Source organism: Gossypium hirsutum, chromosome A10 (genome assembly GCF_007990345.1).
Source record: "Gossypium hirsutum isolate 1008001.06 chromosome A10, Gossypium_hirsutum_v2.1, whole genome shotgun sequence".
In the NCBI taxonomy this organism is placed as follows: domain Eukaryota; kingdom Viridiplantae; phylum Streptophyta; class Magnoliopsida; order Malvales; family Malvaceae; genus Gossypium; species Gossypium hirsutum.
In genome coordinates this window covers 107,088,416-107,160,504 of record NC_053433.1, presented here as the reverse complement: position 1 = coordinate 107,160,504, position 72,089 = coordinate 107,088,416, and the positions used below count along the sequence as shown (strand labels likewise).

Below are 72,089 nucleotides of genomic sequence, written 5' to 3'. Positions count from 1 at the left end.
TTCATGAAAGCCCGTGCTAAGTCCTTTCATGAATTAATTTTAGCACGACTTAATTTATTGTACCATTTAGCTGCTGACCCGATCAGACTATCTTGGAAGCAATGAATTAATAATTGGTCATTATTAACATATTCTGTCATCCTTCGACAGAACATTGTGATGTGAGCTTCAGGACAACTAGTCCCATTGTACTTTTCAAACTCTAGAGTCTTAAATTTTGGTGGGAGTACTAAATCTGGGACCAAGCTGAGATCTTTGGCTTCAACCCCGCGATGGTAATCAGTATTCTTCATCGTTCTAAGTTTTTTCTCCAACCACTTGTATCGATCTTCGAGTTGTTTTGGTAGTTCAACCCTTGCTTTTTCTATTTCTACCATTCTGTCTAGATTCAAAACTACATGCTTGGTTGGACTGTTCCTCGGATTGAAAACCAAGCCTGTCGGGTAGTTCACGGGTGCCGAGGTATCGGCCTAATGTTGGGATCTGATAGCAGTAGGTGCACCTTGCGGACATATCTGATCGTTTGTCGGGGTGAAACCCGGAGGGTACAGAGGCTCCTCATTGTCATCCCTAGCATTGATCATGGAGTTTTTTCCTTTTTCTAGCCCCTTAGTCAGTAATTGGGGCAACTGATTCATCATATTCCTTTGGGACTCTAGCATTTGGTCCCTCATATCTTGCTAGATCCTTGTCAATTGGTCTTGCATTTGCATTTGTAACTGGTCTTACATCTCTCTTTGAAGTTGTTCAAGTCTTTCCAATCTTTGATCCATATCTTTTTTCTTTTTTCGTGTACCATAAAGATGCCTAGTCGTTTTAATTTTGTCAGTTCCCATATTAACTGAAATAATTTTACCTAATTAGGGTCTTTTTTTTGTGAAAATCTAATGCATGTGATGAAATGCAATGCAAATGCAAGGGATGAATGCAAAAAGAAAGAGAGGCGTTGATTACGAATTCAATTCCATTAGAACAACTTTTCTAGAAAAAAATTCCTTTACATAAAACGCATTATATATACAGCCTTTCTCTCATATTCCAAGCGAAGACACCTATCTTCCTTTTGATTTCCGGATGTTATGGTCGAGTCTTGCGAATTTTTTAAAAGATGTCTCCATTAACTCCTTTTTGCTTGATCCAGGCTGCGACTCGTTGCTCACTTATCCCCACGATACTCATTAGCTTCTCTAAGACATGACGGCTCTCGAATAATCTTTGTTGGCTTGAATCCTCAGGCGATGAAGCAAAGTCGTGTATTCCTTCATAAACTATCAGCCTTCTCTTGTTGTTTACTCAGACCATATTCAGACAACTGTATTATAATCCACTTTATCAAAAAATCTATTTTCTCATGACAAGCTCTTCTATTTAATAATCGAATATGAATCAACACCTCCTTTCTATGATGATGTAGTGCAATGCAATCAAAGACAAAACAAAACAAAATATGTCAGTGCAGAAGAAATAAACAATAAAAAATAGAAAACCTATCGGGGTGACCACTAGGGTTTGGCATAGCTCTACCTAAGGTGGGCTCCTAGGTCTTTCTACATGTGGCTCGGTTCTAAAGTAAGGGTACCTGAACTAGCAGATTCCTCGATCCTCACCCATCATAGGCTCATATAGAACGAGTTTATGTAACGCCCCCACGCCCGAAACCGTCACCGGAGTCAAGCTTGAGGTGTTACTAAACTTATCTTACCTTTTAAACAACTCTAAATCACTTATTTTAATTCACTAATTTCATCATTTCACAAATTCTTCTAAATTCTTACTTGACTCATAAATATTAAGTTACTATCTTGTTCAATCTTATTTGTCCGATTTAGTGATATCAAATCACCATTTTCGACACCACTGAAAATTAGGCCGTTACATTCTACCTCGGATTTGTGGTTTCGCAACCACTGTTCCGTTTAGGCCCTATTTCGGGATGTTACAGTTCAGTTCAGGGGGATACATTTTTCTATGGCTGCACGGAGATGAAAATCTCACGAAGACATACGTATAAATGTATCCCGAAAGTGATCCACTATCCTACACGGAAGTGAAAACCTCACGAAGGAATAGTTTCTCACTCCCACTTAAAAGGGTGTAACCGCGCGGTCATGCAATGCAATGTGCAGGGATATACAAAAAGCTCGAAGCAAATAAAGACAATATGAATAAAATGATGAAAATCGTAAAACCAACGGATGAAAACGGATGAAATGCAATTAAAGGATCGTATAGCAAAACCAAGTTTTCAATTTTCGACAAAAAGACAAAAGTTAATCAACTTGTGGCTTGACTCTCTTATTTGGGTCCCCAGTGGAGTCGCCAAGCTGTCGAAACCATTTTTTGAAAAACGGCGGTCAACTTGATTTTGGAAACGAAAATGAAAAAATGGGAGTCACCACCAATCTTTTTTTGATGAGGTGCGATCGGGTCACATCGTAAAAGTGGTTGTTTTTAATAAACGGTTTGATTTATTTAAACAACGATTTTGGTCCACGCAAATCAAGAAAACAGGTTCGGGAGTCGGTTACGCACGAGGAAGGATTAACACCCTCGATACGCCCAAAATTGGTACCTAGTTGATTAATTAGTGTCTTAGTGTCGAAGATTTGAAAACTTGAAAGAATTTAAACTACGATCCCTCTTTGTACTAATGCTAATTTAAAAATGATCGAATAAATTAAAACAGGTGTTAAGGACTCTCTCATCTCGAAGTAATAAAATGTCACGCCCAGCAAGTTAGGACACGACATCTCGAACTTTGAGAATGAGCTTGCTTTTATTTAAAATTAATGTATTCTAATTTTTTTTAAAATGATATTCGGTTATTTAGGGTAAACGAGAAAAGTCGAAACCCAGTAAGTTACGGCACGTTTTCTCGAATTTCTTAATACCGAATATTGCCTTTATTTGCAAAAAGCTCTTTTCTCGAGGTAACAAGATGTCGTATTCAGTAAGTTAGGACACAACACCTCGCATCTTCGAGAGTAAGCATTTACTTCAAAACTCGTATTGTGATTTAAAAGAATATTCCGTTACTTAGGTTAAATGAGAAAAATCGAAACCCAGTAAGTTAGGGCACGATTGTCTCGAATTATCAAATACGGAATATTACTTTTATGAAAGAATTATTTTAATGTATTGAGTAAAAAATATAACGTGATTTATAGTAAAACATAAAAGCAAATTATGGTATTAATTCGTATAATAACATAATAAAAGGTGCGACGGTGTCAAAAACAATAATATGAGCAATTATAAAAGATGAAATAATAGCAAGGCTAGTAATATGTAAATAAAAACAAATGCATGAGGAAAATGAAATGATCGAATACATAAGTAAATAAATAAATAAATAAAAATAAATAAAACATGGCAAAAGAAAAATGACAATGATAACGAAAACGATAATAATAATAATAATATAAATAATAATAGTATAAAACGATAATAATACACATGGTATTAAACATGATAATAATAGTAATAATATAAATATGAAATAGTAGGGAACATATATATGTAGAACATATAATACTAGATTAAAAATATATACAATATTTATTGAAAACAGTAATAATATAAAAAAATAACTAATAATAACGATATATAAATATATACATATATGTATTAAAATATATACGTAATAATAGAAATAAAAAATATATACGTAGTATTAAAAATATATACATAATATATACATACTAGAAATAATAATAATATTGAAACACAAATATTACATAAATATACACATATATATATTGAAAATTTATATATAATAATAATATTAAAAGTATGTACAAAAATAAAAATAGTATAATTTAAAGTGGAAAATAATGATAATAATATATGAATAAAGAAATATATATATATACCAAGAACATATTCATAATAATAGTATTGAGTATTAAAAGTATATATAATATAGACAAAAATATATGCATAATGTAGTATTGAAAGTATTTACATGGGATAATATAAAAAATATATGAATAATGTGATATTAAAAATATATACATAATACATATAAAAATATAATATTAAAAAATACATATATATATAATATAAAATATATACATAATATGGTGTTAAAAAATATATATAATACATACACATTAGAAATAATAATAATGTTACAAAACAATTATTAATAATACTTCATAAATATATACATATATATGTTAAAAATAAATACATATTAATATTGAGATGATGATAATATTAAAATAACCATTGATAACTTTACATATAAATATATATACATATAAGTGTAATAATAGTAATTATAATACTAATACTAATAATAAATATAATAATAGTAGTAAAAATAAATACAATAATAATCATAAAAATAATATAAATAATGTGTACATGAAAAATAATAATGATGTAATAATGATATTAAAAAAACAAAAAAAGACAATATGATATAATAATATCGTAAGGAAAATAAAGTAATAATATTTATAATAAAAGAAAATAAAAGAGTGTATTTAAAAGTATATACATAATATTATTGGAACTAATATTAAAAAATTAAAATAGCAAAGATAATATAAAAATCAACTTAAATTAAAAAAAAAAGACTAAATTCTAATTAAAAACGAAGTTTTGGGACAAATTTGAAATAAAAAAGAAGAAAAGGGCTTATTTAAACGCGCTTGAAACAACGGAGGGCCTAAAGTGCAATAACCCCCTTCCTAAAACGCACAGCATCAGCTAGGATTAAATTGAAAATCGCGACAAATTTTAGGTCCAAATTAAAAATAAAAAATGACTTAATTGCAAAGTAATAAAAAAGCGGAAGGGCCAAAAGCACAAATAACCCCTCCGCTTCAAAAACACGAGGATCCAAGGCCGGACGGGTCGGGTCGGCCCTCTCCACCCCAAAACGATGCCGTTTTGCTCCTTGAAGGGAAGGTCTAAAACGGTACCGTTTTGGTACTGTTATATAAGTAAAAAAAAACTAATTTTTTTTATTTTCTGCATACTTCTAAAAAAAAACCTCCATTCTCTCTCTCACTCTCTTCCTCTCTGGCCAGAGCCAGAATCCGGCGATCGGGTCGCTGGAGCGCCGCTGTCGGCCACCGCGCTGTGGCCGGAACTCGAAAGGTAATTTTTTTTAAAATATGTATATATATGTATTTAGTAGAAAAAAAAGGGTAAATAGGTTCTAAAAAAATAAAATAACAAAAAAAACGAAAATAATAAACCTTTTACTTGAAACCTTTGAACTCTCATTTGTGTTTTTTTTTCTGCGATTTTATGCTCGTGTTTAGATCTATTTCTTGTAGATAAATGACTGCCGAATGTTTTGTATTTTCAAAGAAAAGAAATTGTCGAAAAAATAACAAAAGCCCCCTTCAAAGGGTCTCTGCTTTGGCTTTTTAAAGCCATTTACATTATTTTTCTATGTTGTCTTTTCTCTTCTTTGGTCCTTGCAGGTGGATGGGTGGTGCTGACACGGGCAGTGGAGCAGGTGGAGTAGGCATGGTGCGATGGGACAGGGAGCAGAGGCGGCTCCTAGGGTTTCTGTTTTCTGTTTTGGGTTTTTTTTGGATTAGGTGGGCTAGGTCTAGTTGGGGTTTATTTGGGCTGATGTAATTGGGTTTGGTTGTTGGGTTTGTTTTACGGGCCCGCGCAAAAATAGGCTGGTACATATACTAAGTAGTGAACTTAAAGTTTTTGGGTAGAAAACTTCAAGGGTTAGAGGATTACTAGTTGAGCCATAAAAATTAGGGAGATCCCAGTTTAGTCTTAAAAACTAAGGAGAATATTTCCATCTTAGCCTAAGTAAAAGATAGTGATTCTAAATGTTATACCTTGTCTTTGAAAGGTATCAGTTCAAGTTAGTGAATTGGGAAAATTCTTGGCAAGCGAGGTAAGGTAATAAAGGTAGGCAATTGGGGTTGAACTACTTTAAATTATTGTGTTTGATTTTTCCATCATTTCTCTCACCTTAACATTTTTTTAAAATTATCATTTCACACTTTCTTGGTAAAATCCTCACTGAGGCTTAACAAAGCTCATCTAGAGAGACTTGCCCAAGCGCGAAAGCTAGCCTGAAATATGGGAGGGTTTAGACAAAGGCACAAGGCTTGAAAAATGGGTTTGGGTAAAAATGGGTTTGGGACAGGTTTAGGCTTCAACATCCATTGCCTAAGATTGAGCCAACTTGACCGATTTTATACTTATGTAATATATTTGTATTTTTATTTTATATATGATGTAATTTGTATCACATGAAATTAAATATATAATAATATAATACCATGTAAACATTAATAATATGTTAAGTTGTTTATATTTAAAATTTTAATAAAAAATCTAAAATATTAAATCAATATTAATATGTATTTTTAAAAAAAATTATATGGAATGAGCCTAAAATGAATTGAATTAGTCATATAAAAAAATGAGAGGGCTTGGACAAAATTTTAGGTTGAACTGGGTTGAGGCAAACATAAAATGCATTAATATCATACATTAGTCCAGTCTGAATTCAACTCGGCCCATGAGTGCCTTTACATTCAGAAGTTTCCAATAATTACAAGTATGAAGGACCATATTGCATACCTTCACCCAAACCTAATTCTAACATCTTTAAAAGAAAAATGGGTGAAGAAGGGCTTTTGTATAGGTCGAATGGTTAAATAACCTTGGTGATCTTTACATTTGGTAATCTGCGTAAATAACTATTCTTATCTTTGGGGGTAAATGCCAAACCACTATGTTGACAAAGTTGTGTCAACACTTCATTTCTTTACCTTCGATAAAGGCCTTAAAGAAATGTTGTTGCATGATTGATTTGATACCTCTCTTACAAAAAACCAAGTACTTATTTTTATTTTTAAGGCCCAAAATTCTACTATGGTTTCTATGAGCCATCATAGTGGTGTTGAAACATTGGGTATTGACTTGCTTTTGTTGATCTGGTTAAGTTATTAATTTAAGGGCGTCAAAGATCTCCCTCCTATTTGAGTGTTTTTAGATACTCTTAGTAAGCTAATCTTGGAAGGATTGAAGGAACTTATTTGGGTCGCAAGCCAACTTTCTTTTAATGCCTTTGAATCTAGCAATACTACTTGTCTTTTTGTGAAACTCATTACGAGAAATTGTTCTGTACCAACTATGGAGGTGTTTAGTGAAATCCTCAATATATAAGTGAATAGTGGGTTAGGAGTTGTACAAAGTGATCAAGAACCAACAAGAACCTTGGATGATAGAGCTAAATCTTTTGGAAACGAAAGGGTTCATTACAAGCTTGATATATGGGGTTGGATAAATTAAACAAGATTAGGCAATAATCAAACCTAGTCTTAAGAAGGTAAGTAAACAGTGGTGAATCCAGGGAGGCTGGCAGGGGTTCTGACTCCCTCTAAAATAAATTTTTTTCATTTAGGTCCTTTTATAGTTTATAAAATTTTAAATTAGTAATGATAAAATTACACTTTGGCCCCCCAAAAATGATAAAAATTTAATTTAATCCTTTAGAAATTATAAAGATATAAGCTATTAAAATGGTAAAATTATATTTTTACTATTATAAAAATGTAGAATTTAGTTCTACCGTCCCCCCCCAAAAAATATCACTTTGCCATTGTGAGTAAAGCTTTTGAGTAAGGCGTCATTTGATACGAGTTTGCAAAAACATAATCAAATCTTTCTTGAATTAAATAGCTACAGTTTCAAAGGTTAGTCCAAGTGAACCTCATGCCGTTAAAACTAATATCTATCACGTTACACTTTTGAAGGCATTCATTAAAGAAACATAAATGGTAGCTAGAATCAGGAGCCCTACATTTCTTACTACCCTTGGATAAAACCTCATTGAACTCACCAATCATAACCCAAGGCAAGTGGTGAGTTCTAGCAACATTACTTAGGTATTCCCATAATAATTTACCTTCTTTAAACCTAGAGCTAGCATAAATAGTGGAAGAAAAAAAAACATGATTTATAGAAGAATGTAACAAGTGTATGTGCCGCAGAGTGTATTGATATAAATCATGTTTGATCTTTACAACATCCAAATACCGCCTTAATAATCAACGGTGGTAGTATCCTTCCAAGCATAAAAAATGAATCTTGTCGATAACTAAACGAGCATATTTTTGATAAACCCCCATTTTAATAATAATCATAAGATCAGAGTTATGAAGCCTAACCAAATCCTTAGTAGTCTGAATGAAAGTTGGATCTCCAACACCTTTATATTTCTAGTTGAGTGTTGATATGAGTTTAGTGGATGGAGTGATCGAAAATCTCTCAAACCTTTCTACTCTCCATGTCGAAGGTGGTTCAGTTGCACGTATCATAGTAGTTCTCCCTCGCATGATGAGATGACTCGTGCACATCTTGAACCGCTTCAGAGACGAGTTCACTTCCACTACCATTGTCGTTAGTGTCAAGTTCTTCAACTGAACCGCCAATGATTTGTTGTATGATGATATCGCTCGCGCACACTTTATTTTATGTATGTTAAAATTGAGTAATTTTTATAAAATAAAATGAAAAATTCCCTGGGCGTTAGTTGACTTATAAGATTTAAACTCCACCATGTAGGAATTTTATGCAAGTAGAGTTGTTTATGTGTTGGGTTGCATCAAGTAAAAATTTAGGTCCATTTTCTAGGTTTGGATTTGGCTTGACTCAAAAAATGGGTCTAAAATTTTTTCTAAGTCTAGACCAAATAAAAATTCTAAAACCCGAGCTAGGCCCGACTTGTTTGTAGAAATAGATTTAAAATAAAAAAACTTAAATTACACTAAGATAGGTACAACTTAGCAAGCAAATATATCTAAAATAATAGCAAGTTTAATAATAAAATAAGATTTATATCATATCCAAATAATAACAATAAAATAATAGTAACATAACAGCAAAATAATAACAAAACAATAAAAAAACAGTGATAAAATAATATTTTTATTGCAAATTCAAGCAGGTCCCAGCCTAAAAAACTTAGCTAAAGCTCGAACTATTTAAAAAACATGCTTTTTTTAATGCAAACCCATTTTTCAAATCTATTCTTTTACTCAAATCCTCCCACTAAAAAATGTCGGAAAATGTCGGGGACATTTGATACAAAATCTTTTAAGTTTTATGATCCGAGCCTATTCATGAAAATATTTTAGCCCAATTGTTCTTTGTGTTATGGGCTTGGGAGAAAATAATGAGTGGCCCATATGAACTTCTAGTTTAAATCTCAACCGAAGTATAACTTACCCTCTCTGGTTCTAAACCCTAAACCCTATTCCTGTTTCCCTCGTCATCCACAGTACATTTTCCTCCCAATTATTAACAGAAAAGAAAACAAGGAGAAGGAACAGTGATGGAAACGCAGAGGAGAAAGAGACCGGGGCAGCCGCCGAGCGTTAAAGAGCTCGAAGAACTAAAGGAGCTATTCAAACACCATATCGAGTCATTCGATTACATGATCGATGAAGGCTTGGAAATCATGCTTAAACGCGTCAAGCCTGTGCAAATATTCGATCCCAATTCCACCAAAACCCTTAGAAATATCCTTTTTTTTGTTGGAATTTATTTTAATGGATTTTTTTTTGTTTCTAAGTTTTAGTTTCTTCCTGTTTTTTGATTCTGTTACTTGATTTTTGCGTCCAAAAGCTCAAAGATATAAAATAATTTTGAATAATGTTTTCGTAGTAATAGAAGGTGAATATGAATGTATGGAAGAAAGCTACATTCTTTTTGGGAAATTAGTTAATTTTCGTGGTCAAGGAATAAGTCGCTGTTTGATTGTTGTTTTTTTCTATTGTTTACTTGAGTGAAACGGGTGATTGAGGAGTTATATAGTGCAATTATGTTGGGCTTAGTGTTTCAAGCTTGATAGGCAAACGTAACTGTAATTTTTTCTTTTTAAATGCAAGTGTGTTGATGTTTGTTCTTGACTTCGTATTTTACTCTGGCTGGATCATCCTGAGATATTTCCACCACAAAAGGATCGATCTTCGAAGACGTCAGCTGGAGCATTGCTTCCATTTGAAGTAAAAATTTACACCATAATTTCCTGGTCTTCGATTATAATAGGTTTCTTATTTTATTTATTAATTGATTGCATTTCTTTTAAACAGTGTAGACAAGCAAAAATTTCTTATACGGGGAGCTTGCATATGGATGTTTGCTTTCAGTGGAATGGCGGAGTTGTTATAAGAGAAAAAGTTAATTTTGGAGAATTTCCTATAATGTTAAGGGTTAGTTTCTTTCTTTCTTTTTGTCATCTTCACTTAATTTTATGTTTTACCAAGAATATTTGTCTAAATGAATTGCATTGTATGTTTTACTAGTTTATGAGCAAATTAATTTTAGATTATGGGAGCATCGTATTGCTCTAGCTGCTTATAATTGTTCGTTTTCTTTAATTTTCAGAATGAGGTCATTTACTTTGCTTTATATTGATCACTATTTGGATCCATAGACTTATTTTAGTAAGATTTAAGTGATTAATTGTAAAAAGTGGCGTTATTTTAGTAAGACTTATTACGTCGTTTACATCTTTATTTAGTATTTACTTTATTTAATTTTCCAAGACTACTAAAGCATATCCAGTTTCTTATAAGACAATGAAGATCTGTTAATAAGGTTTTTCTTTTTTGGAAAATTGACCCAAGTCCTAAGGCCAGAGGCTATGAGTTTATAGCTATTTCTACTAAAGCTCGAAGTGTACTTTTCCTCTATCTGCTTTACCATGTAAGACATAGCTACCTAAAAGCCTGACTACGGTACTGGTGCTGTCTTCATCTTGCCATGGAACTTTTAGTTTAAGTTGCTGTTAATGTTGTCAGCTTCTTCTAGCTTGTCAAATTCATCAAATTACAGTTTTATATTCTTGCTTTAACCTATTACCTATGCCATGTTAACTACTACTTATTTGTTTATGTTCTGATAATATTTTATCTTACAAATTGTTTTAAAAAATGCTTTCAAAACCAAAACTTTTCAATATGCTTGCATCAAACCTTATGTTGCAATTATGTCTTCCTTTGCTTTTGTTGCAAGATGTATTTATTCTCTGGTGGTGAATAGATGCTAATTAATTGATGCACGTGACTTGTAAGTATTAGTGCAATGATTTGATGTGCAACGTTAGAAAAAGAAAAAATACAGAAAGAAAAAAAGGGACTTGGTTGTTGATTCATTCCTGCCTACACCTTCTTCTGTCTTAATTAAGGGTAACGGCAAAGCAGGAGCATGACTGTCATGACCCCTGCATGTGAAATACAGATACTTTTGCATTGGCAGTTTGCAAAGAAGGTGTTATCTTTCATTTCCCCCACTGTTAATGTAGAATTAGCTCACATTTTACAGCATCACTGTGAATTAATGATTTTTTAATCCAACCTTGCTCTTTTCTTGGATTATCTATTATAGTAATTTTATTCTGCTTTACTTTGGTACTCATGTGCCGAGTGTATTTTATTTTATGCAGTCAAAACGTTGTTACTTGCAAGGTGCTAATCCCGAGAAACTGGTTGCTTGCAAAGAAGAGGCACGAGAAATGGGTGGGTGAGTAATTGATTGATCTCTCACCATTTATGTTTGACATCCTTAGAAGTTCTAACAATATCAGCACGTGCATATTTTATTTGTTTGGAATTGTACATGATATATTTCAGATTGCTCGCCCTTTTGCTTTCTTTTTGCCCTTTTGTAATTGCACTAGTGTTTTACATATTTTACGTTATTAGACTCATTCAAGCCTATGTTTCCTGTATTTAGGAGCATAAAATCTTATAGTATAAGTAAACCACTAATTGTTTGTATGGTGTGGAACTATATGAATCTTACATAGAAACGATACCATTTCTGTATGAGATTCTAACACTAAATTATGCATAGTGCATTCTATATCCAGTTTCCCCTTTTTTGTCTAGTTTTCATTTTCCTTATAACAATTTAAAAGCCATTTAAAATTTTTATGGCAATGCAGCTATTTCATTCTCAATGGGCTTGAGAGAGTTGTTCGGGCTTTGATATTGCCGAAACGGAATTATGTGAGTGAGCCAGAACTCTTTAATTTTGGTTGACGGGTTAACCTTTTCTGTTTTAGATTAACGAAATTAATATCATTCATACGTCTAGAATAGAATACTAAACCTATTGTAAGATGACTTTTTCTTAATTACCCTCCCATTCCTTTCATTTCTTTGATTATAAAATGTTGCATACTGAGGCAGTATTTTATTTTCAGCCTATGAGCTTGGAACGGAATTCATTTCGCGAACGTCGGGAGGGTTATACTGAGAAAGCAGTTGTAATAAGGTTCTTGTTTTATATAGATATAACTTTATAATTACCTTCTTTTCATTCAAGTTTTTATTCCAGCATCTCATTGGATCACTAAAGAGCTTATTAGATCTTTCTTACTCTGCTGCTCAAAATTGTTTTGGATGCTCATATAATTGTTATTCTAGGTGTGTGAGAGATGACCTGTCTTCTGTAACAGTTAAGTTATATTATCTTCGTAATGGGAGTGCAAGACTTGGATTCTGGTAAGAAATTCTGAGCTGAAGTAGAAACATGATGCTTGTGGTGTTTGATTATAAAATAGGCTTATACATTTTGTTTTAATTTATGTTTGCAGGATACAGGGGAAGGAATACATGCTTCCTGTTGGCATTGTACTTAAGGTGTAGCCACCGGTTCTTTTACGTACATTCCCTTGCTCGCAATATACTTCTCTTCAAGCTTTTCTTATGTGATACTTTGGGAAACCAGTTTTACCTTATTGTGAATGTGTGATAATATACTGGGAACCGTATGGAATCATCTTCGAACCTGGTAGAATCATGTTTGTCCTATATGGTTTGATTGATGTTTCTAAATGGTTGTTAGTAGCCACAGAAATGGCTTCTAGAATCCATCTTCTGTGTTTTCTGTTTGGATGTTAAAAAGTTTGGAACCCTTTGGGGTACCCCCTAGCTTGTAACTAATAACTCAATGGCCTATTGGTCTGCAGAAACCAAAGCAGACTGATGATCAACACTGTTGGTTACTCCTAAAGCATCTGGCGACCAGCCTAGCACCTGATTTCCTTCTCCAAGTCCGCAACCTCCCCCTTCAGTCCACATTCTTTTCTTCCTTTCATTGAAACACATAACAGCCAACTAAACACCTTCTTCACTCTGATTTCCAACTTGCTGACCTGCAAGTTTCTGTATGTAGCTACTGGCAAAGCTAACTGGCTTGTCCTCCACATTCTTTTTCTCTCCAACAAGATCTCTCTCTCCTCCACAAGCTCTCTTGTTAAGCTTTAATATCCAAGCTGATCTGTTGAAAGTTGCCCTCCTTATCTGAAGTTTACCTACTAAAATCCACATACCACCGTTGACAAGACACCTCCAACTGAATCATAGAACAAAAGATTATCCTTTCTCTGCTCAAAAATTGCTATTTGGTTCTTTTACTGTTTTTATTGTTACGAGTTTTCATGAATTTGAAGTGAGTTCGATGTATTGTGAAGAATTTTGCTTAATTTGGGTTAAGATCATTATGCATGTTAATGATGGAAAAGTAACTGGTTAATAAGAAGATGACTAGCTTGACCAACAGGACTTGGAGTTTGATGTTGTTCTGGTCAGAGAGAGGTTAAACAGGGAATCTAAAGGAAAGGGAACTGAGAGGAAAGAAGAAAGTGTTTGGTGTTTTTTATTTCAAAGAAACTCCACAAGCTGATTTTCTTGTAGCCATTCAAATGACAGAAAATGACTATTTTTTTGGAGAACACCTTAAGAAAAAAAATTATATTTTAGAGTTGTTTTCTACTAAAATGGAGTCTTAGTTTGGAATACTAAGGATTTCCCAATACCCTTTTTGTACTTGTTAGAGTTGTGCTCTTCCCCAATTATGTTGAGGTATTCTAGTTTTGTCAATAGAAGCAATGCAATTTTTTAATGTCTACATTTTTTCTCCTTCAGTAGCTTGATTGTCATCTTTCACTCAATTCAGTTAATTTCTTCCATCTAAGTTTTGTTTGGTTGAGAACTTATGAACTTCGAATGGTTTGTTCTCTTGATAGTATTTTTGTTACAGCCAATATTTTTATTGTACTTCACAATCTTGTTGCAATTGTCCCAATCTTTTCAAGTCCTCCGTGTTATAGCTTATGCTTATGCAAGCCTCAAAGTATGATTTCCATGTATTGCATACTTCCTGGGCTCTATTTGATTAATGCTTTTGCTATTTACTTTATTTTTCAATACAACGTGAGAAGCCCCCCAAAGGGAAAAAACGGAAAACAAGGGGCAACTGTCAGAAAGCAAAAACACCAAGAAAACAGGGCCTCAGTATTCCACCTTCATATATCTCCATCTTTTTTAATCTACGCCATCGATTTGTTTCCTTGTGACATAAATTAGGTTTCATGTGATCTGCTTCTTTGCCACACTTTCAGCAAAACAAGATTTGTCCTTGCTGCTTCTTCTTGTAGTTTCTTAAGCTCTTGAATTTTATCTGCTTGATCTATGCCTACTGTTCGTAGATATATTTCTTAAATCCTTTTGTTTTCTGGTTCTAATTCTGATTGTTCTTAGTAGGCTCTGATTGACACTAATGATCACGAAATTTATACAAAATTGACATGCTGCTATAATGAGAAAGATGGTGACATAAAGGGGGCTGTTGGCTCGCAACTTGTTGGTGAAAGAGCCAAGATTATTCTTGATGAAGTTCGGCACTTGGCGCTTTTTACTAAGGACCAGTGTCTACTGCATATTGGTGCTTACTACAATACTTGTCTAATTATCATTTTATTTCATATGTTGAGCATCTATAGTAATATCCTTTGTTGTAAATCTAGGGGAACACTTCCAACCTGTGATGGAGGGGATGGAAACTGAGAGTTATTCTTCTGTAAGTTGTATTTGTTGTCTGTAAAATGTCCCCTTTTATGGTGTAAAAATAACAGAAGCAAGTTGATTCCCTTGAGATCTTTTTAGAGTGAATTCTGAGACATTTAATGCCCTATTATTTTCTCTATTATTATATACGTAGGTTGCTGATGCAGTGCTGAGGAATCACATATTTGTTCACTTGAATGACAACAATGACAAGTTTAATCTGCTTATGTAAGTTATAGAGGTTCTCTTTGCCCTAGCTTCAACTTAATATTTTAGAGTAAACTTGTCACGTACTGTTGTTTCATGAACACATTCTTTGTACCTTTTTGTCTTCTGTTTAACTTCTTCTCTTCAGCTTTATGGTGCAGAAACTTTTCTCGCTTGTAGATCAAACTTCTGCGCCTGATAACTCAGATTCTTTGCAAAATCAGGAAATTTTACTGCCTGGCCATCTAATTACAATTTACCTTAAGGTAGACAGACTTTTAACAATTTGAAGGTTTTTTGCCTTTCTTTTACTCATTTAAAATATTTAATGAATCCATGAAACCAGGGTAATTTTTTACTAAAAGTATAATAATATGCGTCAACCGGTTGAGCTTTCATAATTAGTTTGCAGTTAATTTCATGTGATTTGCATGTGAATTGCCTTATTTATTGTTTTAATTATTTTACTAAAACAATACTATTCAGAAGTTATTTTTATATGATGGGAATTCCTTCAATGAGTAATCCATGTAATTTTCGATTATGGTTAGTTATTTGATTGACAAGATTTATAACTTTTTCTAAGTTTGTATTCTGGCATAACTGGATTAGGACAATTAATTAAATACATTTATTGTAAATAAAATTTAAACTGACATAATTGATTATTGAATTACATCAAAAGCTAATGGGTAATATAATCTTCACCTAAGTTTTCTATCCCTTAAGCTACATTTATATAGTATACATTATTCTTTTAGTAAACCTTTCAGTAGTTCTTTGATCGTTAGAAATAAATTTTTTTAATCAGGATTTGTTATCATTGATCTCTTATTTTATCCACTAATGCATGGAACAGCTAGCAGTACATTTACCATGTTAAATTAGCTTTGTTGATGTAATTTCACATAAAGATTGATTTTAACCTGTCATTTATTTTTTCAGGAGAAACTGGAAGATTGGTTACGCAAAGGAAAAAAGCTTGTTGAAGATAAGATTAATAACAATGGCCAAAATTTTGATTTCTGCAGCTGTATGTTATGCCTTGCCCACTCTATCTTTTCTGTAACCTGCTTTCTCTTTCTGCACCATGTTCTGTTTTATAGCGTTTCTAATATTTTGCATCTTCTGTTTCCTGTTGGTGGCTGAAAGCTTTACCATTACTAGTTTCATTTATTTCTTTTGAACCACCATATACTTTAATTCTACTGTAGTTAGTTGTTTTATGATCAATACTATTGTTTCCATTGAATGTTTAATTTGGAAGAAGTTGGATAAACCTGATTTAAGCTAAACTGGAATTGACTTGTCCGATCCTGATAACCCTATGATGCCTGATCCTGAACATCCCACCATTTACCTGATCTGACCTACCACACTTAAGATCTCCAGTGGGACCTTGGATGACATCTTATATCTCGCATTCATGCATTGAGCTTTTTTGTTCATGCTTCCAAGTGTACTCTTGAGTTTCAAGTGTTGAATGGGTACTTTTTTAGTGTCCTGCTTCTATAAGGACAATTGGTGTTCCAAATCTCTAATATAATTTTTTGTAGCGAAAAAATAACAAACATCTCCATCCTGTTTCTGTTGTTTTCTTTGAAATGCTTAGAAATGATCTAAAGACATTAAATGCAAAAGTGCTGGGCTTTTCATGCTTAGTGATGTTACGTTTCCTATTTTTCCCGTAGTACTGCCATGAAGTATCGTATTTATTGTTCTTTTAATTAATTCTTGCTGTCACAGTAAGAAATTTTGCTAGATTTCAATGCATGAAAATGATAAGCAAATTTCTTTTAGCCTGCATCTTGTCCTAATTTGCTGCTTAAGATGTAACTCTAGATTTTTAATTTGCGAAAATCCTCCTGCTTGTTTCCACTTGTGGACTGATATTGCTCTTATTGTTTGTGCAATGATGCAGTAAAAGATGTCAAGAAGGTGATGGACAAAAATTCTTCGAAGCAAATTGGTACAGCAATTGAGAATTTGTTGAAAACTGGAAGATTGATAACACAAACAGGTTTAGATTTACAGCAGGTCAGCTCTTTTATTCATATATTTATTTCCAATATTCAATTATGTGTGTGGATGTCAAAATGTCAACTTAAACTATGAAATTGAATTGTTAGATTGAGTTTTCTTTTCTTTGACCCTTTTATTAAGCTCGTCCAACTCGTGCTTGAGTTCCCATTCTGCTGAAGCACGGTTACCCTGATGACTGGAATTGGTTCCAGAATTCGGGAAAGACTTATTGTTCATTTTACCATAACTGGTTCCAAAATTCAGGATAGACTTATTGTTCAATTCATGTGAAATGTAATGACCTTGCTTTGGCGGGATGATGGCTGGGTAGTGACTTTCTTTACCATTGGCCATGTTTTTAAAGTTGATCAGCCATAGAAGTGAAGCTTTGTTTTTTCCTCGGTGTGTGTAGAAAGATGATTAATGATGTTTGTTGCTGCTGGAAAATTCACCTTGTTCCCCCGCTATAGCTGAAATACTATTGTAGCACAAGATGGCTGCCAGTGAATGAAAATGTAATACTGGTTAGCGAGCTGAGCTCTATTTAATGAATTGACTTTTATATCTGTGAATATAACTGATCTGGAGTAAATGGAGGGAGTTAACATGTCAAATAAAATTTCTTTAGGTTATAAAATAATATCCAGTTAATTTATCAGTGAAAGGTAGAGATAGTGGAAATTGGCAATGTGAGGGACTTATTTGAGGTGATTTGGATGTCTGAGATGAAATCATATGACATTAACTGTAAGAAGATGCGACTTGATGGAGAATAAAGTTGTAAGCAAACATGGAACCAAAAAGAGGCCTTGGTTTTATTGGTCTTTTCTAAGAAAACTTGGGTGGACTCAGAAAGAGGCCTTGGTTTTATTGGTCTTTTCTAAGAAAACATGGATGGACTCAAAAAGAGGCCTTAGTTTTATTGATCTTTTCAAGGTCTGATTCTAGGGTGCACAATGCCATATATGACCATGTAGTTTAACTAACATGGATGGAAAGTATGCTGTTTAATCCTTGGAAAATAATCACCAAATCACTTGAAATTATGAACAAGTTTTAGGAAGAAGAATGATTCTCTCTTATTACTTCTAATCTGAATACAGCCTTTTAAAGAATAGCAGGAAAAATAAAAAAGGAAATAATCTCTAGAAATTAGCCTATCCCTAAAAATTAGTAATTTGATTATGGCTAATAGTACAAGGAAATTCCTAGCACTAATGTAGAAAATCTGCTTAATTTAAGGAATTCCAACACTCCCCCTCAAGCTGGAGTGTAGATGTGAATCAAACCCAGCTTGCCCATAATTTCTTCGAACATTTTTCTTGAAATGCAACCCCTTACCAGGAGTCCCTTTTAAGTATCTCAATATCCTGTAGGCAGCTTCCAAATGTTTCTCCCGTTGATATCTCCCCCTGTCTACTTCTTCTCCATCCTTATGAGTTCCTAATTTAAGGTTGGGTTCTATAGGAGTCTTGTCTATGTTCTTTGGAGTTTCTACAGAGTCAACATTAGAAACAAAGGCATTGTAGGATTTAGACAAGTTTCCATAGGATACAAACCGAGAAATGGGATGTTGAGTGCAGCTCCTACTGCCCTTTCTTACTGCAATTGGAAGATGGATGGAAGATGGAGGAGGTGAAACTTCTTCCTCAGGACAGTCCTCGGGTAAAGATGGCATAGGCACTGCTGTTTCGGTCTCAGGCAGCTGATGTCTCCGAGAGTATACACGAAGTCCCTGAGTTTTTCCTTGTTGTTTTTCAGAATGAGTGGGCTGTTTTTCTTCATTAGTATGATTAATCACCCTTGTTTCTTGTTGCTGAACAGTGGAGATAGGAAAAACAGGTTCCAAAACAGGAATAACAGTGGCTGTAGGATTTTCAGCAGGTTTTGTAGTTGTGGTAGGGCTGACAGGTTCCAAAACAGGAATAACAGTGGCTGTAGGATTTTCAGCAGGTTTTGTAGTGGTGGTAGGGCTGATAGAGTCTTGAGGTATAATGAGAAGATTGCTCAAGGTCTCATCTTCACTAAGTATCTCCCCCTGAAGATAAGGGGCTGAAAAATATGGCTCGTTTTCGAAGAAAGTAACATCAAGGGACAAATTTTCAGTAAGTCTCACTGTCCCCATTCCAGCCACCGGCGAGTAAGATCCATCAGCTATGCGAATCCGAGAGTGATCATGACAAGGTAAATAGGTGTGAAACAAACTTAGATTACCTGTCATGTGGTCGGATGCACCGAGTCTAGTATCCAGGAAGTTGTGATAGGTTCGTGTGTAGTATTTAAAGCAGTACCTTGAATAGCTAGTGACCCACTGGCTGTAGGAGTCCCGAGTAGTTTATGAAGAGCCTCAAGTTGAGTTTTGGTTAGCCTAACATTCTGAGCATCTTCTTCAGTAGTAGATATCATTGCTGCCTTGTTTTCTTTCTGTTTTTTTTCTTCAGGATAGCCATGGAGTTTGAAGCATTTCTCCTTGGTATGCCCAACCCGATTACAGTGGCTACACCATGGCCTTTTTGAACCAGAATCAATTCCATCTTTGAACCTTTGAGATTGAGGGCCTCTTGAAATAAGAGCAGAGTTCTCGGAAGGATGATGACCAGCTACGGTCAATGGTTTTAATTCTCTTGCGTCTCCCAACATAATAAGACGCCGTTTCTCTTCCCTCCTTACTTCAGCAAATGCTTCTCCTATGGTTGGCAGTGTGGTTCTGCCTAGTATTCGTCCTCGGACCTCATCAAGATCACGATTTAGTCCTGCTAGGAACTCATAGAGACGTTCTTTGTTAAGATGATCCATGAACTTTGTGTGTTCCAAGCCCTCGCCCCAATCAACTTCATAATACATGTCTAACTCCTGCCATAAGATCTTTAGGTTGTTGTAATATTGAGTGACTTCAAGTGTTCCTTGTCGAATATCTTTCAACTTTAATTTGATCTCGAATACTTGGGAAGTATTTCCAAGATCCGAGTAATTCTCCTTGATTGCATCCCACATTTCTTTGGCAGTTTTGAAAAAAAGATACGTTCGGCTTATATGACCTTCCATCGAATTTATAAGCCAAGCCACAACCATTGAGTTGTTAAGCTCCCAAGTTGCATAACCAGAGTCTGTTGATGCTGGTCGAGGAATTTGTCCATTAATGTACCCAATTTTTCCTCGGCCACGAAGAACCATAAGGACAGATTGTGACCATTGCAGGAAATTTTTTCCATCTAATCGATGATTTGTGATTATAAGAGAAGAGTTAAGGTCACCTTGTGGGATTCCTTGACTGTGATTTTGAGTTATTTGTGAGATCTCAGTCTCAGAGAAATTTTCGGTGTCACCCATGGGAGTAGGGTTTCTAACAGAGAAAAACAGAACAAGAGAAGAGAAGAAAGAGCAGGATCAAATGGATTCCTGATGCTCTGATACCATGAACAAGTTTTAGGAAGAAGAATGATTCTCTCTTATTACTTCTAATCTGAATACAACCTTTTAAAGAATAGCAGGAAAAATAAAAAAGGAAATAATCTCTAGAAATTAGCCTATCCCTAAAAATTAGTAATTTGATTATGGCTAATAGGACAATGAAATTCCTAGCACTAACGTAGAAAATCTGCTTAATTTAAGGAATTCCAACAATATCATTACTGATTTATCTTTTTAGACAATTGAAGCTAAAAGGAAAAGGAAAGAAAGATTTCCATTGGTTTTGCCACAAGATGCTTGTGCTTGCGTAGAGATTGAAATGCCTGTTTAGGAGTCTGATTTAAATGTTGAAACCGATTAGCAGTCTATTTTGAAGCATATTTTTAGAGTATTCATGCACATTTGTGGTTATCTATATCTCTAACTAATAATTGAAGTAACTGCCCTTTTGAGGTTACTGGTTAAATTTGCTGCTTCACATGTGTGAAAGTTTCGTTTAGTATCTATGCCTTGTATTTATCTTATGTTTAAAGCTTTATAGGGTGCACTTGTAAAGGTTGGAAAATCATTAATGAGTTTTCTTTTGTTTCACTAGAGGGCTGGTTTCACAGTTCAGGCAGAGAGGCTTAACTACCTACGATTTATTTCGTTTTTTCGGTCTGTTCATCGTGGGGCTTCATTTGCTGGACTTCGAACAACCAGTGTTCGGAAGTTGCTACCTGAGTATGCATCTGTTTGCCAACATAGTCAGCTATTTGTTTTTGTTCACTTCAGGCTTTTGTATTCATGAGGCTCTTGTATTTATTTATTTATTATTTTTGTAACACCTCATTCTTTTGATTTATAGATCTTGGGGATTTCTTTGCCCAGTGCACACTCCTGATGGAGAGCCTTGCGGGTTACTGAATCACATGACATGTACTTGCCGTAAGTCAAACTTTATTTACTTTTCTTTTTGGTCCTTTGATTATTTTGTTGCTAAATTTGAAGTAATTTTATTTTTCTTGAAACAACTGTTTAGGAGCCTCAAGTTTGAAGGGATGGATGTCACTAGATGTTTAGCTTGTTCTTGACAATGTTAGCCTCCATTTTTGTGATTGTTACTTATTTCTTTCGGAAGCATTATTACTGTTTATGGACGAAGGCAAATTGATTTGTTATAACTGTCTGAAACTGCTATAACCTGTTTTAATGTTGGACTTGGTGGTGCTTGAGCTGGCTATTTCTAAATGGTTGTATGATGATTGCACATTTGCTCAGATAGCCTATATTTAAATTGTATCGAAACGCATAACCTGCTGATTATCCCTTTTAAAAAATAAAAAAAAGTAGAAAAGATTGATTCATAAAATATGGTTAGGAAATGTGAAGAAAAGCAAGTAAAACACGGCGTTTGAAACTGCAATTGAATTGAATGAAATCTAGCCTCCAACTAAAACAAGTAACGATCAATATTGGTTGTTGTTGGCTTCTAATTTCATAATGAATATTTTTTCCTTTCTTTTCTTGCCTTAAAGGAAGGAACAAACTACATGTACATGTACATGCTCATGCATCTTTTATCTCTTACCCACAAATTACTAAAAGTGTTTATTCTTATGTATTTGATATGTAATTTCTTTGTTTAATTTTTATGCCAGGAATTACATCGTACTACAACTCACAAGGAAATATTAGAGATTTTTTTAAAATAAGAATGTCTATACTTGATGTCCTAGTTGGGGTTGGAATGACAACTTCATGGCCAAAACTTGATCATGCTGGGCCTCCTCGAGCTCTTCCCGTTCTTCTAGATGGTTGTGTTATTGGCTCTTTATCCTCTGGTGAAGCTGACAAAGTTGTTGCTCATTTGCGGAGATTGAAAGTGTCAGCTGCTTCAGTGGTCTGCTCTAGTTGCTAATTGCATGATTCCATTTTTATTAAATTATTTTTAAAATTTGTATAGTGTTTTTCAGATTCCTGATGACTTGGAAGTGGGATATGTTCCTCTAAGCTTGGGTGGCACATATCCTGGATTGTACCTGTTCACTTCTCCTTCTAGATTTATTCGGCCAGTCAAAAATATTTCTATCCCTTCTTCGGATGGGAAGGATATTGAACATATTGGGCCCTTTGAACAGGTGAATACAGCTTTCTCCTCTGTCTTTTAGATCCTTTTCATTTTTATTTTCAAATTTCAGACCTCAATCATGTGGACTAGTTCTAATATTAAGTTAGCAGCCGGGAGTTAATTCTTCTGTTTTATAGGTTTTCATGGAAATAAAATGTCCAGATGGTGGGAATGGAGGAAGAAGTACTACTTTTCCTGCAACTCATGAAGAACTTATGCCAACTGCAATGCTTAGTGTGGTTGCTAATCTTACACCTTGGTCAGACCATAATCAAAGTCCACGTAACATGTACCAGTGCCAGGTGTTCTAACATGTCCTCAAAATATCATTGTATTGTATGTTTAAATTTCAATGTTTTGCTTTGTATTTACGTTTGGCTTTGTAGATGGCAAAACAAACAATGGCTTTTTCTTTGCAAGCACTTCATTCACGCGCGGATCAAAAGCTGTACCATCTTCAGGTCCTCCTTCTTCCTTTCTTTTTTCCTTTTTGGGAAGTCGTACATGATTGTGTGCTAATCTCTAGTTTTTCCTACAGAATTTTCCTTTGGTGTTCTGACTTATTTTTAACCTTCTGTTAGTTATCTGTATATATGTGGTACCGTTCCTGCTCTTGATGCTGAGAGTTATTGATATTAGTTATGTTAGGGTAATTTTCTCATGTGAGTTACTTTGCATTATGGGCACTTGCATTTGATATGGCTGGTACGAATTGGTAATATATCAGTTGTCATTTAACCAATTCATTCACTATTATTTGATAAAACAATGTCTTCGATTATAACATAAAATCTAAAAAATGTCGCTTTGGAAATTGTTTCTCTTACGTGTTAATTGATTGATTAGAATTTTCTTTTAGAAAGTGATACTACTTCTGGTTCACTTCTGCTAATATTCTTCTCATTGCCAATATTCTTCCAAAATTTTTAGAATCTACTTAATGTATTCAATCAATTTTATTGATGGAATTTCTTTTATAATTACTTTAACCTTATATTCTTTACATTTTAATTATTTCTTTTCCTCTTTAACTTTTACTAATTTATAATATTTTAGAGAAATCAATTAATTTAATATATATCTAGTATTTAATTTTCTGTAAAGTAGTGAGCAGTTTTTATAGTAAAAGTTCAATACTTAATTTTCAGAACTTAAAAACTTAGTATTTTATTTTTCAATGTTAATTTTTTTTCAAAATTTCAAGCAGTACATTAAAAAGGACTCTTGAGAGGCTTGTACTTGAATGCTTTGAGGCCTAGACCTCATCTCACAAGAGTTGAAATGCTTTGTCTAATTGGACGGTAGAACACCTCAGCTTATGCTTTTGACTTAGCGTTGATGTCAATCTTATATTGTACATTTTCACATGGTTGCATGGCTATATATTCCATTTAAATCCATTTTTTTAGTGAGATATATGGATTTTAATGTCCAGATTGTCTAGCTAAGCTTTGTGGTATTTATGCTCCCTCCAATTGAACAAAGGGAAATACTTCAGAATAACAAATTGATCTACAACAGGGATATCTCTTTTTACACTCTGGAATGTTTTTCTTAAAGAGTCCACAAAATTTCTAAGGCACTTAAAATATGACCAGTTTAATTACAATCCTTTCTTTGTTTTTTGATGATATTTGTTTTAATCTTCTTTGTCTTCAATTACTGGGGCCTGGGACCTCTGCCTACTTTTTTCTGGTAATGGTGACTATCATCTTGTTATTTGCTTTTCGATTACAAACTTTCTGGGCTATTTTCAGACTCCTCAAACACCAATTGTGCGCACAAAAACATATACAAAATATGGCTTGGATGATTATCCTTCAGGAACTAATGCAATAGTAGCAGTGCTTGCATATACAGGGTATGCGTTTTAGTTAAGTATCTGGAGTAACATTATCCTCTTGAAGGTTCCTGAATTTAACCAGTATTTATTATATAGATATGATATGGAAGATGCGATGATTTTGAATAAGTCTGCTGTGGAACGTGGGATGTGTCGTGGACAGATATACCAGGTTTGCCCTTTTCTTCCTGCATGGTTTATTTACTTTTGCTTCTTGTCTTATAGTTTTGGAGTATTCCTATTTATGCAACCAGTTCTCAAGGAGACTGATTATTTTTCTCCTTATTGCCAGTCAAGGTCAAAAATATTTTTGTTCTGCACTCAATGTTATACTATTAATTTAATTATTTAAGAACCAGTGTTTGGATCTTTAAATAAGAATAAAAGTTGCGGAACGGTGGCTTCAAAACTATTTCTGTTGTACACAGCTTCCCTGGTCCTGGTATACGCAACACCTTATAGATATTAAAGAAGAATGTGCATTGTATTTTTACAATTTTTCTCTTTCTTGTTTGTCTCTCTTTTACTCTTATATTCTTTCATGCTAATTCTTACACTTGGTTTTCTTTGTTATGTGGCTTTTTACTATCGGTTATTCTAATGTTGATCATTTGGTAGACGGAAACTATTGACTTGTGTGACGGTAAGAGCAATCAAGGGCAGAGAATTTTTAAAAGAGAACATTCAGATAAGGCAATATCTTCTTTTGTTGATTCCGATGGACTTCCGTATGTTGGCCAGGTTAGATTCTATTATGTATTTTGCATTTTTTATTATTCAAACTCCTGTTATTGTTTTGGTGTCCAACTGATTGGTGGAAATTTTCAGGTCATACATGGAAACGAACCATACTGTAGTACCATTAATCAGGTGACAAATTCAAAGAGAGTCTACAACCACAAGGGTTCAGAAATGACTATTGTTGACTATGTTGCGGTTGATACAAAAAATAAACAGCAACTTCAGAAGGTAAGTTGCACAGCATCTTTCAGTCATTCATTATCAGAGAAAAGCCTAGGGTAGGTCTGCCCTTGCTAAAACTAATGTGATGCTTCTCAAACTTAAATAAATTAAATTAAAAAATTAGAACTAAATCATAACCTTTTAGATTAAAGAAATAACCAAAGGTTATTATTTCATATCCATACACCATAACTCCACAAGCTTGGTTAAATAATTTTTGTTATCCTCAGGACCAAATAATAAATTTTTGATGTTAAACAGTATAATTTTTGCCATAAATTTCTGAATTAATGAAGGATAAAGTGAGTATAAAAAAATACCATTAGTTATTTGTTACTAGATATAAGCTCCTTTTGAAGAATTTTGGATTTATAGCTTCATCTAAAGGCTCAAAGTGCTTTCTTTGTAAGCTAAAAATTAAAAAATTTTGGGAGTCAAATGTCTTTTGCTTTTGCAATAGAAAAGCTCTTTCATAATCTATGCTGAGGAACCCTACATATGCTGAATGGAGTGTATAAAAGAACTTTCTCCATTTTGTTATTTCTAGTGCTGTCACTCAGCTTTCCTGGTTTTCAGTGTTGAAATTGGCATAGCTTGTGTGTTAGCTTGTGTGTTATCAAGAGATCTGTTACATTTTTTTCTAGGATATATTGATCACAAGTCCATAGATCATTAAAAATCAATTTCTGTATTTATCATATTATCTAATGTGTTTCAAATAGTTAATAACTTATGGTGACTTGATGATTTAGAATAAGTAAAGAGCAATACTTGTATAATAACACCTCCATATACTTAATGCTTTTGTTCTGAGTTTTTCTTTTGCTAACGTTAGGAGTTTTAATTATTTTTATTTTATAATATTTTGATGTACAAGAGTGTCATTTGCAAGTATTTTTTTTCCCTTCTGAAAACCTTCTGTCATTGATGACGTAAACATCATACCTTAGCAGCAACAGTATCCTTCAAACATATCTGTTTTGGGCAGGTTAATATTCGTTTTCGACATCCAAGAAACCCTATCATTGGTGATAAATTTAGCAGCAGACATGGGCAGAAAGGTGTCTGCTCTCAGTTGTGGCCAGATATTGATATGCCATTCTCAGGGGTTACAGGAATGCGCCCTGATCTCATAATCAATCCTCATGCATTTCCTTCAAGAATGACGATAGCCATGCTTTTGGAATCTGTTGCTGCTAAGGTACTAATCCTAGTTTTTGTAGGAGTATTATTTTTATCAACATGTCTTAGTATATAAGATAGCAATAAACTAATTTCATTTGATAATTTTTTGCCACTTACATGATTTGTTTAAGCAGAGGAATTTTTTTTTACTTATTTCAAAGAGTTCTTATTTTTCATTGGAGTTTTACTTATTCTTTTAATTTCAACTTGAAATTTATACTAGTTTTTCCTTATGACGAACTATTTTTATACATAAAAATTAAGCTCTTCCTTACGTTAATACACTAATTAACCAATTGAGGCATAAGTTTTAACAGTTAATCAAGGAAATGAACTGAGATAAGTGCATGCTTGTGGCATTGAAACTTAAAATAAAAAGTACAGATTGATAAACAACTAAAAATTTGTGAATAATGCTGTAATCCTCAATGGAGCTTAAATTGCAGCAAGGAAGGAATGGTTAAACTAGAATTCGTCCTTGTTTTACAATTTTTGTTCATTAATTTAGGCTTTTTGTCTAAGCATAGTGGTCAATTTTATATTCAATGGTTAGACTGGACGTCTTCCATGTTTTACAATTATTATGAGTTCCTACATGTGAATTTTTATAATATACTGCAAGGATTTTAAGAAGCTTAATAGTTCAAGAATCAAGAGTGATTTCTTTTATTTCGTATCACAGGGAGGAAGCTTACATGGGAAATTTGTGGATGCAACACCGTTTTCTGATGCAGTCAAGGGAGCTAATGGAAAGACAGAGACAGAGTCCGAGTCTCTTGTTGATGAGCTTGGTTCCATGTTAAGAGCTCGTGGGTTTAATTACCATGGAGTTGAGGTGTTATACAGTGGTGTTTATGGAACAGAACTAACATGTGAGATATTTATTGGCCCTGTGTATTATCAGCGTCTTAGACACATGGTTTCTGACAAGTATCAGGTTAGAATTTTTTTCTTTTTAAATATATCCTACAAAATCTCTACATTTCCAATGTAGTAAAGTAGCATTCTTTTAATCAAGAAAAGGGTAATAAGTAATCTATAGCATGTTAACGAATCTTGATTTAATTTATTTAATTGTTCTTTAATTTATATTACACCTCCAATCTTCTGTTTGTCTCTGAAAGTACAAGCGTATGCATATACTAATGCCTTTTAGTTTGTCGCTACATTTTTTGATGTTTAATTCATTTTCTTCCTTATGAAATCAGCTTCATGCAATTATCAAAATTGATGCTTGCAGTTAAATTGTATGGAATTTGCTTCTATATTTTGATGCATGCGCAATTACTCTTTGATTTCTTGGTCCTGTATTCATTCCTGGAACCTGTTATTTCCCCATTGAACTCCATTGTGTTGTATGCAGGTCCGTGCCACTGGACAAGTTGATCAGATCACTCGACAGCCAATTAAAGGAAGAAAGCGTGGTGGAGGTATACGTTTCGGAGAGATGGAACGAGACTCTATGCTTGCTCATGGGGCTGCATATTTATTACATGATAGGCTTCATACGTGTTCTGATTATCACATTGCTGATGTCTGCTCTCTGTGTGGAAGCATCCTTACCACCGCAATTATCCAGCCACAAAAGCGGGTTGTTAGAGAGGTTGGCGGGTTGCCTCCTGCTAGGGCTCCGAAGAAGGTTATGTGTCATGCTTGCCAAACAAGCAAAGGGATGGAGACGGTCGCAATGCCTTACGTTTTTAGATATCTGGCTGCTGAGTTGGCGGCTATGAACATAAAAATGACAATACAACTAAGTAGTGAAGCTGGAGCTTGAAGACTACTGCAGTTCTCAAATGTTTTGGCAAAATCTTATTAATGCTGTTTGATCCTACAAAGGAGAGAAGGGACAGAGATAAGTTTGATTTCAGCCAAACACTGCTCCGGGATGGTTCCCGGAGAAGTCGATTTTGTTTATATATCATGTATTTTATTTATATTTATTCTGCAGTTACTCGAGTATTATGAGATTTTTTTTGTTGTAATTGGTTAAATTGTAGAATTTGGCTTGATAAGCGAACAGAACTCAAATTGTTATTTTGAATCAATCCAATCAGCTACAACATTATATTTTAGCAGTTGATAGTAGGTTATTTATTTTGTTTTGCTTAATCTTATGTGGTAGTATGGAATTGATAATTTTCCAGATTTAAGCTTGTTTGAGACATTGTTGAAGGACCAATTTGTGTTTTAAGCATAGATTCTTGCATTTAATGTGCACTTTAATTATTTAAATATTTGATTTAGTACTACTATTAGTGAAAGTAAATTTGATGGTGATTTGAAACTGAATTGAATTGAATTAATTTCCACAACATGCCTTCTGTAGTTTGCTTTCTTAAAATTTGAGATAATTGAAGTTAAATTAATTATTGTATGTGTATTGCCATAAAAAAAATGTTTATGACAAATTGTTCCTTTCTATAACGTCTTTGAAAGTTGAAATCCTCAAATACTATTTTTGGAGGTGCAGTGGGAATGGAGGTCCCTGTGGAAAAAGGAGTTTTGGATTCGGGTAAGCATTCGGTAGTCTCTTTCAAGGATAGCTTGAGTTTTGTGGGTGTGAAGTTTTTTGAAATAAAGAATAATAACAGTAATAAACAGAAAAAGGGTATTTTTGTCGGTAAAGGTTGATGATTTGGTGGTAAAAATGATCCAAGTAAGTGCTTAATACAACATTTCGGTGTTGGGGCGATAAATTCAAGACCCCTGATAATATCATATTTTATTCTTAAATTTTATGAATTTTGTGGTTGAGCTTATTAATTTTTAAATTGATACTGTTGGTGATTTAGACTCTTGTAAAAGTAATGAGAAAGGTTTGTAGGGATCTGCTCCTTTTGATCAATAAGGTTTTATAATCATTGTTTTCCAATTAGTTTTATTATGGATTTATCTATATTTTTATGGAATTGTCAAGGATGTGTCAGTGTCAAATTTACGTGTATCTTTTGCGAGTATAACTTAGAACATAAAGCCAGATATTGTCAGTCAGTGGCACTAAAGCTGATAATATTATTGCAAGTTTAGGTTTTCAATTTTTCATCGTGGAGAAGCTGTTGGATTCTTAGGAGGAATTTTGATAGGTTGGAAAGATTCAGTTTGGGTTGAAGTGGTTCATAACCACCCCTAATTTATTTTGGTTAGGGTCTTCGACAATTCTCAGTACTACCATATCTTTATCGTTTTTGTGTATAGTAGCCTTGACAAACAGAAACGAAAAATGCTTTAGGAAGGTTTATAAGCTACTTTTCCATTAGGAGGGACTCCTTGGTTAGCTATTGGAGACTTCAATGCCATTTTATTTGACAATGAAAAGAAAGGTGGACAGGTTAGAGGTGTGAGGTGTTCTCTATTTGGGGAATTTATAGATACTGCGGTTTTGCATGATTTGGGTTTTTGTGGCCCTTCCTTTACTTGGCACAAAGGGGGGATTTTTGAGAGATTGGACAAGGCTATTGGAAATGAAGCTTGGCTCAACGAGTTTCCTAACACGTTAGTTACTCATCTCCCAAGGTTTAAACCTAACCACAAACCACTTCTTTCAATGATACCAGAACTTAGAATACAAAGGAACGTCCTTTTAGATTCCTAGCTAGAGCTTCTGAGTTTTCCAAATTTTGTTAAGGATCAATGGGGGTTTACTGGTAATTTGGCAAATTCCTTTTCTAATATTTCTGTAGGACTTAAGTAGTGGAATCAAATAGTGTATGGTCATTTAGGCATTCGCAAAAGACATTTGGTGAACAAACTCTCAAGTTTACAAAGGAAGTTGGAGGTTTCTAATTCTAGTTCACTCTTACATTCAGAGACGAAAACTCGTGAAGAGTTGGAAAATGTCCTTCACCATGAGGAAGTTCTTTGGAAATAGAAACCCAGATGTGAGGGGTTAAATTTGGGGACTGTAATACTAAGTTTTTTCATTGTCGTACCTTACAAAAAAGGAAATATAACCGTATTGTAGTAAAGAAAATTGAAGATGCTTCTTGGATCTATGATGATGAAGCCTTTCAACTTAAGATATTAAATTCTTTCAAAAGCTGAATGACGACCAACTTAGACCCATGAATATGTTACCTCCTAAATCTTTCCCTAATTTGGATAATTGTGATTCTTAATTTTTAGGAAAGGAGGTTTCAAACGATGAGATCAAATCAACCTTTTTTGATACGACACTAGTTGAAGGCTCTAGGAAGTGATAGTTTCTAGGCACTTTTTTCCAGAAGCAGTGGGACTTAATTGGTTTAAGGATCTGTGAATGGGTGAAAGAGGTATTTGCTGGTAAGAGTATTGGGCCTGAATTGAATAACATGCGGCTAGTTCTCATTCCTGAAGTCCCTAGTCCCGAAAAGTATTCAAAATTTCGTTTGACTAGTTTGTGTTCTATGATGTATAGATTGGTAATGGAAGTCATTGCTAACCGTTTTAAAATAGTGTTTCCTAAGATCATTGGCCAGGAACATGAAGGCTTTATTGCAGGACATAACATTATGGATAATATCCTGATTGCCCAAGAAATTATACATTCGATGATGAGTAAACATAAGAACAGAAATTGGATGACAGTCAAAATCGATTTGGAAAAAGCATATGATAGAGTTCGATGGGTGTTCATTAGGGCTTATTTTCAGGCTGCAGGCATTCCTCGTATGCTTATTAATGTTATAATGTCTGCTATTACGAATTCTACCATGCATGTGCTATGAAATGGAGCTCTAACGCAAAAGTTCAATCTCGCGAGGGGTATTCGTCAAGGATGTCCGCTTTTGCCTTACCTTTTCAATGTTTTTTTACATGGAATGGTTGGGTCATAGTTTTACCATGCCATAGAGGGTGGCCTCTGGCAGCCTATTAGATTATTGAGATCTGGCCCATCCCTTTCACATATTTTCTTTATAGATGATTTTGTCATTTTTAGTCATGCAAATCCTTAATAGATTCCGGTACTTAAAGATATTTTAGAGAGGTTCTGTGGTTATTTTGGACATTGGATCAATGCTCGAAAGATTGATGCTTATTCCTCTGAAAGAGTAGTCAATGCCATTGGGTTACAATTGAGTGAAACCCTTGGATTTCCAAGGGTTCATAATCTAGGGACATATCTGGGTGTACCTTTCTTCTATGAAAGGATTTTGAGAAGTACTTTGCACTTTGTTGTTGATAAGATTCATAGTAAATTGAATAGATGGGATGTTAAAAAAGTGGAGCTACTTTGTTGTAATCAGTTCTTTCATCTGTTCTTGACTATTTCATGCAGTCCATGATGATTCCTAAAGGTTTGTGTGATGAGATTGAACACTTTGTTAGGCAGTTCATTTGGGGATCATATAAAGGCCACTAGAAGATGTCGTTGGTTAATTAGGAGTCTGTTTGTCAACCTCGATCTTGTGGAGGACTTGGCATTAGAAATCTGAGAGACCAGGATACCTTAATCATGATGAAGATAGGGCACAGTTTAGTCTTCAAAAAGGATGCTTTATAGGTTCGAGTTTTTAGGTCCAAATAAGGTATGAAAGAGGCTTTACCTGATAAGATTTCGAGGGGAAATTGTTCCACTCTTTGGAGAGTTGTTTCGAAGGTCTGACCCTTAATTCGAGAAAATTTGTGTTGGTCAGTTGGTAATGGTAATAGTATTAGATGTTGGAGAGATCCATATATTCCAGATATGGGCCCTTTGATTGATCATATTCCGGGCCATAGTAATATAAACTTAGATTACATGCTTAGTGAAATGGTAAATGTGGAGGGTTCTTGGAATCTGGATCTTTTTAGTCTATGGCTGCTGGAATGAATTGTTAAACGTATTGTGAGTATTCCCCCACCTCACTCGTCTACAGGCCCTAACAATATTTTTTAGACTAGGACTTCAAATGGTATTTTCTCTCTAAAGAGATTGGAGACAAAATGAGACACAGTGGAATCTTCCATGGAAATTTTAAGGACTCTAAAGAGTCAGAATCTTCTAATGGCTTGTTTTAAATCAGAAACAATTGACGAAGTGAAGCTTGTTAAAAGAGGAATAGGGTATGATAGCTCTTGTGGTATATGTGGTTATCATTCTAAAGATATTCTGCATGTTGTAAGAGATTGTCCAACAGCTAAAGAAATTTGGATGCAAGCTCTTCCAAGTGAAATAAGTGGGCACTTCTTTCCAGGAGACCTTATCCAATGGTTAGCTAATTTGCAGAACCCTGCTAGATCAATTGACAGTGAGGTAACCTGGTCATGTTTATTTGGCTTACTGACCTGACGAATTTGGAAAAATTGAAATATTTTTCTTTTTCAGTGGGTTTCATGGAATACATGTGAGATAGTTAAGATTTCATATATATCGACAAAACAATTTTTTTTCTTTTCACAGTGAAGATCCAGATTCCAAAAAGAACAAAATTCAGTATCCCAAGCACCAGCTAGTTGGATCAGTCTTTGCACTGATAAGGCGGTTCAGATTACTTCTAAAAATGCTATAGCGGGGGGAGCCATAAGGAACGGAAACGGAGAGTGGATTATGGGGTACGACAGAAACTTGGGCAAGTGTTCAATCTTTGATGCTGCATTATGGTGTATACTTGATGGTTTAACCCTTATCCAAAACATGAGCTACGGTGGTGTGAAAATTCAATCTGATAGTGTGGAGGTGGTCAAAGCCATTCAAGATTCTTCTCTGACAAGTTTGATCTTTGCCCACATTAGACGTATTCATAACCTATTGGTGAACGTATGATTTTGGGTCATTCAACATCTTCCTAGAGAATGCAACAAAACAATTGACTGCTTGGCCAAAATTGCTTTTGAAACAAGCCAAGGATTGAAGACATTTGAGGAGATTCAACGGAGGGTGCTAGCACTTTCTTCTATTGCCCATTCGAGTGGCAGTCTCACACAGAGAAATATTATGTAGTTAATTTTATTTGTTTGTTTTACCTACCAAAGAAAAAAGAGTTGAAATCCTAATCCCTAAGTGACACTTTTTTTTTCTTATAAAAGAAACTTTGGTCCTTTATAGTATAAATGCTAGATGATAAATTTCTATTTTATTATAATATACAGTAAATATATTATGAAAGAAAAATGAAAGATTGAAATATAAAGTTTTAAAAATTGTTTAGGTTAGTCGCACAAATTGGGATCAAATTTGTTGTTGAACTTTCCAAAATAGTCAAATAAAGGCTATAATAGCACGGGTTTTGAATGGAACATATGATAGTTGAGTAAGATATTACTTAAAAAAAAACATAACTAATACACTATTATTTAAACCTTGGCCGTATTAGTTTAACAAGTCAATCAGACACCAATTTGGTTGGGAAGTTACTTAACTACTGTTACATGTATAAATAAATTCTATTATAATGAGAGAACTTGTCTTTTTATATTTTTAATAAAATCTTTAAAAAAATTATTTTTAATAAAATCACTAAAAAATTTAAATAAGTGAAAATTTGAACTTATGCCACCAATATTAATAAAACTTCTTTTTACCATTTCAATAAATGTTTTAAAAAAAAATATTTTTATACATTTTAATGTTATTAACCGATTTTTCACTTGCATTGTTTCTATATATATATATACAATCTTAAATATAAAATTTTTAAGTGAGTCAGTGTCACGAGTTAACATGGCACAATTTTAGTTGCAAAAGGCTTGTTTACCCTTTCAGTCTAAATAAATGAATAATAAATTTTTTCTAAGGACAAACTAAACCTTTTCATGCTTTTATATTGTATTTAAATAAAAGTCTTAGAGTAAATTAGTGCCACAAGTTAATTGGGCATCAACTCAATTGTGAAAAAGGCTTATTTACCATTAGAAGCCATTTCAGAAAAGAAAATAAGTTGAAGTGATTGAGAAAATGAGTTCTTTGTCATAAGAAGTGTAACACCCCAATTTTTTTAGGTTTGGAATGATAAATTATTTGAATTTGGTTTAGTGGACGAGTGTTGTGATTGTGTGTATGAGATTTTGGGTTTGAGTCCTTTCTTTTGAATTTTTGTTAGTTTTTACTCAACCCCTATCCTTGATTAATTGACTTAAATATTATTTTCGTGCAAATTATAATAAAATGAGCTTGTTGGTTTAGTGGTTAGGTTTTATTTTACTTAAGTCTTGTGTTTGAATACTATTATACAAAATTGAGGTATACTTTTTGTTTCTTGCTATTTGTTAGAAGTAGAGTTCAATTTGAATTCTATAAAAATCTGGTGGGTTAGGATTTGGATAATTTATTTTTATTTTATCTTTGAAATTACCTAACTTCCTAATTTTGCTCCCAATTCCCAACCGTCCAACCCCCACTTTTCTTTCACGTTTTCTTCCTCTTCTTTCTTCTTTTCTTCCTTTTTTCTTGAGTTTCTTCACTTTTCTTTTCGTGTTAAATTTTTTGTTCTTGCCATGAGTCATTGTGGGACTACTTTTTGACTCTTCGATTTCAATCTAATCCAAGATAAGTGTGAGTAACGTCTTGTTATTTTTTCTTATTAAGTTTTAACTCTTTCTTGAGCAAGATTTGAGTTATTAGTGTTTAATTCTTGTTCTACGATGTGTTAAGTGTTTTCATGGTTTTTGATTAGGCAAAGGGTGTGAGAATCGAAATCATCTAGTGGAGTAGTTGTTGTTTCGACGTTGTTTCTATGAAATAAGTGCTTGAACATCATTTTAGGGACTGTTTTCTTTTAGAAAAAAGAGTGTTTTTAAGTGAAAATTTTGGGTTACTGTGTGTTTGTAATCGATGTGATTTGATGCCGTATGTCAGTTTCGGAGTGCGCTGTTATGTGGTTGATCAAAATTATCATCAGATGTGGGAAATTGACCTGAAAACTCAACTATAATTCAGAAAAACCCGAAAACAGAGATTGCTTTTGAAACTGCATTGCGTCACACTGCTGTGTGGCTGGCCATGTGCACCACACAGGCATGTGGTCGGTCGTGTGCCAGATCGTGTGGAGCACATGGACATGTGTGATTACACGGTCTAAATAGTTAGGTCATCTCAGCCACACAGGCCGGGTTAATGGGCCATGTGAGCCACACGAGTGTGTGGGCCTTTGTGGTCAATTTGAAGGCTCTATTTGGAGCCGATTAAGGGACTCTAAAATTAAACCCATGGGTATTTTTGCAGGCTTATAAATGCGTAAATTCGGCATGTTACGTACGAGTATGCTTAGAAAGCATTATAAGTAGGATTAATTCTGAATAAACAATATGATACGATATGATCAATATGTTTATTTACACATGCCATACATTACATGAGATATGAATATATTATAGTTTGACTATGCATGTGCATCGAACTGCGTTTTGATATGTGATAAAAGAAGTTTCTCAATCAATTTTGAAAGATCATGGAACTCTAATTTACCTAATTCAGTTAATCAATTATCGTTCATTCAATTGTTCAGCCTATATAATTATTAACCTATGATTCAGTGGCATTAACTAGACCCTCCCAGTATATAACTAAGTTAATCCCCCTCCCCCACCAGCTATAAAATTCTCCCACGTTTATGATGGATGATATCTTTATCACAAGGCATCTTTAATCGATTTAATTAGGAACATGAGTACAACGTTGTTAATATATGTGTATATATATATATATATTATATTTGCAGACATGCATGGACTAATTAAGGTTTCTGTCATATATATATGTCAAAATCATTGACCTGCTCAACGTGAGTAATGGTGTGATAAACTATATTGGAAGCCACTCCACTGCTAATTAATTTCTTTTTTTGTTTCTTGTGAGAAAATTTGTTATGTAAGTGCACGTACTGATCAACTTGGTGGATAGAGAAACATATTAAATAAGCTTAAAGCTGAATAAATAATTAACAGAGATTGAAAAAATTGAAGACAAAATATTTAATTAACTAAAAAGTATGATTCATCATCATTCCAAGAAAATAGATTTTAGCTCTTTTTGCGTTGAGAAAACATCACAAGAAGAAACTCAAAACAAACTTGCTTTGAAAAAAAAGTAAAAAGAAAATAATCTAGAGATAAAAATAATTGTCGAACTACAGCCAAGCGCTCCAAATCTCTTATTCTTCTCGTCTTTACAAGGTTGAAGTTCCCCTTGGTGTCAGAGAATTGTTCCTTAGCCTCCAAGTTCTTTTTTCATTCATTTTCCTCTCCTTTTTCGCTTAATCACGTCACCCTCTATTTTTAGGGTATTAATTACTTGGCTCCACCAGACGTAGAATTCGCAATAGAGTGTGCTGCTTGCTATCTGAAATTCTTAATTGAAGATTTTGTTCCACCATGTTGAATCAAGTTTGGTGGAGCAGTTGATTTCTCTTCACTATTTTTTACCCTATGCTCCAAGCTCTCCATTCTTCATCCGAAACCTACAATATAGAGAGGAAGATAACACATGAATCCAAACTAACTCTGAAAAAGATAAAACTCAAATAAAATATAATTAATCAAAAAAACTATAAAATGTACTAAAATTTAATCTAACTTCTCAATTTACCTCCTAAAATACTATAAAAATTATACTAAAATAACTCTAAAGATGAGAGTTATCATGGTCACCCAACTACGAAAAGTTACAAAATGATCACCCAACTATTCGGTATTTCCTTTTTTGGTCACCCAATTATTCAAATTTGAAAAATTGAAAAATTGAAAAAGAAGAAGAAGACCAAATTACACAATGTGAAAACATTGAGGGTTAAATTAGAATAAACACAATAAAAATAACTAATATTAGAAATACGAATAATAATAAATAAATAAAATAAAATAAAATAAAGAAACAGAGTAAAAAGAGGAGGACCGAAAAACAGTAAACATGGTTGTTAGTGGTCAAAGACGTGACGTCGGGGACTATAGGGCGCAGTTGGTGGACAATGATGAAGGGTGGTTTGGTGTTTTAGGGGTGGTCGATGGGGAAAGGAAAAGGGGATCGGGTAGGGGAATAAAGTAAAGGGGAAGGAATGAATGTACAATGAAGGGGGAAGAGCTCGTTGAGGGGGCCAGGGTCGTGTTTGTGGGTGCTCGACGAGGGTGGGAAGAAGGATCGATGAGGGGGCGACGACAATGGGGGCTTGGAAGGGGAAGGAAAAGGAGGAGCTAGGGCGCGGCGATAGGGAGAAAATTGCAAAGAAGGAAGAAAAGGGCGTAAAGTTCGTGGGATATAGGTGCGCGGGAGAGACAACAATGACTATGGGGTAGGGGCGACGGGGTGGCCGAAATGGAGAAAGAAGGTGGAAGAGGCGGCTAGGGTTAGGGGTTTGAGGAAGAAGATAAAGTAAAAGGAAAATGGGATTAGGGTTTAAATGGGTGACATGGTCGTGTGAGGTGTTTTCAGCCTGTGTGCGTTTTAAAAAAAAAACCTCAGTCTTCACAAGGCCTCAAACACGCTCGTGTGTCCAGGCCGTGTGTGATCTCCTTCGCTTCTCCCATACCGTTTGAGAGACCACACGCCTGTGTGGTTTGACCGTGTCTCACACACGGCCGTATCTCTTACCCATGCAACTCTCTGACGTCAAATAAAATCGAAAAAATTAGCTCCACTATTTACACGGCCTAGGTTGTGGCAGTGTAACCATCAAATTTTTTGAATAATTAAGTCCTACTATCCACACGGCCAAGGACACGCCCGTGGGGTTAAAAACATTTTTTTTTGAAAATTAATTAGTTTTAAAAATAACATGAAATAAAATTAAGAGAATTAGCAGTGTTAACACTCGGGTTGCCTCCTGAGAAGTGCTTATTTAGAGTCTAAGCTTGACTTACCTTGAATTTGCGCGGTTACGGTGGTTCATGGAGCCGAGGCTCCTCTTTCTCTCTATCAATTCTATTATCAAAATAAGGTTTAAGGTGAGTACTATTTACCTTAAATTTGCCAAATTCATAATGAGTTATCTCGACTGTACCGTAGGGAAAGACATTCAGTACCGTACATAGGGTTGATCCATTTGCATCAAGCTTTGAAGTGGCAATTCGTGGATCTGTTTTGTCTAGTAGTACCTTATCCCCAACTTTAAATTTGTTTGTTCTCATCATGTGCTTTTTATGGCATCACTTTGGATTTTCATCGTGTTTTTTCGATTTCTCCTTAGCATGTGTTCACCATTCATCTAGTTCATCGATTTGTAACATTCTTTTATCGTAAATCATTCTGTCTCTGTCATATTGACTGAAACGTGACTCCTTTATGATCTCTTATGGGATTCCTGCAAAGAAGGTTGAGCCACATGGTTACTCACGTTAACAGAACATTTAAAATCATCTCGATTACTAGAGACTCTTACAGAATCACGTGCTTGGAGAGTAATCGTTTTGTCACCTACACGAAGTAATAATTCACCCATACCAACATAAATTATAGTTCTAGCAGTTGCTAAAAAGGTCCGACCTAGAATCAGAGGTACGTCACTATCCTCATCCATGTCTAAAACAACAAAATCAACTGGGAATATGAATTTATCAATTTTTACAAGTACATCTTCAATAATACCCCTAGGAAATCTAATGGTCCTATCTGCTAATTGAATACTCATCCTAGTTTGTTTGGGTTTCCCAAGACTTAATTGCTTAAACATTTTATAGGGCATGATATTAATACTAGCCCCTAAATCAGCCAAAACATTATCAGTATTTAAGCTACCAATTAATTAAGGAATAGTAAAACTCCCTGGATCTTTCAGTTTGTTAGGTAGTTTATTTTGCAATATGGCCGAGCAAACTATATTTAGATCCATAGTCAACGAATCATCTAACTTCTTTTTGTTTTCCAAAAGTTCTTTTAAAAACTTGACATAGTTGGGCATCTGGGAAAATGCTTCAACAAACGGGAAGCTAATATGTAATTTTTTTAGAAGTTTAAGAAATTTACCAAATTATTCGTATGGTTTCTATTCGTAGCGTTAGGATATGGAACTCGTGGTTTATATTCCATAACAACCGGCTTTTGCTCTTTCTGGCTTACCTCAACCTTATCGTTATTTACCATAATTTCTTGCATTGGTTCTAGTTCAGATTCAACTAACCCTTCTTCATCTCGAACAGTAATTGCATGAAGCTGCTCCCTTAGGTTAGTTCCTCTAACCTGCATTATAGTAATTACTATAAGTGTTATTTTAAGGCATAGAATTATTACCTATATATTTGATTTGTTCGTTCTATGTGCTAAGAGTGGAGGGTAAACATTCTGGACTATTCATTCCTCCTCCATTCATTTTGCATTGCATCACCGAATGTACCTGCGTAGAAACATATAAACCATCAATTTTTTATTTAATTGTTCTACCTAATTTGATAAAATGGTGACTGCATCTAAGTTGAAAATACCAACTACCTTCACCGGCTTCATCCTCATGACTTGCCACAGATAATTATTCAGTGCCATCTCTTCTATAAACTTATAAGCTGCTTCAGGTGTTTTATTGTTAAGTGTACCATTGGCTGCTGCATCGATCAACTGCCTAGTTGAGGGATTCAAACCGTTGTAGAAGGTTTGAACTTGTATCCATAGAGGTAACCCATTGTGAGGCCACCATCTCAATAAGTCCTTATACCCCTCCCATGTATCATATAACATTTCTAAATTGATTTGCACAAAGGAAGAGATATCATTTCTCAACTTGGCTGTCTTAGCCGGTGAGAAGTACTTCAAAAGGAACTTCTCGGTCAGTTGAACCCTTGTGGTAATGGAACCTTGTGGTAAAGAGTTCAACCACTGTTTTACTTTGTTCCTCAACGAGAAAGGGAATAATTGTAGGCAAATGGCGCCGTCAGTAATGCCATTAATCTTGAAAGTATCACAGATTTCCAAAAAATTGGCCAAATGAGTATTTGGATCTTTGTCTTGCAAACTATCAAACTGAACAAACTATTGTATCATCTAAATAGTGTTCGGCTTTAGTTCAAAATTATTCGCGGTAATAGTGGCTCTCACAATACTCGATTCAGCCCTAGTTAGAGTGGGCTTTGCATAATCGTACATAGTACGAAGAAAAGGATCTGGATTTGTAGAATATGCAGCAACTGCAGGAGGTAGCTGATTATTCTGATTATCACCCATCTTTTTAGTAATAATAATTTACTCTTGTTAGTCTACTATATTCTGTCGACTTTGCTTTCTTCTCTACGGTTTCTATGAGCTGTACTTTTAATTTCACTGTCAAATAATAATTGTCCCAATGAGTTTCCTCTAGTCATAAACTAAAGGAACCTTCCAGAAGCAAATAAAAGAAAAATTAGAAGAAAAATTAAACGAAAAACAAAAATTATAATAAACAACTCTTTTTGTCTAATTTTGGCTCGTTTTTAGCTCCTTCTGCTCCCAAATGATATCCTAAGTATAGAAACATGAACTAAAAGGATTAGGAGCATCAAATTCACTAGTTTGCATAATTCATCATCCAAAAATGCATTAAAAATGAGATTAAAATATGATTCTTTTATAGCTTATCAGCTCCACTAGACGTAGAATTCGTAGTGGAGTAGGCTGCTTGCTATCTAAAATTCTTAATTGAAGATTGTGCTCCACCATACTGAATCAAGTTTGGTGGAGCAGTTGATTTCTCTTTACTATTTTTTACCTAGTGCTCCCGATAAGCCATAAAAGTAACACATTTTTAATCTCATTCCTGATGCATTTTTGGATGATTTATTATGTAAATTAGTGAATTTGAAGCTCTTAATCCTTTAGATTCATGTTTCTATACTTAGGTGAGCATAGGGGAGCGAAAATAAGACAAAATTGAGTAAAAAAGAGCTATTTTTAACATCCAAACGGCCTGAGCATTTCCACACGAGCTAGCCACACGACACGCCCATGTGCCAACCTGTGTTGATTTCGCATTCTGTTTCTCAAACACGCGAAAAAACCCAATTTTTAGGCTTTCTGAGCATTCTAAAGTCTATAAATAACAGTTAGAAGAAGACCTAAGAGAGCACACAAAGAAGAACGAAGAAAATGCTTGAAGAGCTCTATCAGATTCAACTCAGAAGTAGATTTCCTTTAAGATTGAAGATCTCCATTAATTTCCTTAGAAGTTTTATTGGGTTTTTTTTAAGTCTTGTTGATATCCTAACTTTGATATAGTTTTATTCCAGATTATGAACTAAATTCCCTAGATACCTAGGGAAGATGAAACCTAAGATGAATCTTATTATTTGATTTCTGAATTACATGATAAATACTTGATTCTTGTCCTCTATTATGTATGCTTATTTCATGTTTTAATATTTTTAGGATATTAATTCATGTTTAATGTGCTTATTTCGGTGGAGCAAAAGTCCCTGTTTAAGAGTGGATCTAGCATAATTGAGTAGAGTTGCATGCAATCCTAGAAATAAGACGACATAAATCTACTGAATTAGAGTCAAATCTAATAGGGGAATCCATAGATCGAGTTAACGTGACAAAAGGGGTTTTAATTAGAAAGAGATTTCAATTAATCAACCTAGAGTCAGTTGTTCTTACTCTCGAAAGAGATATTAACATAATTTAGGGATTTCTATGAATAAAGACATAAGTGAATAAATCGTTTAATTCAGATTTAGAATAATAAGTGAAGTCTAAGTGGATTCTATCCTGGGTATTGTCTATCTCATTGGTTACATTCGATTGTTTTCCCAATTCATTCTCTATTGCTTTTATAGTAAATTAGTTTAGTTAATTTTAGATTAAAAACAATTTCATCAATTTGTCGGCTAAATAATAGAAAAACAGTAATTACTAGTACTTTTAGTCCTCGAGGATATGATATTCCCTACTCACCATAGCTACACTATTATTCGATAGATGCACTTGCCTTTGTCAAAATTTTAGTTAGTTTAGCGACCACCAAGTTTTTGGCGCCGTTGCCAGGGACTAAAATATTAGGAACACTCGATTTTTATTAATTTAGTCATTTTTATTTTTATTGCATCTTATTTTTTTTAGTTTAATTTTTGTTTTCTAATTTTTATTTTATTTGCTTCTGGCAGGTTCCTTTGGTTTATGACTAGAAAAAATCTATTGGGACCATTAGCATTTGATAGTGAAATTGAAAGTACAGCTCGCAGAAATCGTAGAGAAGCAAGGCAGAATCGACAGAATATAGTGGAAGAGCAAAAGGGCATTATTATTATTACTGAGGAGAGGGCTGATAATCAGAATAATCAGCTACCTCCTATAGTTGCTGCTAATCCTGCAAATCTGAATCCTGCTCATCGTACTATGTAGGATTATGCCAAGCCCAATTCTGCTCATCGTACTATGTACAATTATGCCAAGCCCACTCTAACTAGGGCTGAATCAAGTATTGTGAGATCCACCATTGCTGTAAATAATTTCAAAATGAAGCCAAACACTATTCAGATGATTCAATAGTTTGTTCAGTTCGATGGTTTGCAAGATGAAGATCCAAATACTCATTTGTCTAATTTTTTGGAAGTCTGTGATACTTTCAAGATAAATGGCGTTTCTGACGATGCCATTCGCCTATGGTTGTTCCCTTTCTCGTTGAGGAATAAAGCTAAACAGTGGTCGAATTCTTTACCACAAGGTTTTATCACTACATGGGATCAAATGACCGAGAAATTCTTACTGAAGTACTTTTCACCGGCTAAGATAGCTGAGTTGAAGAATGATATCTCTTCCTTCATGCAGATAGATTTAGAGACCCTAGATGATGCATGGGAAAGGTAGAAGGATTTATTGATAAGGTGCCTTCACCATGGGTTACCTCTATTGCTACAGGTTCAAACCTTCTAAAACGATTTGAACCCCTCAACTAGGCAATTGATTGATGTAGCAGCCGATGGTACTTTGAACAATAAAACACCTGAAGAGGTGATAAATTGTAAATTATACATATTTTTACCCCATACTTAGCATACTTATGAATGATTTTTTCCTTGATTTTAGTGAATTTGGTGCTCCTAATCCTTTAATTTCATGTTTTTATACTCAAGAGAGCTTAGGATAACAAAAAGAGTGAGAAACGGGACAAAATGGACAAATCGGGCTTAAAACAGTGTTACACACGGCCTAGGCACTTCCACACGGGTAACTCACACGCCCGTGTGAGGTACACAGGTAGTCTACACGCCCTTGTGTTATGGTCGTGTCGACATTAATCCAAGTCAGAATTTCACACGATTTGAGCACTTGCATGCGGGCGTGGCACACAACCGTGTCCTTGTTGAGCCCATGCCTAGTTCTACTTGGAAAAGGCCACTTTTGAGGGTTTGGAAGAATTTTAAAGCCTATATAATCACCTTAGAAGAGGATTGGAGGACACACAGAGTTGGAGGTAGAAAATACTCGCGAATAGCCATCGGAATCACCTCGGAGCCAGGATCTACATCAAGACTGAAGATTTCCATCCAGTTTCCTAGAAGTTCTTGGGGTTCTTTATCTTTTTTTGTTTTCCAAACTTTGAGATGTTTTCCATTATTATTATGAACTAAACCCCATAAATGCCTAAGGGAGATGAAACCTTAGATGAATATTGTTACTCTTTGATTTATATGATAAATATTTGTTCTTATTCTTAATTGTGAGTTTTAACCCTTGATTTAATATTCTAGGATATTAGTTCAGGTTCTTGATGTGCTTATTCAGTGGAGCAAAAGTTCCTATTTAAGAGTAGATCATTCATAATTAAGTAGAGTTGCATGCAATCCTAGAGATAGGACGACATAAATCTGCTGGATTAGAGTCAAATCTAATAAGGGAATCCATAGATCGAGTTAATGTGACCATAGGGGTTTTAATTAGAAAGATATTTCAATTAATCAACCTAGAGTCAGTTGTTTGTAGTCTCGAAAGGGATAATAACATAAATCAGAGATTTCTTACGGAATAAGTCAAGTGAATAAATCGTCTAAGTCAAAGGTAATAAGTGAAGTCTAGGTAGATTCCTTCTTAGGTATTGTCTTCTCCATTGTTTTTTTTCTAAAGTATTTTCCAACTTTCATCTCTGTCGTAATCTTAGTTAAATTAGAAAATTAGTTTAGTTTAAAAACATCCTTTAATTCTTAGGCTAGATAATAAAAAGATAGTAATTACTAGTACTTTTAGTCCTCGTGGATATGATATTTCCTGTCTCACCATAACTATACTACTGTTCGATAGGTGCGCTTGCCTTAAGTCGAATTTTTAGTTAGTTTCACGACCATGAAGTTTTTGGCACCGTTACCGGGGACTAAGATATTAGGAACGCTTAATTTTTATTACTTTAGCCATTTTTTATTTTTTTATTGCAATTTAATTTTATTTTTGCTTAAATTACTAAATTTTCTTTTATTTTATGCTGGCAGGTTTTTATAGTTTATGACTAGAAGAAACCCGTCAGGACCTCTATTTTTTGATAGTGAGATCGAAAGCACAGCTCGCAGAAACCGAAGAGAGATAAGGCGAAGCCTACGATACATAGAGGAAGGGCAAGAGGACAATATTCAACCCACAATCGAGGAGATGGCTGATAATCATAATAATCCGCTACCTCCTGTGGCTGTTGCGAACCCAGTAAATCAGGATCCTGCTCCTCGTACTATGTATGATTTTGCTAAACCTACTTTAATAGGAGCTGAATCGAGTATAGTTAGACCTGATATTGCTGCAAATAATTTTGAATTGAAACCTAACACGATTCAAATGATACAACAGTTTGTTCAGTTTGATGGTTTACAGGATGAGGATCCAAACAATCATTTGGCAAATTTTATACCGAGCCCAACCCAAAAGATCATGTGAAAGTAGTTACATTAAGGAGTGGGAAGGTGCTAGTTGAATCTGAAAAGAAGTTGCAACCAGAATCTAATAAAAAAGAACGTGAGAAGGAAAAACCCGAAAATAATGAAAAACCGGTGTTGAGGGAATATAAACTACCAATCCCATACCCAGCGAAGTTGAAGAAAGACTGCATGGATGCACAATTCGGTAAATTTCTTGAACTTTTTAAACAATTACATATGAATTTACCTTTTGTTGAAGCTATCTCGCAGATGCCTACAATTGCAAAATTTTTAAAGGAGCTTCTAACAAATAAAATGAAGTTTGAGGATTTATCTACAGTGGAACTCAATGAGGAATGCTCGGCAATACTCCAAAATAAATTGCCAACCAAACTGAAAGATACAGGAAGTTTTACTATTCCCTGTTTAATTGGTAGTTTGAATGTTGAGAAGGCACTAGCTGATTTAGGGACTAACATTAATTTGATGCCATATAAAATGTTTAAACAACTCGGTCTTGGGGAACCAAAACCCACTAGGATGAGTATTCAACTAGTTGATAGATCTGTTAAATATCCTAGGGGTATTACAGAGGACATACTCATAAAAGTAGACAAATTTATATTCCTTGTTGATTTTGTTGTGCTTGACATGGATGAGGATGTTGAGGTGCCTTTAATTTTAGGTTGTCCATTATTAGCCACTGTTAGGGCTGGTATTGACATGGGTGATGGTAAACTTGTGCTTCGAGTAGGTGACGAAGAGATTGTTTTGAAAATTTATAATGCTATGAGACTCTCTAGGGAACATGATGACTCATGTTATTTTATTGATTCTATCGATCATGCTACTTAAGACTCTTTGCAGGAAATCATACATAAGGACACGTTGGAACTATGTCTTGTCCAAGGAGAGGAGGTAAATGATGACAATTCTGAGATAGGTAAGATAAAAGCGAAACTGAATTCCAATAAACCTTTATTGAGACAGAAGAAATACGAGGGTATTGAGGTAAACAATAAAGTAAAATTAAAACCCTCTGTTGAAGAACTGTGTAAATTAGAATTAAAGTAATTACCAGATCACTTGGAATACGCATTTCTTAGAGATAATTCCACATTACCAGTAATTATTGCTTCAGATTTATAGCCAACCGAAAAGGACGAGTTACTCAGAGTATTAAAGGAGCATAAAAGAGCCATAGCTTGGAAGATTTCTGACATAAGAGGGATTAACCCTTCTTTTTGCACACATAAAATCCTAATGGAAGAGGAATTCAAACCCTGTGTATAAGCGCAAAGACGGTTGAATCGTAACATGAAAGAAGTTGTGAAAGCTGAGGTAATTAAACTTCTAGATGCTGGAATTATTTATCCTATCTCTGACAGTTCCTGGGTGAGTCCTGTGCAGGTTGTTCCTAAGAAGGGAGGCATGACTGGCGTGGCCAATGAGAAGAACGAATTAATTCCAACACGAATAGTCACAGGATGGAGAGTCTGCATTGACTATAGGAAATTGAACGATGCCACAAGAAAAGATCACTTTCCCTTACCATTCATCGATCAGATGTTGGAAAGGTTATCTGGACATATGTATTATTGCTTCCTAGATGGACTCTCTGGTTATTTCCAAATCCCAATAGCTCTTAAGGATCAAAAGAAAACGATATTCACATGTCCATATGGTACGTTTGCTTATCGACGAATTCCTTTTAGATTATGTAATGCTCTTACTACTTTTCAGCGATGCATGTTGGCTATTTTTGATAAACTCGTGGAAGACATTATGGAGGTATTCATGGATGACTTCTCGGTATTCGGTAACTCTTTCCATATCTGCCTCAAAAATTTAAAACGAGTTCTAACTAGATGTGAGGAAACTAATCTTGTACTGAATTGGGAAAAATGTCACTTCATGGTTCATGAAGGGATTGTGTTAGGCCACAGAATTTCTAGCAAGGGAATCGAGGTTGATAAAGCAAAGGTTGAAACTATTGAGAAATTACCCCCTCCTATTACAGTTAAGGCTATTCGTAGTTTTCTAGGACATGTTGGATTTTATAGACGATTTATTAAAGACTTTTCTAAAATAGCTAAGCCTTTAACGAATTTGCTAGAAAAAGACGTACCCTTCAATTTCAGTCAGGATTGTTTAGAATCGTTCAATACTCTTAAGGATAAATTAATTAACACTTTAATTGTTGTTGTACTTGATTGGAATTTACCTTTTGAACTCATGTGTGATGCGAGTGATTTTGCAGTAGGAGCAGTTCTTGGACAACGGAAAGACAAGCACTTTTAACCGATTTGCTATGCTAGCAAAACATTGTCAGCTGCACAAGAAAATTATATGATGATTGAGAAAGAATTATTGGCTCTGGTTTTTGCATTCGATAAATTTAGATCCTATCTAATATTATCTAAAGTTGTCATTTACACTGACCATTCTTCTCTTTGATACTTGCTTACTAAAACAGATGCAAAACTTCGACTAATAAGATGGATTTTATTGTTGCAGGAATTCGATTTAGAGATTCAAGATAAGAATGGAGCAGAAAATCTTGTAGCAGATCATCTATCTAGATTAGAGAACCCATATCTCAGTGAATTGAACGAACAGGAAATAAATGACTCATTCCCTGAAGAACAACTTTTTGCTATCTTTGACTCTGAGGAACCTTGGTTTGCAGACATTGCAAATTATTTAGCCGTTAACATTATACCAAAAGGGTTGACACATCAACAAAAGAAGCGATTCTTTACTGATGTGAAAAAATATATTTGGGAAGAACCTTTTCTTTTTTGTATATGTGCAGATTAAGTAATTCGAAGATGCGTTACAAGGATAGAAGCGATTAAAATTTTGGAGCATTGCCACTCCGGACCGACTGGGGGACATTATAGTGGAACTAAGACCGCACATAAAACACTCGAATCAGGTTTTTTATTGGCCTACACTATTCAAAGACGCCAACAGGTATGTTGCTACTTGTGATAAATGCCTACGAACAGGTAATATCTCTAAATGTGACAAAATGCCTCAAATGTACATACTCTCATGTTAAATATTCGATATATGGGGTATTAATTTCATGGGTCCATTCCCCAGCTCATTTGGGAATAAATACATATTAGTAGCCGTTGATTACATGTCTAAATGGGTGGAAGCCCAAGCTTTACCTACTAATGATGCTAGAGTAGTGGTAAAGTTCCTGAAGAAACTTTTCTCTTGATTTGGAACACCTAGAGTAATAATCAGTGATAGGGGCACTCATTTCTGTAATACTCAATTTGATAAAACCCTTAAGAAATATGAAGTTCACCACAGAACCGCTACCCCTTACCATCCTCAAACTAGTGGACAAGTCGAAGTTGCTAATCGAGAACTTAAACGCATTCTAGAAAAAACTGTAGAGTCAAATAGGAAAGATTGGGCAAAGAAAATAGATGATGCTTTATGGGCCTATAGAACTGCCTTTAAGACACCCATAGGAACATCCCCTTACAGACTTGTTTATGGGAAGATTTGTCATTTACCATTTGAATTAGAATATAAAGCATTCTGGGCTATAAAATTTCTAAACTTTGATCCCAAACTTGTAGGTGAAAGGCAAATGATGCAGCTAAATGAGTTAGATGAATGGCGAGCTAATGCCTACGAGAATTCATGAACATATAAGGAAGCATCAAAGCGCCGCCATGATGCTCGTTTAAAGCAAAACAAACAATTTTAAGTTGGAGATCTTGTCCTGTTATACAACTCAAGACTCAAATTGTTCCCTGGGAAGCTTAAATCATGATGGTCAGGTCCTTTCATCGTCCAAACCGTCTTTCCATATGGCACAGTAGAGGTAAGTCACCTAACTCAAGGCACTTTCAAGGTAAATGGACATCGACTTAAACTTTATAACGGTGAGGATTTCAAAGACAAAAGAGAGAAGCTACGGCTCCGCGAACCTGAATAAACATACCTACCAGGTAAAGTCTAGCTTAGACTCTAAATAAGTGCTTCTCGGGAGGCAACCTGAGTACTAACCCCACTAAATAACTTAGCTTGTTTTTGCCCCATTTGTTTTATTTCTAACTGTAGGTAATTACGGCACACACGGCTTAGCACACGGGCGTGCTCTTGGCCGTGGGATCCCCACGGGTAGGAGACACGGGAGTGGTCCTAGCCGTGCTAAAACAGAAAAAAACATCTTTTTCCAAAATAGGATGACACACGGGCTGTGACAAATAGCCACGGTCGTGCGACACGGCTGTGTGCACCCTATGGTTAAGGGACACAGGAGTGTCCTAGTCTGTGGTAAAACTACACCTTAATTTCCAAAAAGATCAGCGGAAACACGACCTACGATAAATCACCACAGCCGTGCGAGGTGGCCGTCACACGGGCGTGCTTTAGGCCGTGGGAGAACTTGCCCAAAAATTTAAAACGATAAACAAAGTCAAAATAGACCACAGGCGTAAACCACGACCGTACTGAAAGGCCGTGCGCAATCCTGATTAATTGACATGAGCGTGAGGGACTAAACATAGGCGTGTGAGAAACGAAGGTAGCACTACATGGCCATGTAATGTGGCCGTGTAGGTCACACGGCCAAGACATAAGGGCGTGTCCTTAAGCCGTGTGCGATACTGACTTGAAACATTAACCCATAAACATAAGCCATGAACATGGGCATGGAGGACCTAACATGGGCATGGGAGAAGTGAACGAACGTGCACACGGCCGTCCGACATGGCCATGCGCACCACATGGCCTGGGGACACTGGCGTGTCAAAGCAGCCGTGTGCGATCCTGACTACTATTTCACAAAAAACACGAGCTAAGAACGCACCATACGGGCGTGTGCCACGACCATATGGCCTAAAACGGGGCTTACATGACCGTGGCCCCCAATTTAAAACCCTTCCCCCAACCCAAATTTCCCCCTTTCCTATTTAAAACCTCCCTTTCACTATTCATCATCTTCCCCAACCAGCCACCCTCCATTCTTCTTTCTTTTTCTCTTCTCCCTTATTCTCCCAACTACTCCCCCATTTTCTTCACCCCCAACCTTCTTTTCCACTTTTCTTTCTATTCTCTTTTCCTTTCTGTTCTATTCTTCTCCCCTCTTCCCCATCTACCTCTGACCACTACGTATACGCCGCCATGTACCACCACTCTCGGTTTTCTTTCTTGCATCCTTAGCTCTATTTTACTATTTGAATATTAATTTTCTTAGTTCGTTCGCAATTCTTTATTTCATGTTCTATATGACTGTATTCTTATTATTACTACTACTCTTGCTTTAATATTTTTGAGGTTCCTTCTTTGTCATTGTTTCTAATCGAACGTAGAAATATACTATATAGATATTAGGACCGTGTGTTTTAAATAAGATTCGTAGTAACTTATATTGAGTGATTCATTAGTTAGTTTCTATTTCTTTGGCTCTTTGTTTCATATGCAGTATTACCATTTGGTTTTGACATGCTTGAATATTCGTTCATAATTCTTATGAGCAAGTTAGTATTTTGGACTATTAAGATGACTGCTTGATTTGGGTATTATTTTGATGATTAAAAATCATATTTGCAGATATCATGACAAACCCAAAAGGTAAGAAAACTGCGGTTCCTGCCTCGAAAAAATAAAAAGGAGCAATATCTTCCTCTGGCCCTACTGTTGAGATATGACACCTATTCCTCCAATTTCCACTGGGACCCAAGGAGGAACTATTCCAGATACTACGGGCCTGACCCCTAGGTGTGGGTCGTTGCATTGATTGGACCGCACTAGAGCAGATCCATCTAGCTGATTCGGTTTGAGCCCTCTTAGCCACCGCTCTATAGGACCGATTGTTTGACATTGTCGAGCTGACTTACCTGGAGCTCACTTTGGAACTTTGCTTGACATTTTAGAAGCAAACAGTTATGGCGGAGCATGACGACTCAGGAACAGTCCAATTCTGCCTTGGCAGTCTAGTACGGTACCTGAGTGTCCCAGAATTTGGCTTCGCCTTGGGACTATATACGAACGAGTTCATAGAGGTTGAAACTTTCCTCACCTCCACCGCCACATCCACTATGCTCCTTTATCATATTGGAATGCCATGATCCCTACTACAGGCATCTATGACCCCAGCCGTTCTAGGGCATCGGCGCTAGCTCCAGCTCTGCGATATCTCCACGCTCTTTTGGCACACAATTTAATAGGGAGATGTGAGAGCACTGGTGTAGTGAACACTCACGACACATACTTCCTGTGGAGCATGAGGCAGGGGCACATTTTTAACCTCGCCTACTTCATTGCCCTTGCCTTTCGCCATCAAATCGAGTGACACCGGAAGGGAGTCATCGGCCTAGGCCCATATGTGACTCGTCTAGCGCGCTACTTCGGGCTCCTAAATACAGTGGCGCAGTCTTCATCGCTCACTCTCATTGGCCATAAGTCCCTACAGGGCATCCAAAGTATGCTCTATATGCGAATGATTGAGTGTCGTCGTGGGTTTGACCCTCCTCAGTACCGACTTGCACGAGCTACCGAGGAGGATGATGCTGAGGATATTCCTGACGATATCCCTATATTTCAGGAGGACCCACCATCACAGCCACCACTAAGTCACCAACCAGTTCATGCGGCTGCTTCAATATCTGAAGTTTCTGACCACCTTCATCGCTTTTAGTAGTATTACACTCAGCAATTCGACAGCATCGAGGTGACACTACAACAAATCTACCAACATTTTCACATATCGCCTCCAGCACCACCACCGCACGATCCATCTGTCGACGAGGACTATTAATTCCATCTAATTTTTAAATTGCTTTTCTTTTTCTTTTATATTTATTTTGGCATTTCTTTTGCACTTTCATTATCAATTACTTTCAAGACTTTTATTAGTATAATTTGAATTTTATTTTATCTAGTTATTTCATTATTACTAACCCTAATAACCATATGCATATAAATTCCTTAAATATTATCGATTGTATCGCAGTTTCAAAAGGTTCAGTCAATGGGTACTACTAAGCATACACATACAATCATCCACGATTGCAATATCTTGCTCGACCACGACCATAGCCACCACGACACCGACCACCACGATAACCTCTTTGCTGGCCACTGTGATTGTGGAACCCAACCTCTACCACCACCTTCACCTCTATCTACATGTCACATACACATCACTTTCAAAGCTTCTAAAACTGTTCCCGCTCTTTCAAGGATTACATCCAAATTCAGGTCAGTTTTGATTCTCTCCCTCTGTTCTAATCTTATGCTTATATTGCTATTATCTACCTCTGTACATTGAGGACAATGTACACCTTAAGTGTGGGGAGGTTATTTATGTGATTATAAGAAAATCCCTGAATTTTCATCTTGTTCGTAATAATTTTCTCATATCATTATTAGAGTAAATTCTGATTGATCTACGATTTTTATTGATATGTTTTGAATTAAATCATAGGTAATTGTGCATTGATTGTTTGAACTTTAAAGACATCAGGGAATCAAGCATGATGATTTGACTTTTGAGAAATAAAATTGCTAGGTTGTTTCCCTGAATTGAGGTATTATCTTGAAGTTTTGAATTTACAGGATTGACATCAAATACCCATAATTTTTGTGAGATTTTAAGCCTTTTAAGAGCATATATCTTTCTTGCTCACTGATTTTATTGGTTATAAGTGTGTTAACACTGAATTGTTATTCTAGAACTTGCATAGATTATACATGTCAAGACCACACCTTTGATTTGATATATGAAAATGATAAAGGCACTTAGGTTTTAACCCATTTACCCCATAAAAAGCCCACCCTCATAATTAACCCTTAGTGAATCCCATTGAGCTTAACAAGCTATTTTTTTAAATTTACCCTAAATTTTAACCCCTATATCATAATTTTTAATTCATTGAGAATTTTTCCTAAATTATTGAGTTCCTTTTTGTAAAAAAAAAACATATTGGTAGTAATTCTTTGTTTTTGAGCTTAAGTATTTAATTCCATATTCTGAAATGAAGCTCATGTTTATTCAATTGATGTTAGTTATTTTTTCAGTTAGGTAATTTATCAAGTTAATCTCGATTCTAATCGTTTCTTTTTCAGCCTTTATCCATACCTTAACCCAAAACCCTGTTACAACCCTTCAAAGACCTTTTGATTTGTGTATTATCTCACTTATAGTGGTGGAGATTTGATTTTCATGCAAGCCTATAACAATAACTTTTCATGTTTGACTAATGAGTGCTTAATCATTGAACCTTAAACACATTGAGTGATTTGAGTGAACCTTTAGTGAGATGTCAACCATTGTCAATTTGGAATTAAAGATAATTGTTTAGATAAAAGGGGATGCCTATAATTTTATGATTAAAATGCTCAACTTTAACTATTTGAAACTTTAATGTTCTTTAGTTAAATTTTCAATGTATGAATGCTTGTGGATTATTTTGAAACATTATTGATGAGCATTATAAGTTGAGAAGAATTTATTTTGAATGTAAGTTGAGGATTTTGCTTGAGGACAAGCAAATGCATAAGTTTGGGGATATTTGATAAACCATAAAGTATACATATTTTTACCCCTTGCTTGGCATACTTATGAATGATTTTTTCCTTGTTTTTAGAGAATTTGATACTCCTAATCCTTTAATTTCCTGTTTTTATACTCAGAAGAGCTTAAGATAACAAAAAGAGCGAGAAACGGGCCAAAACAAATAAATCGGGCTTAAAACAATGTTACACACGGCCTAGGCACTTCCACACGGGTAAACCACACGCCCTTATGAGGCACACGGGCAGCACACAAGCCCATGTGTCATGGCCGTGTCGACATTAATCCAAGTTAGAATTACACACGGTTTGAGCACTTGCACACGGGCGTGGCACGCGGCCGTGTCCCTGTCAAGGTAAAGTTTAGTTATACTTGGAAAAGGCCACTTTTGAGGGTTTGGAAGCATTTTAAAGCCTATATAAACACCCTAGAAGAGGATTGGAGGACACACAGAGTTGGAGGCAGAAAATACTCGCGAATAGCCATCAGAATCACCCGGAGCCAAGATCTACATCAAGACTGAAGATTTCCATCCAATTTCTTAGAAGTTCTTGGGGTTCTTTATCTTTTTTTGTTTTCCAAACTTTGAGATGTTTTCCATTATTATTATGAACTAAACCCCCTAAATACCTAAGGGAGATGAAACCTTAGGCAAATCTTATTACTCTTTGATTTATATGATAAATATTTGTTCTTATTATTAATTGTGAGTTTTAACCCTTGCTTTAATATTCCAGGATATTAATTCAGGTTCTTGATGTGCTTATTCAGTGGAGAAAAAGTCCCTGTTTAAGAGTAGATCATTCATAATTAAGCGGAGCTGCATGCAATCCTAGAGATAGGACAACATAAATCTGCCGGATTAGAGTCAAATCTAATTAGGGAGTCCATAGTTTGAGTTAATGCGATAATAGGGGTTTTAATTAAAAAGAGATTTTAATTAATCAACCTATAGTCAGTTGTTTTTAGTCTCGAAAGGGATAATAACATAAATCAGGGATTTCTACGGAATAAGTCAAGTGAATAAATCATCTAAGTCAAAGGTAATAAGTGAAGTCTAGGTGGATTCTTTCTTGGGTATTGTCTTCTCCATTGTTTCTTTTCTAAAGTATTTTCCAACTTTCATCTCTGTCGTAATCTTAGTTAAATCAGAAAATTAGTTTAGTTTAAAAACATCCTTTAATTCTTAGGCTAGATAATAAAAAGATAGTAATTACTAGTACTTTTAGTCCTCGTGGATGTGATATTTTTGGTCTCACCATAACTATACTACTGTTCGATAGGTGCGCTTGCCTTAAGTCGAATTTTTAGTTAGTTTCACGACTATCAAGAGGCTTATGAGTTTATAGGGGAGATGCCACTGAATGATTGTCAGTGGCAAGTCATAAGGATGAAGCCGACAAAAGCAGTCAGTGTTTTTAACTTAAATATGGTCACCATGTTATCGAATCAAGTAGAACTTTTAAATAAAAAAATTGATGGTTTATGTGTTTCTACGCAGGTACATCTAGTGATGCAATGCGACACAAATGGAGGTGGAATAAATATTTCTGAATATTTACCCTTCGGTCCTAGCATGGAGAATGAGCAAATAAATTATATGGGTAATAATTCTAAACCTTAAAATAATCCTTAAAGTAATAGCTATAATGCAGGACGAAGGAACCACCCAAATTTCTCATGGGGTGGTCAAGGAAACCAAAGGCCACAACCCTCTCCAGGCTTTCAACAACAACCCTATCACCAGGAGAAGAAACCAAACCTTGACGAGATGTTGGCAAAATTTATTTCGGTGTCAGAAACCCATTTTCACAACACTGAAATGGCTTTGAAAAATCAGGAAGCTTCAATTCACGGGCTCAAAAATTAGATTGGACAGCTTGCTAAATTGGTTTCAGAAAGGAAGCAAGGTAGTTTACCTAGTAAAACCGAACCCAGCCTAAAAGAGCATTTGAAAGAAATTACACTAAGGAATGGGAAAGTGTTGGCTAAACCTGAAAAGAAGCTGCAATAGGAATCTGATAAGGAAAATGACGAGGGGGTATAACCCGAAGTGAGTGTAACACCAGTACTTAAAGAATATAAACCACCGATCCCATGTCCAGCAAAGTTGAAGAAAGATCGCATTGATGCACAATTTGGTAAATTTGTTGAACTTTTCAGATAGTTGCATATTAACTTTCCTTTTGTTGAAGCTATTTCTCAGATGCCCACATATGCAAAATTTTTGAAGGGGCTATTAACAAATAAAAGGAAGTTTGAAGAGCTATCCACTATGAAACTCATTCATCAGCGCTATTAACTTATTAGGTTTATTTGCACATCAGGTATATTCCTATCCTAGCTGTAAATTAACTCATTTGTCAGCACTACTAAAGGTAACCCTAATCTATTTAGTTTAGATCTAAACCTTAATTTTTCTCTTCTACGACAAATCAAGATCACGAAATTAATACAACTTGGTGGACAGAGAAACATATTAAATAAGCTTAAAGCTAAATAAATAATTAACAGAGATTGAAACAACTGAGGACGAAATAGTTTTTTTTCAATTTGGAACACCTAGAGCGATTATTAGTGACAGGGGTACGCATTTTTGTAACGCTCAATTTGATAAATTTCTTAGGAAATATGAGGTGCATCATAGAACAACTACCCCTTATCATCCTCAAACTAGTGGACAAGTTGAAGTTGCAAATCGAGAACTCAAACATATCCTAGAAAAAATTGTAGAGTCAAATAGAAAGGATTAGGCGATAAGAGTAGATGATGCTTTATGGGCTTATAGAATTGCTTATAGAACACCCATAGGAACATCTCCTTATAAATTTGTATATGGAAAAAGTTGTCATTTACCGTTTGAACTAGAGCACAAAGCATTCTGGGCAATAATATTCCTAAACTATGATCTTAAACTTACAGGTGAGAAGAGATTGATGCAACTGAATGATTTAGATGAGTGGCGAGCGAACGTTTATGAGAACTCGCGAGTGTATAAAGAAGCAACAAAGTGATGCCACGATGCTCGTTTGAAGAAGTCCAAACAATTTGAAGCTAGAGATCTTGTCTTTTTATGCAATTCAAAGCTCAAGTTGTTTCCCGAAAAGCTAAAATCAAGATGGTCAGGTCCATTCATAGTACAAACCATTTCCCTATATTGGTACGATAGAGGTAACCCATCCAACATATGGAACATTCAAGGTAAACGACCATCGACTTAAATTCTATAATGGTGAGGAATTTATAAATGATAGAGAGGAGCTTTAGCTCCACGAACCTTCGTAATTGTGCGCACAAGGTAAGCCGAGCTTAGACTTTAAATAAGCGCTTCTCGGGAGGCTACCCGAGTGTTAACACTGCTAATTTTCTTATTTTCATTTCATGGTTTTTATAAAATTAATTAAATAAATAAAAATATAGCTTTTTTGGACCTACACAGCCTGGACACACGGGTGTGTCCCAGGCCGTGTGCAATAAAAAGGATTCGACAATGAGTTACACGGCCTGGACACACAGGCGTGTCCTTGGCCGTGTGGATCTTAAGACTTAGTTTTAAAATTTTGAGGAAATCGACTGTCATTTACGTGGCCTGGCGACTCGATCGTGTGGATCCTGGGACTTAATTTTTCAAAAATTGATAGAGACACGCCTAAAATAGTCCATACGAGCGTGTGACACGGCTGTGTGGACCACACGGCTTGGACACATGGGCATGTCTTAGGCCATATAAAACCTAGAGCTAATTTTTTCATTTTTATATCAAGTCATAGAGTTAAATGGGCAAGACACACGACCGTGTGTGAGACATGGCCTAACCACATGGGCGTGGAAGAAGCGAAGGAGGTTGCACAGGGCCACGCGACACGGCCGTGTGTGCCTCATGGCCTGGACACACGGGCGTGTTTGAGGCTGTGTAAAGATTGGGTTAAAAATTTTATCGCACACGGGTTGAACAGGAACCACACGAGCGTGTGCCACGACCATGTGGCCCAACACGGGCTTCACACGACTGTGTCACCCTTTTAAATCCCTAATCATTTTTATTTTTTTTCGATTTTATCTTCTTCTTCATATTCCTTTTCAAACCTTGCCGCTGCTCCTACAAGCACCCCCTTTTTCGGCCGCTGTTCACCATCCTTCTCCCTCTTAACAGCCCTTCCCCTCTATAGCCACCATACCCTCCTCACCCCGACCCCCACGTACACCCAACCAAGTCTCCACCTCGTCAGAAACCCATGCCAGCCTCCAAGCCGCACCACTAAATCCGTACGCCCTAAAGCCACCCCTTCTTCCTCTTTCCCCAACAACCATTTCTTTTCCTCTCTGAACAGCCCTTAACCATTGCATGGGCTGCCCCTTCTCCCTCTTTCCTGAACAGCCCATTCCCTTTTCTTTCCCATCTCCCTTCCCTTCTCTTTCCCCTGTCAAACCACTGCCTACCTTTAGCGCACCACCGTCGCCCTTTTCGTTCCCCGTACCTACCCTGTGTGACTCGCCGGCCACCACCATTCCATTATCAATTTCTTTTTTTTTTCCAATTTTCTTTATTTATTTTATTTTATTTTATTTATTCATTATTATTATTATTCTTTTTATTAGTATTCTTGTTATTTTCTATTTTATTATTATTGTTATTATTTTTATTCTTTTTATTGGTATGTTTTTGCTTTTGTTTATCAATATCCTTTTACCATTGTTGAGCACTGTTTAGATTTTTGTTGATTAGTTATCATGCTATGTTGGTTTCTATCATTCATCAATCCTTTTGGTATTTCTGTGGATTTGATTAGTCATCGATTCTGTTAAGGTTTTCTTTATTATTTGCATATTAGTTTTTAAGCATCGTAGTTAAGTGAATGGATTTTGGCTGCTTTGATATGAGTCCTTTATTGTTTTAGGAGTAAATTCCCCATTTAGGAAGCTTTAATTTTCATAGGAGGCTTGCTAGTCCAATATTCTATCCTTCTTTATCAGCCCTTTATTTCTTTACTTGCTGTTTATTATTTTGTTGCTTTTCTGATCTTGACTTATTTTATTTAAGGCACACAATGACCAACAATGATAGCAAGTCTAAGGTTGTTGTCCCCGCTTTGAAAAAGTGGAAGACCCCTGGTGTGACCTCCTCCTCGGGCGCTTCCGCCAAGGCCCACCACCTTTATATCTAATTTTTTGCGGGGCCCCAAGAGGATTTATTTTAGTTACTTCGACGTGCCCACTCGGCCTACGCTGATGTATTGATTAGGTTGCATTGGAGTAGGTCCACCTAGTTAATCACGTGCACGCCTTTATTAACATAGCTTCTTAGGATAGATTCTTCTCCCTCATCAAGCCCAAATACATGGAGCTGACATTGGAGTTTTTCTCGACATTTATTCAACAGCAGGTCATGACGACTCATGACAAACTGGGTACCATTACTTTCAGGCTTGGTGTTTTGGTGCGCCATATGAGTGTCCCCGAGTTCGACACTGTTATGGGACTCTACATTGAGGAGTTTACGAGTGCTGAAAACTTTCTCCGTCTACACCGGCACATTCATTACTCACATCTCGTTGTTGGAAAAAGCTTACGGTGAGTAAGACACTTTATGACACAAGTCGTTTGAAGGTGACTTCTCTCTCTCCAGTATTATGGTATCTTCATGCCCTTTTAGCTCACACTTTGACTGCTAAGCGAGAGAGCACCGGAGTCGTTAGTCTTATTGATGCTTATTTTTTATGGAGCATGGCCACCGGGCATATCTTTGATTTGGCATACTTCATCACCTTAGCCTTCCGCCATCAGATTGATCTCCACAGGAAGGGTCCCATCTGTTTAGGCCCTTATGTGACTTGACTTGCTAGATACTTCAGCCTCCTCGACACACCGGAGTAGTCCTCTACACTTACACTTGTTGTCCAGATGTCCCTATAGAGAATCTCGAGCATGATCCATATGAGGATGATCGAGCGACATCGTGGAGTAGATCCTCTTCAGTACCGATTAGTTCGTTCTGTTCACTGATGATTTCCCCTTCCATCACGAGGATCCACCTCATCCTCCACCTTCGAGTCACCATCCTGTTTCTTTTGCTGCTACTTTAGCAGACCTCTCCGAGCGGTTCACTCGTTTCAAGTAGCATTGCTTTCAGAAGTTCGACAATATTGATGTGACATTGTACTAGATCTGTCAGTGTCTCCATATCTCCTCCTCAGCGTCAATGACTCATGACACCGACACATCTGATGATGAGGACCACTGAGTCCATTTGTTTTATTTTATTTTTATTTTTATATTTATTGTTATTTTCTTAGACTTATTTCATTTTTTATATTTTGAACTATATTTTTATTTTTTATGGTTGTTTCTAATCGAGTTTTAATCCTTTAATCTTCTTCACTATTTGAGTTTATTTTCTTATTAGTTTGCTTAAATTCCATTTTTTTACTATTCTAGAGATTTCATCCAATATTCTGGGCAATTTCAGTTTTCTCCCTCTCTTATGATATTCTGTTTATATGTGATTATATATGTTTTTACATTGAGGGCAATGTAGATTTTAAATATGGAGAGGTTATTTACATAATTATTATTAGAAAATCCCTGAATTATTTCTTGTGTTTAAGTAATTTTCTCATACTTCTATTAGAATAATTTTTTATTGATTTGTGATTTTTGTTGATGTGTTTTAGATTAATTTGCTGATAATTGTGTATTGGTTGATTTAAACCTTAAGGTATGAGAGAATCAAGCATGATAAGTTTATTTTCAGAATTAAAAAAATTTTAGGTTATTTCCCTGAATTGAGGTATTACCTTGAAGTTTGAGATTTGCAAGATTGACATCAAAAACCATAATTTTTTGTGAGATTTTGAGCCTTTAGAGCATACATTTTTCTTGCTCATTTTTATTATTGGTTATGAGTGTCTCAATATTGATTTGTTATTCTAGAACTTGCTTCGATTATGCATGTCGAGACCACACCTTTGATTTAATATACTGAGATGATAAAGACACTTAGGTTTTAACCCACTTATCCCATAAAAAGCCTACCTACATAATTAACCCTTAGTGAACCCCTTTGAGCTTAACACTCCGTTTCTTGATTCACCCATTAATTTTAACACATAACTCATTTTTTTGCTCATTGAGAATTTTTCTTATTTTATTGAATCCATTTTTATCAAGATTTGATTTGGTTAATTGCCTGATTAAGCCTTTTGTTTAAGTTGCTGAATTATTTCTTATTGCTCTCAATTAAAAATAAAAAAAATAAAAAAACACATATATATTGATTATTATTTAGTTCTATGTTAATTGAGCTTGAACAGTTAAATTCATATTTTGAGAAGAAGTCGTGTTATTCTTGAATAGTTTTCGATTGATGTAATTGTTTTTAATTCAGCATTTGTTTATTTTTCTAGTTTGGTAATTTATCAATTCAATCTCGATTTTAACCAACTTTTTTAGTCTTTCTCCATACGCGTTAACCTAAGCCCCCATTACAACCTCTTAAAGACCTTTTGATTTGTGTATCATCTCATCTTATAGTGGTGGAGATTTTATTTTCATGCAAGCCTACGGTAATGACTTTTCATGTTTCACTATTGAGTGCGTATTTTTGGACCTTAAACACTTTGAGTGATTTGAGTGAATATTTAGTGAGGATGTTGATTCTTGTCGATTTTGAATTAAAGGTGATTACTTAGATAAGGGGAAATACCTATGTTTTCATGCTTTAAAAATGTTCGACTTGGATTGTTTGAATCTTTAGTGCTATTTTAGTTGAATTATCAATGTATGATTATTTGTGAATTATGACGTAACATCATTGATAAGAATTATGAGTTGAGAAAGATTAATTTTAATTGTGAGTTGAGGATTTTGCTTGAGGACAAGCAAACGATTAAGTGTGAGGATATTTTATAAGCCATAAAAGTAACATGTTTTTAATCTCATTCTTGATGCGTTTTTGGATGATTTATTATGTATATTAGTGAATTTGATGCTCCTAATCCTTTAAATTCATGTTTCTATACTTATGTGAGCATTGGGGAGCGAAAGGAGCGAAAAACAAGCCAAAATCTAGCAAAAAGAGCTATTTTCAGCATCCACACAGCCTGAGCATTTCCACACGGCCATGTGCCAACCTGTGTCGATTTCGCACCTTGTTTCCCAAACCCGTGGAAAAACCTAATTTTTAGGCTTTCTAAGCATTCTAAAGTCTATAAATAACAATTACAAGAAGACCTAAGAGAGTACACAGAGAAGAACGAAGAAAAGACTCGAAGAACACCACTAGATTCTACTCAAAAGCGGATCTCCTTCAAGATTGAAGATCTCCATTCAATTTCCTTAGAAGTTTTATAGGTTTCTTTATGTCTTGTTGTTATCCTAACTTTGAGATGGTTTTATTCCAGATTATGAACTAAATTCCCTAGATACCGAAGGAAGATGAAACCTAAGATGAATCTTATTATTTGATTTCTGAATTACATGATAAATACTTGATTCTTGTTTCAATTATGTATACTTATTTCATGTTTTAATATTTTTAGGATATTAATTCATGTTTAATGTGCTTATTTCAGTGAAGCAAAAGTCCCTGTTTAAGAGTGAATCTAGCATAATTGAGTGGAGTTGCACGCAATCCTAGAAATAGGATGACATAATTCTACTGGATTAGAGTCAAATCTAACAGGGGAATCCATAGGTCGAGTTAATGCAACAATAAGGGTTTTAATTAGAAAGATATTTCAATTAATCAACCTATAGTCAGTTGTTCTTACTCTAAAAAAATTATTAACATAATTTATGGATTTCTACAGATCAAGACACAAGTGAATAAATCGTTTAATTCAAATTTAAAATAATAAGTGAAGTCTAGGTGTATTCTTGCCTGGGTATTGTCTATCTCATTGGTTATATTCGATTATTTTCCCAATTCATTCTCTGTTGCATTCATAGTAAATTAGTTTAGTTAATTTTAGATTAAAAACAATTTCATCAATTTTTCGGCTAAATAATAGAAAAACAGTAATTACTAGTACTTTTAGTCCTTAAGGATATGATATTCCCTACTCACCATAGCTATAATATTATTCGAAAGGTGCGCTTGCCTTTGTCCAAATATTAGTTAGTTCAGTGACCATCAGCTCTAAGCCCTCCATTCTTCATCCGAAACCTACAATATAAAGAGGAAGATAGCACATGAATCCAAACTAAAAGATAGCACATGAATCCAATCTAACTCTGAAAATGATAAAACTCAAATAAAATATAATTAATCAGAAAAACTATAAAATGTACTAAAATTTAACCTAAATGCTCAATTTACCTCCTAAAATACTATAGAAATTATACTAAAATAACTCTAAAGATGAGTGTTATCATGGTCACCCAACTACGAAAAGTTACAAAATGATCACCCAACTATTTGACATTTTCTTTTTTGGTCACCCAATTATTCGAATTTTTCTTTTTTGGTCACCAATTGTTAAATTACTAACGAAAAGATAACTTGACATCTTTTACAGTTGGCATAATAGCAACTTTAACCCTGAACATTTCTACATTGTGCCAATATAGACTTGATCCCAAAAATCTTAACCTTCAACATTTAAACATTGTGTAATTAGGTTTCTCTCTCTCTTGCAATTTTACTTTTATTTGTGACATTGAGGGTTGATTTTGAAAGAAAGAAAAGATGAAAATTATCATCTTGGATTTTCGAGTGTTTTTGTTATATTTCTGAAAAATTTAGTTGATGGATTTATATATATATATATTTTAGCTTTTTAGGTGAAAGGGTCACAAAGAATTAAAAAATTGAAAAGAAGAAGAAGACCAAATTACACAATGTGAGAACATTGAGGGTTAAATTTTTAGAATCAAGACTAATTTGGCATAGTGTATAAAGGTTGAGATTTAAAGTTTTTTTATTTCAATTTTATAATCCGCTACATCATCTTCCCATTAGCCATTTAGTGGCTGGTGACCATAAAAGAAAAAGACTAACATTTGAATGACCATTTTTTAAGTTTTAATAGTAGGTGAAAAAAGAAAAAAAAGGAGAAACTTACCTGTGTTACTACAAGTGTATTTACCATTTTTTTATGTTTTCTATCCCTCGGCTTAACACATGCACTTTTCTTTCTTTAATTGATTGCTTAAATAGGAACCCACATTACACACCAACTCAGTAAAACACTTGAAATAAGTATACATATTTAATGTGGCTGATCTTTAAAAAAGGATTAAAACTCAAAACTGTACATGAAATTTGATATACATATTTAATGTGGCTGATCTTTAAAAAAAGGATTAAAACTCAAAACTGTACATGAAATTTGATTCAAAGTGCACTTTGATACATCGACTTTAATTTGGTGCAATTATGCACATGAAAATTTAATCGTGGTTCAAATGTATACTTGAAACTTTGATTTTAATTCAACTATATATATTTAAAGAAATAAATACATCGATTTATTTTATTTTACATCACATAAATATAAATATTTGTGTATGCAACATGTACATATAAAATGGTGTTACATTGCTAATGGTGTTAGTGATTTATAAAAATTGAATCAAATCAAATTACACAAAATCAAAGTTTATGTATAACATTGCACATTAGAATAGAGTTTCAAGTAAAATTTGTATATATGAGTATTTAGGAAAAAAACTGAAATATAAAAATACGCAATCAATATTTTTACACAAACTAGTACGGTTTCCACGCTTCACGTTGGATTGATTAATTGTTTGTACCAAATTTTAAAATAAAAATTCGAAAGTTCAAATATGCTCTAAGTATTTGCACGCTTCGTGCATTTGGAGCTTAGTCTCCTACTTTTATTTTGAGGTATCTAGTCTCTGTATTTTATAGATTTTGAAATTCAAGTCCAACAGTCACGAGAGTTAAAATTCTTCTGTTAAATTCGCTGGTTTGACACTTTGAAATAAAAAATCCACTTGGTAGTCATATAACATTAAAAATAATGTTGAAAATATTAATTAAGAGTTTTCCCCCTTAAAACACCCATTCAAACTCATTATGATAAAATAGAATTTTTTGTTGAAATAAAATTTTCATTTTATTTAGAATAAAAATGAAAGGAAAGGTTGAAAAGCCGTCCTCAGCTCATGAGCAACAATACAAAGAGTTAATCAGAAAGGAAACATAAAAAATGGAACAAATAAAAAAGGGAAACTTCAAGACACAATTAAATCAAACATTGTGGGGAAGAAGGCTATTTAAGTGCTGCAAATGTATTCCGTAGCTACTTCTCTTCCACATTTATTGAGTAAGAGGCTCAATGAAATAGGAAGGTCGATGGGAATGCCCAACATATTGGCTCTAACAGCAGTGCAAAGGCAAACTGCAGCTTCAAGATCGACCAATCCTTCAATCACGCTGCAACATGGTTCTGTAGGTACGTTTCCGAGATTAACATCCACCAAACCCAACAGGCCAACGCATACACCGAGATTTAGGGGATTGCATGTACCGGGATGACCATGAGTGATTCTGCCATTATGGTACACATCTCCGGGATGAATATAAACGGGGTTTTCGACATTGTGAGAGCTTACAAGAGCAAAGAAAAGAAGGTTAAGAGAAAGAACAAGAGCAGTTGATGCTTTAACATTAGAAGCCATTTCCCAAAAGAAAATGATTTGAAGTGATTGATAAAATGAGTTTTTTGTTGGTGAGAAATTAAGCTGAAACTGCCGATGAAGGTGGCGAAGGGAGCAAAGGGTTTTTATAGCTGGAATGTATGAACATTGAAGCCTTTTTAGAACTAGAAAATGGGAGGCACTAAGTCGGATTAATTGGAGAATCTTGGATCTTGGAGTATCTGTTTGGCTGGCAACTATATATATAAAATTCTCCCACGTCTATGATGGATGATATCTTTATCACAAGGCATCTTTAATCGATTTAATTAGTAACATGAGTACAACGCTGTTAATATATGTATATATATATATGTATATATATATATTACATTTGCAGACATGCATGGACTAATTAAGGTTTCTGTCATAAATATATATATGTCAAAATCTTTGACCTGCTCAACGGGAGTAATGGTGTGATAAACTTCCAGTTTTGCAGCATCAAATGTTACCGATATGGTTGAGAGTGGCGCATTGAAGGTTTTAATTTAGAGTTAATGTTTAAAGATTGGTGTTCGATTGAAGATAAAATTGTTCGTGGTTGCTGCACACTTTCTTCAAGTGATTTGAAATTAGGATGTACAGAGTTGGTAATGTCTCTTTTTCGAAAATGGATAAGCACGGTAACATGATGGCTTTTGCGCTGGCGGTTATAGGGTTGAAAAGGCTTGGTATGTTTAAGGAATGGTAGTGATTTTTGGAGTGTTGTATTTGTGTTTTTTCAATCGAGTTGGTAAGCTGTTATGTGGAGTTATCAGGTTTTCTCGTGTTGGTTTTGTTTTTGTTTTTAGTTTTGTTTAACAGATGGGGATTTTGGGGTTCTGGTGGTTGATTGTTTGCCTTTACTAGTTTGTGGTTGGTTTTGGGTACTTGGGTAAGGGTCTTTTTTGATGGGGAATGTTTGCATTTTGTAGCATGATTGCATTTCTTGCAAATGCTGAAATTTGTAATTTCTTTATTGAGCAAAAAAAAAATGGTAGCAACTCCACTACTAGTTAATTTCTTTTTTGGTTTCTTGTGAGAAAATTTGTTAGGTAAGTGCATCTACTGATCAAGTAATAAAGTCATAAGATGATATCATTCCTATGAGGACCAAATTCTAAGCTGCTAAATACTAATTAACCAATTTTATCTAATCCGGATCAAGAAAAAAAATTCTAATTACTACTAAAGTTAAACTAAAGGAATTAAAGAGATTTCACTAAACTACAAAAAAAAAAAATGAAAATTACTAAGTTTCTCAATCAATTCTGAAAGATCTTGGAACTCTAATTTACCTAATTCAGTTAATCAATTATCTCTCATTCAATTGTTCAGTCTATATAATTATTAACCTATGATTAGGTGGCATTATTTAGACCCTCCCAGTATCTAGCTAAGTTAATCCCCCTTCCCCACCAGCTATACTCTTATGCTAGGCAAATCGAGTAAAGGCACTACGGAAAAAACTTATTGGGTTGATTTGCGCATCAGGTATATTCCTATCCTAGCTCTAAAGTAACCCATTCGTCAACGTTACTAAAGTTAACCCTAATCTATTTAGTCTAGATCTAAACCTTAATTTTTCTCTTCTACAACAAATCAAGATCACCAAATTAATACAACTTGGTGGACAGAGAAAGAGATTAAATAAGCTTAAAGTTGAATAAATAATTAACAGAGATTGAAAAAACTGAAGGCAAAATATTTAATTAACTAAATAGTATGATTCATCATCATTCCAAGAAAATAGATTTTAGCTCTTGTTGCGTTGAGAAAACATCACAAGAAGAAACTCAAAACAAACTTGCTTTGAAAAAAAAGTAAAAAGAAAATAATTTAGAGATAAAAATGATCGTCGAACTAAAGCCAAGCGCTCTAGATCTCTTTTTCTTCTCGTCTTTGCAAGGTTGAAGTTCCCTTTGGTGTCAGAGAATTGTTCCTTAGCCTCCAAGTTCTTTTTTTTCACTCATTTTCCTCTCCTTTTTCGCCTAATCACATCACGCTCTATTTTTAGGGTATTAATCGGCTGGCTCCACCCGACGTAGAATTCATAGTGGAGTGTGCTGCTTGCTATCTGAAATTCTTAATTGAAGATTGTGTTACACCATGCTGAATCAAGTTTGGTGGAGCAGATGATTTCTCTTCACTATTTTTTACCCGATGCTCCAAGCCCTCCATTCTTTATCCGAAACCTACAATATAGAGAGGAAGATAACACATGAATCCTGTAGAAAGCCCATTTCGCCCAGACTCATACAAAAAATAAAAACCACAAAATAAAACCAAAAAATAAATAATAAGCCAAATTATTTAAAGGATCCATTGTCCATTTACAACAGTATTTCAAAATGCCAAACTCATTTCGGGCCTAATTAAACCCAAACCTCACACAAAGCCCGAGCTAATTTAAAACCTAAACAGGCCCAGTCTAATTCAATGTCAGACCCAAATAAGCAAAGCCCGATTAGCCTAAACTTTGATAGATCCTAGTACAAAGGCCTAAAAATAATATCCCAAATCTAAAATAGACCTTTGGCCCAATAGCCCAAATCAAAATTGACCCAAAAGGCCAATGACTAAATTTCTTTCAGAAACCCTAAGGGTTTCTGAAGCTCCCTCATGCCACAGCAATGGCCTCCAACCCCAATAGCTCGACTTCAAGGTAGGCTCATAGGGCCCAAGCAGGGTGAAGCTTCTGGAAACCCTTGTGTCGCTGTACCTGCAACAAACTAACAAGCCACAACAAATACACAACAACAAACCCAACAACAGAGAAATAATAGAAAATATAAAAAGTGTTATTGTAATTTCATTTTTTTCCGCTATATAAGGCCAATTGTGAACTTCGTAAAAAAAAAGGCATACTGAATACAAATACAAAGGCAATTAAAAATTAATTTTTGAAAAGTGATCTTAGATCTCGTTTTTTCTATTTTGTCTCTATTTCTTTGATCTTTATTTACTGCGTTTAAAAATATATATATATAAAAGGGGAGGGACTTATCTTTACAATGGCGCCTTCAAATCCTTATTTGCTTCGTTATAATCGAAGCTTAGACGGGATTATGAGTTTTGAGAGTGGCGAAACCTTCGGATATGTTTTCAAATAGGGTTAGAATATGTCTTTGCATGATGCTATCCGCCGATTATGGTGGCGAAACGGTGGTTGGACGGAGTACCTTTTTGGTTCGACCGAATAAGTAGAGTGAGAGAATTTAGGGTTTTTTATTTTAATTTTTTTAAAGTGGCTAGGTGTTTCATTTTAAGGTTTTTATTTTTGTTTCTATAAAGAGCCTGAAATGACACCGTTTAGGGCCTGTTTCAGTGGGTCCAAAACAGTGTTGTATAGGCCATACCCAATTTGACCTTGTCGAAACCATTTTTTAAAGGGATGTTTGAAAAAACGGGGATCGACTTTTGAAAAATGAAAACGAGAGTCGCCACCAACCTTTTTTAGGTGTGATTGGATCACCTTATAAAATGTTTTGGTCTACGAAAATTAAGAAAACAGGTTCGGGAGTCAGTTACGTATGAGGAAGGATTAACACCCTTGCAACGCCCAAAATTGGTACCAAATTGAATAGTTTTCTGTCTTAATGTCAAAAATTTGAAAGGATTTAAAAATAAGATCCCTTTTTTAAAACCAGAATTATTTAAGTTAAAAAATCGAGATTCCTTAGCTACAAAAGAATACAAACATCACATCCAATATGATAGGATACGATATTCTTAAACTCTCGTAACTGAAATCATCTCGTGATTTACAAAATCTATTTAGAAGGATACTTTAGGCATTTAGACAAACGGGAAATCGCAACCCAGCATGTTAGGGCACTATTTCTCGAATTCCTAAATGCGAAAAACATTGCCTCATTTTAGAAAAACTTTTGGATAAAATATGACAATTAAATGAAATATATTTTTTAAAATAATGATTTGAGTAAAATTTAAAAAATAATTTACTAAGAGTAATATTAAAAAAATTATTAAAAATGAAATAGTTTGATATGATACTAAAATTATTAAAAAAAAATTAAAATATATATAAAAAAATCAGGGAAACATGGATTAAATCAAAATAAAAAGGGTTGAAAAATGAAGATGAACAAAGAATAAAATAAGAACAAACCGTAGAAAATAAGAGCATAAGAGGGAGAGAAATTTGAGTGAAAGCTCTCAAAAATTTTAATTGTTTCCCAAAACTCCAGTGTGTTTACAATGAAGGGAGAGGCCTCTATTTATAGTTGAACCTCCTCAAATCCAACAGTACAGATAAATTACATCAACAGTTAAGATTGAAAGGTATCTACAAATTAAATCTTTAAGATTACAAAATCATATCTTCTAAGATTGTATATCATATCTAAGATTGTATCATATCTAAGATTGTATATCACATCTAAGATTGCATATCATTGAAGATTATATTTCCATTTGAGTCAAGCTTGTAGATGGACCTTAAATCTTTTCAAGTAATGGGCTATTCCGATCGTGCCAAATTGTATTTGTAATTATGGACTGAACTTGGACTTCATTTTTTTTTGGGTTTATTATTTTTGTTTTTGGACTTATTTCTGGGCCCGGGCTCACCGAGTCTTGAGTTCTTGATCCTTGATCTTCTTTAAATGGCCTCTTGACGGCTTCAATCTGCTTCACTGTAACTCAGGAAGGCAATATCTGCTATATTTGATCTGCTCCCCGTCTAATACAGAGACGCCAAATCTGTTATCTTCGATCTGCTCTCTGTCTAATACAGAGATGCCAAATTTGCTTCTTTAGTCTGCTCCCCGTCTAATACAGAGATGTCAAATCTGTTATCTCTGATTTACTCTCCGTCTAATACAAAGATGCCAAATCTGTCATCTTGGATTTGCTTCGATCTAAACACATGAAGGTGAGATCTGATATGTCTTTGATCTGCTCCCTGTCTAATACAGAGATGCCAAATCATCTTGGATCTGCTTCAATGAAGGTCCAATCTGTTATGTCTTCGATCTGCTCCCCGTCTAATACAGAGATGCCAAATCATCTTGGATCTGCTTCAATGAAGGTCAGATCTGCTGTGTCTTCGATCTACTCCTCCTCTAATACAGAGATGCCAAATCATCTTGGATCTGCTTCAATGAAGGTCAGATCTGCTATGTCTTCGATCTACTCTCCGTCGAATATGGAGATGCCAAATCTGTTTTTTCGATTTGTTCTCTGACAGTACAGAGATGCCAAATCATCTTAGATCTGCTTCAATGTAAACACGTGAAAACCAAATCTGCTATGTCTTCGATTTGCTCTCTGACAATACAGAGATGCCAAATCTGCTATCTCCAATCTGCTCTTTGACAATACAAAGACGCCAAATCATCTTAGATCTGCTTCAGCGTAAACACGTGAAAGCCAAATCTGCTATATCTTCAATTTGCTCTCTAACAATATTGAGATGTCGAATCTACTATCTTCGATCTGCTCTCTGACAATACAGAGACGCCAAATCATCTTAGATCTGCTTCAGCGTAAACATGTGAAAGCCAAATCTGCTATATCTTCAATTTTCTCTCTGACAATACAGAGATGCCAAATTTACTATCTTCGATCTGCTCTCTGACAATACAGAGATGCCAAATCTACTATCTTCAATCTGCCCTCTGAGAATACAGAGACGCCAAATCTGCTATCTTCGATCTGCTCCCTGACAATACAGAGACGCCAAATCTGCTATCTTCGATCTGCCCTCTGACAATACAGAGACGCCAAATCTGCTATCTTCGATCTGCTCCCTGACAATACAGAGACGCCAAATCTGCTATCTTCGATCTGCTCTCTGACAATACAGAGACGCCAAATCTGCTATCTTCGATCTGCCCTCTGACAATACAGAGACGCTAAATCTGCTATCTTCGATCTGCTCCCTGACAATACAGAGATGCCAAATCATCTTAGATTTGCTTTAGCGTAAACACGTGAAAGCCAGATCTGCTATGCTTTATCCTGTTACTGCTTAGGGGATTAAGGCACATCAATCTTCATTGTCCCTTGAAGGACTTAACCTGTATAATGCGTATGAGTTCATGCCTAATGATTAGGATGCTATGATCGAAATGAGTCAAATGCTCCTAATTAAACCTGTTATAATGCAAAATCTTTATGAATATGATCCCTATTCCAGACATCACTACTCATTCTTTCATTGAAGTTTAACTTTATTTCTCTTGAATTATCATTCCTACTCAGCCTGTGGGTTTGTACCATTCTTCAAATGCTATGACCCACCAAAATGTTTGTAAGATGATCCTCTCTTAGGATCGAATCATTTGATTTGTCCAATAATCATTTTGGACTAAAGAAAGAATTTCCTTGAGTTCTTTCGAACCTCACTTACGTGAATTTCTCGAATAATTTTTCCATTTTAGTTTCTTGTATTATCTAGAAATTTCCAGAGTAATGAACAAAACTTCATTTGTGAAAATTATTTAGTTCATCTATCATAATTTAATGCAACACACTTTAAGAATAATGGAAGATGAATTTAATCTTGAGAATAATTAGATTTGAATAAATTTGTCAGAAATACAAACGAAATTAATTTGAAGGCCTATCTTTGAGAAGAATAAG

General features: G+C 34.9%; 2 protein-coding genes and 2 non-coding genes across 5 annotated transcripts; 2 read left to right on the top strand and 2 right to left on the bottom strand.

Moving 5' to 3' along the window:
• The first annotated feature begins 9,228 nt into the window (after window positions 1–9,228).
• Window positions 9,229–28,671, top strand: LOC121207620 (DNA-directed RNA polymerase I subunit 2). Of its 2 annotated transcripts, XM_041077972.1 has the most exons (27): window positions 9,229–9,518; window positions 9,922–10,004; window positions 10,092–10,211; window positions 11,447–11,523; window positions 11,948–12,011; window positions 12,209–12,279; window positions 12,432–12,509; window positions 12,602–12,647; window positions 14,553–14,733; window positions 14,816–14,868; window positions 15,010–15,083; window positions 15,211–15,328; window positions 16,008–16,095; window positions 16,984–17,099; window positions 21,091–21,218; window positions 21,343–21,422; window positions 22,136–22,377; window positions 22,451–22,615; window positions 22,743–22,907; window positions 22,992–23,066; window positions 24,363–24,466; window positions 24,545–24,620; window positions 25,067–25,189; window positions 25,277–25,417; window positions 26,400–26,612; window positions 27,279–27,533; window positions 27,960–28,671. In XM_041077972.1, the coding sequence occupies exons 1-27, from the start codon at window positions 9,332–9,334 to the stop codon at window positions 28,371–28,373; spliced, it is 3,537 nt and encodes a 1,178-aa protein (XP_040933906.1). In that variant the 5' UTR covers window positions 9,229–9,331; the 3' UTR covers window positions 28,374–28,671. The 2 variants fall into 2 exon arrangements, with proteins under 2 accessions (XP_040933906.1, XP_040933907.1); XM_041077973.1 differs by lacking the exons at window positions 9,229–9,518; window positions 9,922–10,004 and having other exon boundaries at window positions 10,171–10,211; window positions 11,447–11,519.
• Window positions 28,672–40,092: 11,421 nt separating this feature from the next.
• LOC121208629 (small nucleolar RNA R71) lies at window positions 40,093–40,199 on the top strand. Its single transcript, XR_005903760.1, has one exon. It is a non-coding gene; the product is annotated as a small nucleolar RNA R71 (small nucleolar RNA).
• A 2,982-nt stretch (window positions 40,200–43,181) lies between these two features.
• LOC121209217 (small nucleolar RNA R71) lies at window positions 43,182–43,288 on the bottom strand. The gene has a single exon (XR_005904334.1). It is a non-coding gene; the product is annotated as a small nucleolar RNA R71 (small nucleolar RNA).
• A 21,619-nt stretch (window positions 43,289–64,907) lies between these two features.
• LOC121207619 (putative lipid-binding protein AIR1) lies at window positions 64,908–65,566 on the bottom strand. Its single transcript, XM_041077971.1, has one exon. The coding sequence runs from the start codon at window positions 65,478–65,480 to the stop codon at window positions 65,076–65,078; it is 405 nt and encodes a 134-aa protein (XP_040933905.1). The 5' UTR covers window positions 65,481–65,566; the 3' UTR covers window positions 64,908–65,075.
• Between the last annotated feature and the right edge of the window lie 6,523 nt (window positions 65,567–72,089).

Excerpts from the sequence above, each read along its gene's own strand:
- LOC121207620 (XM_041077972.1), top strand. The coding sequence starts at position 9,332 with ATGGAAACGCAGAGGAGAAAGAGACCGGGGCAGCCGCCGAGCGTTAAA. Across the intron at positions 12,012-12,208 it reads TATTGCCGAAACGGAATTAT|CCTATGAGCTTGGAACGGAA; the intron begins GTGAGTGAGCCA and ends TTTTATTTTCAG. Across the intron at positions 14,869-15,009 it reads AAACTGAGAGTTATTCTTCT|GTTGCTGATGCAGTGCTGAG; the intron begins GTAAGTTGTATT and ends TTATATACGTAG.
- LOC121207619 (XM_041077971.1), bottom strand. The coding sequence starts at position 65,480 with ATGGCTTCTAATGTTAAAGCATCAACTGCTCTTGTTCTTTCTCTTAAC.